Below are 71,205 nucleotides of genomic sequence, written 5' to 3'. Positions count from 1 at the left end.
CAAAATGGGTTAAGTTAGAAATCAAAAACTGAAGGAAAACTGGAAAATTCATCAGAAAATTCACCAAAAAACCCCGGGGCACCTGGGTGGCTCCGTGGGTTAAGCCTCTGCCTTCGGCTCAGGTCATAATCTCAGGGTCCTGGGATAGAGCCCCGCACTGGGCTCTCTGCTCAGCAGGGGCCTGCTTCCCCGTCTTTCTCTGCCTGCCTCTCTGCCTACTTGTGATCTCTGTCTGTCAAGTAAATAAATTAAATCTTAAAAAAAAAAAAATCACAAACCTATGAAAATTAAACAAATAATTTTGGGGGGCCTGGGTGGCTCAGTGGATTAAGCCGCTGCCTTCAGCTCAGGTCATGATCTCGGGGTCCTGGGATCGAGTCCCGCATCGGGCTCTTTGCTCAGCGGGGAGCGTGCTTCCCTCTCTCTCTCTCTGCCTGCCTCTCTGTCTACTAGTGATCTCTCTCTCTGTTAAATAAATAAATAAAATCTTAAAGAAAATAAAAAAAGAACAAATAATTTTTAAACAACCAATGGGTCAAAGAAGAGTCATAAAGGAAATTACAAAATACTTAGGTTTAGAGACAAATGAAAAGATGGTATCAGCAATAATTATGTGAAGCAGCAAGAGCAGCACTAAGGGGGAAATTTATTCCTGTAAACACATTAAAAAGGAGAAAGATCTTGAATCAACAGCTTACCTTTACAAACTTTTTTTTTTAAAGATTTTGTTTATTTATTTGACAGACAGAGATCACAAGTAGGCAGAGAAGCAAGCAGAGAGAGAGAGAGAGAGGAGGAAGCAGGCTACCTGCTGAGCAGAGAGCCTGATGCGGGGCTCAATCCCAGGACCCTGCGATCACGACCTGAGCCGAAGGCAGAGGCTTTAACCCACTGAGCCACCTAGGCGCCCCTACCTTTACAAACTTAAAGAACTAAAAAAGAGCCAATAAACCCAAAGCTAGTAGGAAAAAAAAAAAGAAGAAGAAGAAATATTAAAGATGTGAACTGAGATAGAGATAAAAAAACAACAAAGAAAAGGCAACAAAACTGAAAACTGGTTCTTTCAAAAAGCTATCAAAATTTAGACAAACTTTTAGGGTGCCTGGCTGGCTCAGTCAGTGGAGCATGATTCTTGGTCTCGGAATTGAGCTTAAGCCCCACATTGAGTTTAGAGATCATTTAAAAATAAAATCTCTAAAAAAAATTGACAAACTTTTACCTGGATTGGCCTTAAAAAAAAAAAAAAAAAGACTCAAAGTGGTAAAATTAAAAATTATAGTGGGAACATGACTACCAATTCTACAGAAATAAAAGAGATCATAAGAGAGTACTAGAAAGGAAAGGAGACTGAATCACTAATCAAAAACCTCCTGACAAAGGAAAGCTTTGGGGCACCTGGATGCTCCCTCAGTTAGTTAAGTGTCTCCTTCCAGCTCAGGTCTTGATCCCAGGGTCCTAGGATTGAGTCCTACATCAGGCTCCCTGCTTAGCGAAGAGTCTGCTTCTCTCTCTACCTTTCCCTCATGCTTGTGATATCTCTCTCTCTCAAATAAATAAATAAAATATTAGGGCACCTGGGTAGCTCAGTGGGTTAAAGCCTCTGCCTTCGGCTCGGGTCATGATCTTAGGGTCCTGGGATCAAGCCCTGCATCCGGCTCTCTGCTCAGGGGGGAGCCTGCTTCCCCCTCTCTCTATGCCTGCCTCTCTGCCTACTTGTGATCTCTGTCTGTCGAATAAATAAATAAAACCTTTAAAAATAAATAAATAAAATATTAAAAACAAAATAAACTTGGGGCAGCTAGGTGGCTCAGTTGGTTGAACATCTGCCTTCAGCTTGGGTGGTGATCTCAGGGTCCTGGGATTAAGCCCTGGATCGGGCTCCCTGTTCAGTAGGGAGGCTGCTTTTCTCTCCCATTCTCCCCCTACGTGCTCTCTCTCTCCAAAGAATAAATAAAATCCTTTAAAAAAATAAATAAATTAATTAAAATAATAAAATAAAATAAATTCAGCTTTCCTTTGGGGAAAAAAAAGAAAAAGAAAAGCTTGGACTTGATGGTTTCACTGGTGAGTTCTGCCAATCACTTATTGAAGAACAAACACCCATTTTTATAAAAAACAGACAAAGCCACTAGGAGCACACAGAAGACCAATAATATACTTGACGACTCATCAGGTAAAAAAATCATCAACAAAATACTCCCAAACTGAATTCAGAAGCATACTGAAGGATTATACACCATGACCTACTGGGATTTACTTCTAGAATGAAAGGATGGTTCAACATACAAAAATTAATCAATGTAATACGTCCCACTCACAGAATGAGGGAAAAATTACATGATCATTTCAACTGATGCAAAAAAAAGTCTATCAAAATTTAACACCCTTTCATGATGAAAATAGTCAATAAACTAAGAACAGAAGGAAACTACCTTAACATAGTAAAAGTAAAAGATCACAACCCATGGCTAATATATTCAATGCTGAAAGACTGAAAGCTTTTCTTCCAAGATCAGGAAGAAGGATACCAACATTCACTACTACTATTCAAAATGGTATTGGAAGCTCTAGACAGAAAAAAAAAAAAAAAAAAGAAAAAAAAAAAAAAAGGAATGGAAAGCTAAAAAAAAAAAAAAAAAAAAAAAAAAGGAAAAGAAAAAGAAAGGCATCCAAAGTGAACAGAATAAGTAAAATTATCTTTGCTTGTGAATATATTATATACAGAAAACTAGGTCTAAAGACTTAAAAAACTTTTAGAATAAGTGAACTTGGCAAAATAAGAGGATACAAATAGGATATTAAAAAAACCCAGTTGTGGGACGCCTGGGTGGCTCAGTGGGTTAAGCCGCTGCCTTCGGCTCAGGTCATGATCTCAGGGTCCTGGGATCGAGTCCCGCATCAGGCTCTCTGCTCAGCAGGGAGCCTGCTTCCCTCTCTCTCTCTCTCTCTCTGTCTGCCTCTCCATCTACTTGTGATTTCTCTCTGTCAGATAAATGAATAAAATCTTTAAAACAAACAAACAAACAAACAAACAAAAACCCAGTTGCATTTCTGTACATTAATAATGAATAATCTAAAAAGGAAACTAAAAACAATTCCACTTATAACAGTATCAAAATAATAAAATACTTAGAAATTAACCAAGAAAGTAAAGTATATGAACACAAGAAACTACAAAACTTTGATAAAAGGAATTAAATTAATAAGTGGAAAGAATTCTATATTCCTGGATTGAAAGATTTAATACTGTTATCAATACTACTCCAAGCCATCTACAGTTCAATGCAATCCCTATCAAAAGCACAATTTTTTTTGTAGTAATAGAAAAATTCACATGGAATCTCAAGGACACCAAAAAGCCAGAACAACCTTGAAAAAGACTAAAGTTGAAGGAGTCACACTTCTTAATTTAAAGTTTTACTCCAAAACTAAGTAGTCAAAACACTGTGATACTGTCATAAGGACAAATAAAGACCAATGCAATAGAATAAACACTCGAGAAATAAACTCTTCCATATATGGTCAAATTATTTTCTACAAGGAGGCCAAGACCATTCTAGACCACTCAATGGGGACAATCCATTAGGTTGACATCAAGGTTACAGATCCTGAATCCCTCCCTGTGAGGGTCTGAAGCAATAGGTGTTGTGGCAATAAAGGGGGAGAAGGGGACATGCAGACCAGCTCTAGAAACCACAGCACCTACCCAAGGAATTGGGGAAGGCAGCAGTACCCATTATTCAGAGGTGAGACAGAGCTGCTCCTACAGAAAAGAGAAAGGTAGAGCCTCGCCCAGGGCATGGAGGTGGGTGTGAGGGCCTTACCTAGTGAGGATGTGAGTGCAAAGTTCTCCAGCATTACATCATGGTACAGGCATCTCTGATCCTCGTCTAGGAGATCCCATTCCTCCCAGGAGAAATAGAGGGCCACATCTTCAAAAGTCACATTTCCCTGCCAGGATAAAGAAAGGTGAAACCACGAAAAGCCTCACTCCTGAAGACCCATACTCCATATCCCCACAGATCTATCTCACGTCCCTCCTCCTCTCAAGATCCCCAAATTAGAGGAGATACCAGACTCTTGTGTCACTGGTGTCTGCTCTTTCCTTTAACTCCCGTTAATTGCTGTGTTCACTCTGTTTCCCACTCTACAACCAAATGGAATGTGCTAAGACCTACATTAAGATCACCTGCTGGGGTGCCTGGGTGGCTCAGTCAGTTGAGTATCTGCCTTTGGCTCAGGTCAGGATCTCAGGGTCATGGGATCCACTCCCACATGGGGCTCTCTGCTCAGCAGGGAGTTTGCTTCACTCTCTCCCTCTGCCCTCCCTCTGCCTTCTTGTGCTCTCTCTCTGTCTCTCCCTCTTTCACAAATAAATGAATAGAACCTTAAAAAAAAAAAAGACCACCTTCTTCCACTGATCCAGACTTTCCCTTGCCTCCAGATGGACGCCTAACTTCAGACGCAGTCATTCCGAGCTCGATTCTGGCGCAGTGCCTCGGTTTGTTCTCACCAGAAAGGAGGCCTGCAATCACCTAAATGCGCTGAGCCTCATCTCCAGGCAGTTCCACATACTGACACATCTCTTTCCCTTGATCGGCCCAAATGGGAGCCCCTTCGTATAAGTCCTGGCCTAGACTCGACTTTGAGCTCGGGTTCTTCAGGGTCCCCAAACTCAAGGGCTGGGAGAACGGCAGATGAAGAGTTCATGACGCCGCGGATTTGGACAACATGTGGTATGGAACCAGGAGGGACTGGTACCCGTCCACTCACCTGTGTAGGTTCCAAAAGCATCTCTGCAACCATGGAGACCTGTGGGAAGAGGCAGGTTTTCGAGAGATGTGGCCATGGCGACTTTCCAGGGCCTCAGGCCTTCCCTGTGTCCCTGCGGGGCACCAGAGCCAGGTAACCTGGGGCAGACTGGCCGGCCAACCTCTGTGCTGTGTGTCCTTGGGAAAAGACTCAACCTCCCCCTGTGTTCTCATCACCGTCTACAACTTTTCTATTGAGCAGACTTCAGAGGCTACTCAAATGCCAGCGTAGACAGCGTCTCTCTTTTCCTCAAAATTCTCCACGGGTGGGCGCCTGGGTGGCTCAGTGGGTTAAGCCGCTGCCTTCGGCTCAGGTCATGATCTCACGGTCCTAGGATCGAGGCCCGCATCGGGCTCTCTGCTCAGCAGGGAGCCTGCTTCCCTCTCTCTCTCTGCCTGCCTCTCTGTCTACTTGTGATCTCTCTCTGTCAAATAAATAAATAAAATCTTAAAAAAAAAAAAAATTCTCCACGGGTCCCAGGACCCTCAGAACCGAGCCTCGGCCCGCCAGGCCAGGGGTCTCCGCCTCACGCCCTCTGAGGGCGGGAGGGCAGAATCCTCCCCCTCAGGCCCCCTGCGGCCCCTGCCCCAGGGGCCCCTCAGCCCCCAGCCAGCTCCCGCACTCAGCCAGCCGGCGCCCACACACGCGCCCCCGCCCACCAGCGCCTGCCTGTTCCGGACACCCGGGCTTGGGCCGCAGGGCCGCGAGCAGGCGCCCCGCGCTCGGGCCTTTGGAGTCTGGGTGGGGGGCGGAGGGGAGGCCCCGGGAGACGAGCGTTTACCTCAGCCGGGTCCCTGGGAGCGGCCGCCGCCATCGGAGCCTCTCGGCGGAGCAAAGTGATGACAGCTGAGTGGCCCCGGCAGTCGCGGACACTGAGGTCTCCAGGCGGTCCTCGCAGGCGGCGAAGTCCCCGACCCCAGACCCGCCTCCCTACAGCGGAGACAAAGCCTCCTTTTGTGTCTTCTCTATCGGTCGCAACCGGTGTTCCGGATCCTCTGACCGAGCCCGAAGACCCCAGAACCGCTAAAAATGACCGCCACAGAAACGACGGAAGCCCCGCCTCAAGGCGCATTGCCCTGCCGGAAGTGTCCATTTTCTGGGTTTTCATTGGACTACTGCGGCTGCCGCTCAACACAAGCCTTTCTGGGTAATGTAGTTCCTTCGGCAAGGCAGGCCTGGAAGAGGGCCGCCCAACACCAGGAACTCTCAAAGAAAAGATCAAACAGGAAGGCCAGGGCCAAGGAAAATGACCCTCTACTTCTGGGGTCCGGGAAGGTCTTCGGTTCCTCTTAAAGAGGCAGCGGACAACTTCTGGGGAGTCTTAAAGTGCCCTCTAGGGTCTTTGGTGCTACCGATCACTGGAGTGTTTCCTCATTATTTCAGACTGAAATGAAGCTGGCTCTAGCAGACATCCACTGGTAGCGTCCACTGATGGCGGGCAGCGAGACCAGTCTTTACACGCAATTGGCCTGAGGTGTTAGTCATTGTTTTGAGCTTCAGTCCGTTGGTTCCGGGACAAAGAAAAGCATTTGACCTTTTTTGGTATCTATTTGTCAATAAAAGAACATTCTTAAAATAGCACCAATCAATCATATCAGGTCCAGCATGGCTACTAGCATTTCCAGTGAACTTAAGAAATATATAATTTGAGGGGCACCTGGGTGGCTCAGTCAGTTAAGCATCTGCCTTTGGTTCATTCAGGTCATGATCCCAGAGTCCTGGGATGGAGCCACGCATCCAGCTCCCTGCTCAGCAAGGAGTCTGCTTCTCCCTCATGGTTGAGATGCTCTATTGCACGCTCTCTCTCTCTCAAACAATAAATAAAATCTTAAAAAAAAAAAAAAAGGACACTGAAAGGTTTTTTATTGCAACCTAATTAAAATATTTAATATGTAAATTGTATATAGGAAGCTCTCCTGACAATTTTCAGTACCCCACTAATCAATTTGATAAAAGACAAAATTCTTTTTTAAAAGACTTTAGCTTTTTTTTTTTTTTTTAAAGATTTTATTTATTCATTTGACAGACAGAGATCACAAGTAGGCAGAGAGGCAGGGAGAGAGAGGAAGGGAAACAGGTCCCTGCTGAGCAGGGAGCCGGATGCGGGGCTCGATCCCAGGACCCTGGGATCTTGACCTGAGCTGAAGGCAGAGGCTTTAACCCACTGAGCCACCTAGGCACCCCAAAAGACAAAAATTCTTGCAAATTTTATAAAAAAGTATTTTAGGAGGAAAATATACATATTAGGAGGACATATAAACATTCCTCCTTTTAGGAGAAAAATAAACACATTAAATGCTCATCTGATATTATGTTTATGAAAATACAAGTTAAATGATAAATTATATTTGATATTTCATCATTAAGGAACTAATTTTCTATAATTTCTTATATGGTCTAATTTTTATTATGGGGGTCTCTTGATAAATATTTTATACCATTTTTTGTGTTTATAGAAAAACAAAAGTGAATTAAATACAATCACTATTTAATTACTAGAGCTCTTTAAGTGGACTAAAGGGGCGCCTGGGTGGCTCAACCAGTTAATCTTTTGGCTGGGGACCCGATCTCAGGGTCCTGGGAAGGAGCCTTGCATCAGGCTCTCTGCTTATCAAGGAGTTTGGTTCTCCCTCTCCCTCTGTGCTCTCCCTCTCTCTCTTTCAGATAAATAAATAAAATGTTTAAAAAACAATAAGCGGACTAAAAATTTCAAAATGTTTCATAGATCTTCTGAGTACAGGATGTCATAGATTATATATTACATCCTAATCATTTACAGTTTTTTTAAAAAAGATTTTATTTATTTACTTGACAGAAAGAGATCACAAGTAGGCAGAGAGGCAGGCAGAGAGAGAGAGGGGAAGGCAGGCTCTCCAACGAGCAGAGAGCCCAACTTGGGGCTCGATTCCAGGACACTAGGATCATGACCTGTGCTGAAGGCTGAGGCTTCCCACTGAGCCACCCAGGCGACCCATTATTTACAATTTTAACCCTCACTTTTTTTTTTTTTAAGATTTTATTTATTTGAGAGAGAGAGAGACAGTGAGAGAGAGCATGAGCGAGGAGAAGGTCAGAGGGAGCAGACTCCCCATGGAGCTGGGAGCCCGATGCGGGACTCGATCCCAGGACTCCTGGGATCATGACCTGAGCCGAAGGCAGTCGTCCAACCAACTGAGCCACCCAGGCGTCCCAACTTTCTTTTTTTTTTTTTTTTTTAAGATTTTATTTCTTTATTTGTGAGAGAGACAGTGAGAGAGAGCATGAGAGGTGAGAAGGTCAGAGGGAGAAGCAGACTCCCCATGGAGCTGGGAGCCTGATGCGGGATTCCACCCCGGGACATCCGGGATTGTGACCTGAGCCAAAGGCAGTTGCCCAACCAACTGAGCCACCCAGGCGCCCTTAACCCTCACTTTTAATTCAGATCGAATTTTATTGTAAGGATCTAAAATTTTTAAAGTGAGGAATCTTTTATTTTTATTTATTTATTTAGTTTTTAAGAAATATGCTGATGAAGCAAACACTAGTTTTTTTAAGGAATCTTTTTTTTTTAATTTTTAAAAATTTATTTGACAGACAGAGATCACAAGTAGGCAGAGAGGCAGGCAGAGAGAGAGGAAGGAAAGCAGGCTCCCTGCTGAGCAGAGAGCCCAATGCGGGGCTTGATCCCAGAACCCTGGGATCATGACCTGAGCCGAAAGCAGAGGCTTTAACCCACTGAGCCACCCAGGTGCCCCAAGGAATCTCTTAAATAGAAACTTTTACTTGCAATTGCATTCCACTGGTATACACTATATTAAATAAACAATAAAATTTAAAAGTAACATTGGAATTAAGAATTTGGCAAAGAAATGAACTGAATTTTTAAAAATTTTATTTATTTATTTGACAGAGAGACAGCGAGAAAGGGAACACAAACAGAGGAAGTAGAAGAGGGAGAAATGGGCCTCCTGCTGAGCAGGGAGTCTGATGTGGGGTTGATCCCAGGACCCTGGGATCATGACCTGAGCTGAAGGCAGATACTTAATGACTGAGCCACCCAGGTGCTCCATCAACTGAATTTTGATAAATGTAAGACCCTATGGTGGGAACAGAGGGTATGAGACAACACATCCTCCAAGCAATGATTTGCATTCTGGGACTTTAGTGAGTGTATTTTATAGAGCTAATGAGAAAATGATTAATTAAGACAGAAGGGCAAGTAAGAGAGAAGGCACCATGTATTTCTAAGTAAACCAAATGCCTCTCAGAGAGCCCACACTGTGACAACAGTGCTCACCACAGGGATAGAAAGGAGACATGGGGAGCTGCAAATGGCTTCAGAGAGCAACATCTACTCCAGTCTCTCTGTCTCTGTCTCTCTCTCTCTCTCTCACACACACACACAGCACATACAGAACTTTTCTGGAAGATATTCTAATTTACATAGTAGCACTTAAAATAAAGAGAGGGGCATCTGCGTGGCTCAGTTGGTAGAGACTCCGACTCTTGATTTTGGCTCAGGTCACAATCTAGTGGCCTGGGATGGAGCCCTGTGTCCGACTCTGCACTCAGTGCAGAGTCTGCTTGTCCCTCCCTCCTCTATAAATAAATAAATAAATAAAATCTTTAAAAAGAAAGAGGGAAGCACATTTAGGATAAAAATATTGAATTAACTAATGAAGCAAACTAAGTTAGGGAGAAATGAAAGAGTCAAATTATTTTGATTTTTATTTGATTTTTTCTTTTTTGAGTCAAATTATTTTAAATCATGCAATGAATTTAGACAATAGGTCAGTTGACTTGATGTGAACACGAACAAAGTTTGCATTACCTAGAATTCCACTGAGCCCGTGAGTCTGGAAATTACTGTGGTCACGGATCCCATCCGTCCACTAAGGACTGGCAAAGCTCAGTTCCTCTCTGCTCATCAGTTTCCACGTGGGCCTTCATGGAAAGCATCCTGCTCTCAGGAAGAGGGGAGAGCACCCAGCCGATTAGAGCTCCGAACGCGGGACTAAGAAGCCACCTTATTATTGCGGGTGGACGGGTGGGGCGACTCCCGGAGCGCCCTTGGACGCAGAGGCCCTGCGAGTGCAGACAGACTAAGACGCGACTCAGTGAACAGCGACACCAAAGCACAGTTCAAAGCTGCAGTTTGTGAAGATCATTTCTGTAAAGGGGAGTTGTAAGTATACTAGGGTCCACTGAGGGTGGGAATTCTGGAGACGCTCCATTACAGACCAGTTAGGCGCACTGGCTCCCCGCCATGAAGAAACAGGCGCCAGCACCACCGAGTGTTCGCGGACGCCGAGCGTCCCCTGGGGGTTGGAGCTGCCAAATGCTCTCTCTGCCCTTTCTGTGTCTACAGAGAAGAGTCGTAGGGGAAATACTTTCAGGGTCAGTGGGTTTGTCGGCCACAAGATGGAGGAGATTTCAGGGCACAGAAAAAATGGAGGGGTAATGCTGGCAGTCTCAGAGGAGCTGGACACCGGGGACAGCTGTTTCTCCAGAGCCCTCAGGACACCGCCACCTTGCCTGGTTCTGGGTCCACGTTCCGGCCCACAGGCAGAAGGCTTTCATCCATACACTGTTTCCCACTGGAAATGTGGGATGCTTAGATGGATTCTGTTTCTTCTAAGAGTCTAACAGGTATTTGAAAAAGATAGCTACTTACCAAATCAGTGGTTGATGCCAGGACGGTGACCTGAGGGGCAGCATTCACACAGGTGTAGCAAGGGGTCAGCTGGACAAAAAGTCAAAGGTTGGAGACTCAGCAAGTTCACCTGCTTGCTGGAAAGTAATTATCATTTCATCTGTAACTGCGCTGACGTATCTGCACAGGGATTTGAGACTGTCCCTGAAAAACGTCTGCGATTTGTGCATAACACTGATAGCTCTTAGCATTTATAGTAAAGTTGTCCAAGAGGGGTGCTTGGGTGCTCAGGTGGCTAAGCATTTGCCTTCGGCTCAGGTTGTGATCCTCGGGTCCTGGGATCAAGCCCCACGTTTGTCTCTCTGCTCAACGGAGCTCTTGCTTCTCCTTCTCCCTCTGCCTGCCGCTCCCCCTGCGTGTCCACTCTCTCTCTCTCATAAATAAATAAAATCTTATTTTAAAAAATAAAGTTAGGGGCACCTGGGTGGCTCAGTGGGTAAAGCCGCTGCCTTCGGCTCAGGTCATGATCTCAGGGTCCTGGGATCGAGCCCCGCATCGGGCTCTCTGCTCGGTGGGGAGCCTGCTTCCTCCTCTCTCTCTCTGCGTACTTGTGATCTCTATCTGTCAAATAAATAAATAAAATATTTTTTTAAATAAATAAATAGATAAATAAATAAACTTATCCAAGAGGGTGAGGTGAACAGAAATAACTAGAGGACAGCCTTAGTTTAGGTGTCTAAAAAAATGATAAGATATCATGGGAAGGTCAGCAGAAGACACTGAAGGTTTTTTGGGATTTTTTCTGGTTTGCTTTTTAAAGACTTATTTATTTATTTATTTATTTATTTGAGAGAGACGGAGAAAGCGCACCAACAAGGGGAATGGGAGACGGAGAAGCAGGATCCCTGCTGAGCAGGGAGCCCAACACCATGCTTGATCCCAGGACCCTGGGATCATGACTGAGCTGAAGGCAGATGCTTAACTGACTGAACTACTCAGGCACCCCTTGAAATAATGTTTTTAAAAAATAAAGAATGATTGTTTTGTCACAAAAAGGCCAAGGGTAGCACACCTCGGTGGCTCAGTCTGTGAAGTAGCTGCGTTCGGCTCAGGTCACGATCCTAGGTTCCTGGGGATCGAGACTTGCGTTGGGCTCCTGCTTGGCAGGAAGTCTGCTTCTCCCTCTCCCATTCCTCCTACTTGTTTTCTCTCTCTCTCTCTCTGTGTTAAATAAATAAATAAAATCTTAAAAAAGAAAACAAACCCTCACTAATAGATGTGCAAAGAATAAGGAAGAATTCCAAGGATGTCACTAAAAAAAAGCCAACAAACCATGAAAGAGCAGAAAAAAGGATCAAAGAAAATCCATAGGAAGAACTACAAAACAGTAACAAAATGGAAATAAATACATACCTATCAATAATTAGTTTGAATGTAAATGGACTAAACGCTCCAATCAAAAGACATAGGGTAACAGGAAAAAAAAAAAAAAAAAGACCCATTAAATGCTGCCTACAAGAGATGGCTTCACAGATGAATTCTACCAAACATTTAAAGGAGTTAATACCCATTCTTCTCAAACTATTCCCAAAAATGCAAAAGGAAGAAACTCTTCCAAATTCATTCTGTGAAGCCAGTATCGCATAGACACCACACACACACAAAAAGACTACAGGCCAATATTTCTCATGAATAAAGATGCAAAATCCTCAACAAAATATTAGCCAACCAAATCAAACAATACATTAAAAAAAAATCTTACAACAAGATCAAGTTGCATTTATTCCTGGGATGCAAGGATGGATCAGTATTTGCAAAACAATCAACATGACATATCACATCAATAAGAGAAAGGATAATAACCATATGATTAATTCAAATGATGAAGAAACAACATTTGAAGGGGCGCCGGTGGCTCAGTGGGTTAAGCATCTGCCTTCGGCTCAGGTCATAATTCCAGGGTCCTGGGATGGAGTCCCACAATGAGCTCTCTGCTCAGCAGGGAGCCTGCTTCCCTTTCTTTCTCCACCTACTTGTGATCTCTGTCTGTCAAATAAACAAATAAAAACCTAAAAAAAGAATCTGCTAAAAAAAAAAAAAAAAGAAAAAAAACATTTGACCAAGTACAACATCCATTCATGATAAAATCCCTCTACAAAGTACAGGGAATATATCTCAACATGATAAAGGCCTTATATGAAATATCCACAGCCAACATTATATTCAATGGTGAAAACAAAGAGCTTTCCCCCTAAGGTCAGAAATAAGACAAGGATGTCTACTCTCACCACTTTAATTCAACATAGTCCTAGAAGTCCATACGTAATTAGACAACACAAAAAATATAAAAAGCATCCAAACTGGCACGGAAGAAGTAAAATCCTCACTATTTGCAGATGACATGATACAATATATAGAAAACCCTAGATTCCACCATGTATCTGTTTTTTACATCCAGTTCTTGCTTAATCAAGTTGTTTTCCCCATCTTTCCAAGAACAAATGCAGGATGTATACATCTATATATCTATATCTATATCTTTATCTATATACTTATTTATTTGAGAGAGAGAGAGAGAGAGAGAACAGCTGGCGGGGAGAGGAGAAGCAGACTCCCTGCTCTGGGGATGGATCCCAGGACTCCAGGATCATGACCTGAGCCAAAGGCAGATGCTTAACCATCTGAGCCACCCTGGTGCCCCAAAACACAGGATATTTATAAAAGTTCTTTAACATGCTTGTCTAGTTTTATCATTTCAGTCACTTTTTGTGCATGTTTCCACTTTTTAAAATCCTGATACACTGTATGTCTTATATTCCTGCTCCTCTGTGTGCCCAGTAAATCACTCATTGGGTGCCAGACAAGATAAATTTTACCTTGTTGAGTGTTGCATTTGCCTGTCTCCCTTTAGTATCAGATTTTGTCATGGCTTTCAGGTAAAGGTACATGGTAGCAGTTCTTCCTTTGAATGTTTGCTTTTAATTCTTTTCAGGGTGGGTCCGGAGCAAATCTTAGCCTGTGTTTAATTAAGTCCCACTATCTAGGTGATAGATTTCCAAGGATTCTACCTGTTGTTCTGTATACTGTAAAATAGGTGTTTCCACACCGGCAGATAAGAACAAAAATGATTCCCAGTCCTGTATGAGCTGAATTATTTGATATACTGTCTTCTAGTGGTACTTGTCTAAACTTCGGACAGTTTACTCTCACACTTGTATGGATCCAGATACAGTCAACAATTCAGTGTTGTTCAGTGCCCTCTCTCTCTCTCTTTTCCAGGGGGCATTAAACACCCTGAGGGTGTTCTGTCAACAATTCAGTGGATCTTTCCTCAGTTCTTTGCCTCTCTTCCTTCCCTGTGCCCCTTCATCTCTAGCTCCCTAACCTTTCACACCAAAATTCTAGTCACGTTAGTTTTATACCCTGATTTTGGTCTCCAGGCTCTGAGGGCAGGAAATCACTGGGCTCCACTCCTGTTTGGGAAACAGTGTCCCAGTGGCTAGTTCTAAATTTCTGGAAGAATTCCTTAATACTTGAACAACGGGAAACAAAGACCAAAGAAACTGACCAGAAAACAGGAAATGTGGGTCTTTGCCAGGAAGAGAAAAAACACCCGAAAGGCTGAGAATGAAACCTTCACCATCTGAGAGCCATCTTTCTGATGGAAAGACTTGAGCATCTGCCCAGAGGGTGACCTTCACTTGTTCCTAGAGAATCACTTTAGTGCCCAGGAAAATACCTCCTCCCTTAGAACTCACCCTGAATTAGGTACACTTGCGATGGGAAAAGCCCCTACCTAGTACCCATGAGAAGCAGCCCTCTTGTATTGTATTGTATTACACATCCTACCCCAGTATGATCTCATTACCCAGAGGTCCAGTTTCCTGGGCCCTTTGGAACATTTCCTCTCACCCAGATTACACTTCTTACTTCAGTGTTTCCTCTGTGTCATAGGGTAAAGGAGAGGGAGAGTTTTTTGTTTTTTGTTTTTTTTTTAAGATTTTATTTAGAGAGAGAAAGCGCATGAGCCAGGGGAGGGAGCAGAAGGCAGAGGAAGAAACGGACTCTCCACTGAGCAGGGAGCCTGATGTGGGGCTGGATCCCAGGACCCTGTGATCATGACCTGAGCTGAAGTCAGAGGCTTAACCCAGAGTCTCCAGGCGCCCCAGAGAAGGAGTGATTTTGCAGCAGTCTTAGCAGGCAGAGAGAAGCTAAAACCTTGAGATGCCAGGGATAGGGCCCAGGGGTCTGCAGCCTGAGCCTCAGACCAGATGGTAGGAGGTAGGTAATGGGGCCTGGGGCAGAGGAGGCAGCGATGCATAAGGAGGTGAAAGAAGTAGCCTTGAGGATGCGGTGGGATGGGGAGGGGCAGGAGGAGAGCATGGGGATGGTGGTTCAGACGTCAGCACAGAGGCTGGGCCATGGAGGGAGCAGGTTGCAGAGGGCCAACAGGGACAGCCACTAGGGCTGGGTGTCTTGATAGTGCAAGAGGTCCAGGGAGTCAGTGCTGCCGCCAAGGAGCCATTAGGTGAGGAGGAAATTCCTAGGCTGGGCCAACAGGGCACATGGAAGGCCCCAAAGCTGGGCTGCTAGGGACTGCAGAGGTGGGAGGCAGCAGAACCTGGTGCCTGGGGGCCAGAGAGCCCAGACAGGTACAGCCACTTAGCCCAGAGCACTCTCTGGACTCTGCCTGGGTACCCCCCGACACCCCACCTCTGAGCCAGCAGGTCAGGATGTAAGGCTCTGGCTTCCTTACCCTCTGAACCAAAGCATCTCTGCAGGCAAGTCCTACCCTGGCAGGCTCCAGCTCCTTCACACCTTTGATGCAGTGTCCTGGCCACTGGGGCTCTCCTCCAGTCCCTGGGGCTCCAGCTGCTCCCGAAGATGGCAGGCTGGCTTTCTGGAGGCTCTGGGAACTTGGATTCCTACTTGTAGGTGCTGTTGGCAGAATTCAGTTCTACATGGTTGTAGGACTGAGGTTTGTTTCTAAGCTTCCAGGGCGTTTCCTGGTTGTGAAGAGGTGATCTGTAAAGTCAAACAATTTTTTCAAAGGGCTCTTTGTGGGACTACTCAATACTCTGATCTTGCTGAGCCAGGACTGAAAATGCTGGGCTCTCAGAGGTATGGTGCTCAACTTAGCTCCTAGCTATTATCTCAGAACCAGCAATGGGACATCAAAGGGCCTGATACAGCCGTGTCTGACTTTCCTGTTTCTTTCTTCCTACAGATGGATAGGTTCTCTATTGTTAAAGACTCATGTGAGGGGCCCCTGGGTGGTTCAGTCGGTTAAGCATCTGCCTTCAGCTCAGGCATGATGCCAGGGTCCTGGGATCGAGCCCCCATCAGGCTCCTTGCTCAGCAGGGAACCTCTTCTCCCTCTCCCACTGCCTGTTGCTCCCCCTGCTTGTGCTTTCTCTGTCAAATAAATAAAATCTTTTTAAAAATAAAAAAATAAAAATAAATAATCATGTGATTAGATTGAGCCCTCCAGGTAAGTCTCATCACGAAGTGCATTATTCATGCAAAGCCCCCCTCACCATCTACAGGAACATTCACAGGTCCTGGGGATTGGGCACCAACATCTTTGGGAGCGGTGATCCCATTTACCACAGTCTGCTGTCTGGTCCTCAGATTCCTATCTGTCCTGCTTGGAAAATATATTCTACCCATTCCAAGATCACAAAATGTCTCATTCCGTTACAGTAGCCACTCAATGCCCAAATCTCATCAGCCCCCAAATCTCAAATCTCATTACCATAACTGTCTAAATCAGATATGGCCAAGGCTCTGGATATAGTCCACCCTGCACACACCCTCTCTGTCTGCACATCTGTAAAGCTAGAAGACGAGGTATTTGCTCCCAAAATAAGACAGTGGAAGAGAAATAGGATGATAGTTATATACATTGTTTTTTGGGGGGGGATGAAAAAGTAGCCACAAGTTCCAAGAAATTCTGCAATCAAGCTTAGCAAACTACATGAAGTATCAAAGCCTGGGAAAACCTTCTATAGTTCAGGACTCTGGCCTCAGGTCCCCATCCTGTATTCTACTGTCCTCCACCTCCTTTTCTGTGACAGGTAACAAAGGTTTGCAGCTTAGTAATTTTTTTTTTTAAGATTTTATTTATTTATTTGAGAGAGAGACAGTGAGAGAGAAAGAGCATGAGTGAGGAGAAGGTCAGAGAGAGAAGCAGACTCCCCGTGGAGCTGGGAGCCCGATGTGGGACTCGATTCCGGGACTCCGGGATCATGACCTGAGCCGAAGGCAGTCGTCTAACCGAGCCACCCAGGCGTCCCTTAGTAATTTTTTTAGCTGGTTTCATGTGTGCAGAATATTGAAGGTCCCAATTTCATATTCTGTCCCTTTAAGATCCAAGGTGTTTCTCGTAGAAAGGAATTTTCAAGAACTTTGTGGTTCCTCTGTATATACCACAGAGATTCACTCCATTAGACAAGAGGCTGGTTCACACATCCCCCACCCCACCTTCCCCGGATAATCCTCTATCAATTTTTTGGCTTTTGCTGAGATGGCCAAGGGATAACTTTAAATTTCCTAGATGGACTCTGGTTGTACTGAGGGGTCCTGCATAGTCACAATCTCTTCAAAGAAATTTTACATGACTAAATACACTTGTCTTTGGATCTTGCTGAGATACTACAAAAGGCTGTATAGCTACATTTCAATGTCTTCTGCAATTAAGATGAAATAAGAATTTCCCAAATCATAAATCTTGGGGTCTTTCTGTGTAATAGTTCTTCTGTATGTTTCTCTCTTCCCTATCACATTTTACCATAAACAATAAGCAAGGCCACACTTTTAATGTTTGCTTAGCTGAGTGTCCACATAAGGACTTGTACATTAATATTTGCAGTAGCTGTTTTTAAAGATTTTTATTTATTTATTCGACAGACAGAGATCATTAGTAGGCAGAGAGAGGGGGAAGCAGGCTCCCCACTGAGCAGAGAGCCAGATGCAGGACTCGATCCCAGGACCCTGGGATCATGACCCGAGCCAAAGTCAGAGGCTTTAACCCACTGAGACACCCAGGCACCCCTGCAGTAGCTGTTTTTAATACTTAGAATTTGCAAGGTGGGGGGCTGTCAATTAAGGTAAAGGGCAGCTCTTTCTGCCCACGGGTCCTGTCCCTGAGCTTCAATAAAACCGGCATTTTGTACACACACACAAAGATAATAAAGGGGTATAACCGCAGGATATCCAGAGGATTACTCAGTAATGAAGAGAATGAACTATTTACACAACGAATTCTCCAAATAATGTTGCCTGGAAGACAGTGGACCCTAATAAACTTCTAAGATTCCACTTATAGAGTCTAGAAAAGACTAATTCATCTGTGCTGAAAGTGAATCAGTGGTTGTTCATGGAAGGGATAGAAAGGCACTGAGAGGGATTTAAGAAGGGCCATGAGGTAACTCTGGAGGTGGAGATGCCCAATACAACAGCTGGGTGATTTCTTACGTTTATACAGATATTAAGGATTACAAATTGCACACTTCATGTATGTGCAGTATATGGCATGTGAAACTGTAAAAACTGATTCCACTGCAACACCTGGGTCTCCCACTTCTACTGGAAAACCAGATTAAGCATCAATACAGTGACTCTACCTTCTTTCTCCAAATGCCCTGTAAAGAGAACCTCTTCCCCAGCAACAAAATAGGCAAGCACTGAATGCGGTTTCCAAGTGAGTCACCAAAAGCTCTGGTTGGTCACAAAATCTACATCCTTGGACCACAATGTCTATCCCAGAGTTCTTTGCTCATGTAGCAAAGACACAAGGTATAGAGCCCACGGAGGTACAGACATCTATAAACTTGACATTCTTTGCTCTGCCACTGACCCTGATGCTACAATGACATGGCCCTGGAGATGCTAAGAATTCCCAGGCAGCTCCATCTCATACAGCCACAGTGCCAGGAGTGTTTGTGGCTTTTTTTTTTTTTAAATGGGCACATCTACTCTCATTTGCTGCAGTCTCCCCAAACCCAATTATTCACACCCAGTGTTTCTGTATCGGTTTTGTTTCCTTCCCGGGATGGCAAGTCTTGCAGCCAACCTGGGTACCAGATCAGATTCTGGCCTTCAGGGCCTATGGCACTTGGCAGGTTCTCAGAAAAGCTTCCCCTCAACAGTGCTGTGGAATATGGCACATATCCTGGAAATAAGTCATTCACTGCATGCTGCTGCCAAACATATTGAAGGCTGTTACAACCTTCCTCCATACCACCCTCAGGGTGATGTCTGGGCCCTCAAATAACTCTGAAATCCAGCCAAAATCAGGCCCTGAACTCTCGCCTAAAAAGCTTTTGTCAGCAACACCAGAACTGGACTGAGAACGGTTCTTTGCCAACCTGCTCTTCCATTTGAGGCACAGGAAACTGGAGGATCCCCCCCTCCACTGTTTATCTCTTCAGTTTGGCAGGGCCTAAGTGTTTTCAAACCATTCCAAACAGTAAAAACAATGTCCAAGATTAACAATGGCTTAAATAAGAAAAAGGTCTTTATTATCACAGAAACCAGAGCAATGCAAGACAAATAGTTCTCCAGGATGGGTGACTTGGAGACTGGAAAATCTGTCACAAGTACCACATGAGACCAACAGTGTCCAGGAAGAAAGTAAACCTTTTCTGTAAGCCAGAACACAGCTCAGATCCTCTTGGCTAAAGACGTACAGTAAGGTCCACACCTTTAATCAGTCAGTGGGGGAAGAAATGAGAAGTCTTATTTAATTCAGGATTCTACCTTCCCTGAGGACATTATGGTAAGTACGCTGATAGAGCTAAGATGGGTGTCCGCCACAGGCATTGAGTAACAAATCTGGCAAGGACCTGTCTCAAAGTGCAATGCAACCCACGAGAGCTTCCCTGTACCTGGCATTCATAACCCATCTCAGGTGTTAACGCTGTATAGGAGGAACAACACTTCACTGATGTCCTCCTCTCAAAGGGTCCTCGCAGAGTTCCTCTCCTTATGAGTCCCACTGCGTTGAAAGCCTGCCTACAGCCTCCCTGCAGTGTGAACTTTCTGGTGCCGAATGAGGTGGGAGCTTAAACTATAGGCTTTCCCACATTCATTGCACTCATATGGCCTTTCTCCAGTGTGAACTTTTTGATGCCTAACAAGGTGAGATGTTCTGATGAAATCTTTTCCACACTTGCTGCATACAAACGGCCTTTCCCCTGTGTGAACTCTCTGGTGTGCAATAAAGTCAGAGCTTCGACTAAAGAATTTCCCACATTCGACGCACTCAAAAGGCCTTGCCTCAGTGTGAATTCTCTGGTGTTTAATGAGGGTGTATTTGTGGCCAAAGGATTTCCCACAATCACTGCAAACATAAGGATTTTCTCCAGTATGGATACTCTCATGCTGAACAAGTGTGGATTTGTGTCTGAAGACCTTCCCACAATTGTTGCACTTATAAGGCCTTGCTCCATTGTGAACTCTCTGGTGTACAATTAGGTTGGAGTGATGGCTAAAGTATTTTCCACATTCACTACACTTGTAAGGCATTTCTCCAGTGTGGATTCTTTTGTGCTGAGTAAGGTTGTCTTTGCGACTAAAGGCTTTCCCACATTCTTTGCACTCGTAAGGCCTTTCTCCAGTATGGATTCTCTGGTGCTGGATAAGGGTGGCTTTGCGGCTGAAGGCTTTCCCACATTCACTGCACTCGTAAGGCCTTTCTCCAGTATGGATTCTATGGTGCTGGACGAGTGTGTCTTTGCGGTTGAAGGCCTTCCCACATTCACTGCACCTGTAATGTGTATGTCCACTGTGAGAGGCCCCCCTGCTCTCGGTGCTCCTTGTCTTCTTGCTGTGGCTAGCCTTTTGCTGGTGACTGCCCAAACTGGCCTGGAAGTTCTCCTCCTCACATCGTAAAGGCTTTTCTGACAGGTGAGGTTCTTCACAAACTCTACAGTTCTTCACAAATGAAGTCTTGCCTTTGTCTCTTCTTAAGGGCTTCTCTACATTGTACTGCTTCTGGTGCTGAAGAAAGTCTGCACTGAACCAGAACTGTCTCCCACATGCCTCACATGTATAAGGCTTCAGTCCTTGGTGTGTTTCCTGGTGTTCACCCAGGTGCAAGATATCTTTCAAGACGGGGCCACATGTGTCACAAGGGTGAGCCATCTGGGCTGATGAACCTGCCTTGGAGATACTATCCCGTGACACTTCTAAAGAAATGCTCTGCTCAGAAGGCGCCTCTTCATCCTCCACTGCACACCAACAACCTGAAGGCAGAAAAAATGCTGTTGAAGTGCATGATGACTTTGGTGGGAAGGAGCAACCCCATCGCAGATGTGTCTAGTATACCCAGGATTTAGTGTATGGGGCTGTTGGCAGGAGAGCGGATGTGGCATCAGGTTAAAGAAAAAGCTGCTTTGCAATATTGGGCCTCAAACGGTGATAGAATGAGAAAGACTTCCCAAGGGACAAAGACACAAGGACAGGGTGCGCTCAGAGAGAACTGGGAAGCAGAAATGTCCAATTTACTCTTCTGCAAATGATTTTTAGAAGGGCCTTGGCTACTGGTGAGCACTATACAGAATGTACGTCTAGGCCTGGGAAATCGGATCTAAAATGAGCAAGTGGTATTCAGGAGTCATTTAAGGACATATGACACGTGAACACTGTCCAACACAGAAGAGCACTGCAGAAGGAGCAGTAGAGAGCACTGGTGAGAGGGCGTGGACAGCCCTGGGTCAGAGGTCAGACCAGAAATGACAAGTGTGATGGATCACACCTGTACCCCTGAAACAAATAATACATTATATGTTCATAATTTAAAAAATAAAAATTAAAAAAAAAATGACAAGTGTGTAGAATGTCCCGAATGAGGAGAAAAAGACAGAAACAGGTACGGTTTATAACCTAGGCACCAAATAGGAGTGGGGCAAGGACAGGCTTCTGGTATTATTTGAACCCAACCCTGAAGTTACACCCTCCCCAAGCTCCCACTCACCAGGGCCTGTCCACGTCCCTCCTGCCATGGCTAGAGTCATGACCTCTCAGGCACTGAGTTCTTTCCCTTACTAAGTTCAGGAACCATAAAGGATCTGGAAGAAACAAATCATGGAGGAAAGACAGGACAAGGAGGAAAGCTGTGGCCCAGAGCAGCTGTCTAATATTTAGACAACTAAATATTACAAAATGAACATCAGTAATGTTTCTGCAAGATCAGCACACTGGGCCTCACAGCAGTGACCATCACAGCAATTCATGACACAGGTAGGCCCAAGAAAATGCCAATTACAGAAAAGGGGCAGAGTCTAGAGTACAGAGGTATTATGAATGTAGGCAGAGCCATACAGTCAGGGAAAGGGCAGCAGGGTAGTCCACCGGGCTGACTACTAATCCCTGACCCTCAAACCCTTCCTGGTGATAGACTGGGGCAGCAGGGGTGGGGGAGCATAGGGAGTAAAGGAGGCAATACACAGCTGAGCCTCAGCAGCCCGAAAATCTATCTTAGAGAAGGAAAACAGCAGTGCCCATGACAGCTATGCGAAGAAAAGGGCAACCTTTAAGGGAAGAAAGAGTAGAGCAAAGCCCAGAAAACTGGGGTATGGGGGCCTTACCCAGGAAGACCGTTAGCACAAAGCATAGAAAACACTGCACTGTGACACAGGTCTTTGGGTCTTCTCACACAGTCCCCACTGCTCCCAAGAGAAATACACAAACACATCCTTCAAAGTCACATGACCCTGCATAAAGCCAACGACTAAGCACAGGGACAGCAGCTCTCCCCAGGAATCTTGGTCTACCCACCACACATTCATTTTCCTCCCCAGCTCCCCAACTTAGGCCAGATACCAGGCCCTTGTGACTGGTGCCTACTCACTCTCCCCATTTCCTAGTAATCATTTTGTCCAGCCCAGAACAACAGGAGGGGGACGGACAGATCTTTTGCTAGCTAGTTCCCCTGAGGTCTAGAGATCATGTCTCTCATATACAAATATGAGCTCAGAGTTCTCCCTTAAGCCCTCACTACGAATTCAGATTCCATCTCTAGCACACATCACTCTTTAGACCATAGCTCCCTCAAGTCTACGAATACCCACAACATAGGTCATCTCCCACATGCAAATCTGTACACAGCATCCAGAGAATTCCTGGTTAATCATCCAAGATCACATCTGGCTTCAGTAGGGGTCCTCACTGCCATGTAACTCTGAACCCAGCTTTTTTTTTTTTCTTCCTAAGATTTTATTTGTTTATTTGACAGAGAGAGACACACACTGAGAGAGGGAAGAGAAGCAGGGGGAGTCGAAGAGGGAGAAGCAGGCTTCCTGCCGAGAGAGCCCGATGTGGGGCTCGATCCCAGTACCCTGGGATCATTACCTGAGCGGAAGGCTGATACTTAATGACGGAACCACCCAGGGGCCCCCTGAACCCAGCTTTTAAATATTCCCTTCCTGGTCCTATTTCTTGATTCAACTTCAGCAATCCAGAACAACATACAGATACCAGGTAATTCTAGCCCCTTCTGACTTTGTGGTCACATACTAAGGATACTATATTTTCAACAGGCTTAACACTTAACACTAAACACTCATTCAAAGCCCACACCCCCTGTCCTTCTACTGCAAGCAGTTACTCTGCCAGCTGGCCCACTCTGCCCCTGAGCTCATCTACCAGCTTGACTGAAACTTTCCACATCCCATGAAGTCACTATAAATACCTGGGAAGCAAACCGAAAAGGGAAAGCAGCTGCTCTGGCCTCACTTTCATCTCATCTCTAACACTGCTCTCTACTCCAGCACCCATCTCTTGTCCACAATCTCTCTGGAAGACTTCACCACCTGCCAAATCCTACTCTCTCCCTCTACCATGGACACCAATCTCCCTTCTCCTCTCTCTTAGGTGACTCCTGTCTCAGGCTGCTGTGTCCACCCCCTTCCAGACTCTTAATGGCACTGCCACTATGACATAAAGGTTCTCTGATAAGCAGCTCCACTCCAATGCATATACTGACTGCCACCCTGTGGACTTGAATCCCTCCTCTAAAATCAAAACCTATGTGTCCAGATGTCTACCTATACCTCCACTTAGATTCAACATGGTCAAAGTTTAATTTTTTTTTAACATTTTATTTATTTATTTGACTGGGAAAGACACAGCCAGAGAGGGAACACAAGCAGGGGGAGTGGGAGAGGGAGAGAGAGAAGCAGGCTTCCCGCCGAGCAGAGACCCCATGCAGGACTCAATCCGAGGACCTTGGGGTCATGAGCTGAGCTGAAGGCAGATGCCTAAGACTGAGCCTCCCAGGTGCCCCACAAAGCCTAATTCTTGGTATTACTTCTGAAAGTTACTCCCACCACCAAACTTTTCACCATCTCAATGGAAAATTTTCCCATCCTTATACCTGCTTAGGCCCAAAACTTTGAAAGCTGTGGAGTCATCCATGACTCTTCCCATTGTTTCTCTCACCATCCACATCAGAAAATCTGGTTAACCCTACTTAAAGAAAAACAAAAACGAACAAAAAAAGACAGACCAGAATCCAAGCAATTGTCCCACACTTCCAGAGCATCCGTCTAGTCCAGCCATCATAAACAGTGCTCCTTCCTCACCCCAAAGTCTCTTGTTCACTGTACAGTAAGAAGCCTGTTGAGACCATAGTCAGATGACTCCCTCCTCTGCTCCAAACCTTCCATGGCTCCCACCATTCTCAAAACAGAAGCCCAGTTCCACAAGGTGCCATTCCAGAGTTGAATACTACTCTCTGATCAAGCTAGACATAATGGAGACCCGAGGCTCCCTAAATACTCGTGGTTAAGCCTCAAGTGATGCTTCTGCACATGCTGTTTCTTGTGTCTGGGGCACTGTTCCACACTTCACCCCACTGCACTCAATTCAAGGCAAAAGACCGTTAGTGACACCAGCATCCCCAAACTCAACATCAAGTGTAAGGGTAGGTGAAGGGTCCTAAGACACCACCATCTGCCATCTGGGGTTGCCAAGATCATGGCCAAGTGGGGAGTGATGAATGAGGACCTGCATGCTCTGCACTCACCTATACAGAGATCCCCAGTGCTGCTACCATCAGGGCAACCTGGCAAAGAGAAGTTGTTGAGAGTGGCAGGTTACCAGAGTGGGGTACTGGGGACTGAACTATGGCCCTAACGCCTGCCCTGCCCTTTGGTGAGGATGATTTCGGAAAGTCTAATGTCAGATGTTAAGACTTTAGTGCTGCCTCCCATCAGATAGGCGTCCATGAACAGACGTGCTGCAGTGTCCTCCTCTGTAAAGCAGGGCTAAAAGTGGCATCCACCCTACAGGGCTACTGCTCATATCAAACACCGTTAGTACAAGCAAGGGTGCTTGAATTAGCTTTTACTGTCCACAAGCTTCATTCACATTTTTCCAAATGGTTTTGGAGCAAATGAAGGGATAGGTTTTTGATATTTAGGATTTATTTTTAATCTTCTAAGAAAACGTGGTATTTAAGACTTCCATCTTAATCAAACACTCAGAGGCAAGCACGTCAACCACTATTAAGCATCATGAGTATAAATTTATCATATCTATCCATCTAAAAATCTTAAAGGCCTGTACACCTGCCAAGTGCGCATTAGTCCTGTCACCAAACCAGCCTACCTGGTACACACCCCTGAAGGTGAGCCTGCTGGTGGCCCCTCATGAGAGATGTCCATGATCTCTGCTCGCCTGAGAGCTGGGGAACTGGGGTACCAGGGCCCTGGATCTGGCTGAGGCTGGCTTTTCGTCTCCTCCACAGGCCGTGCCGCTGCTGAGTCCACGGAACCGCAAACAGATAGCGCGTCACGCCTGCCTCTGCGGCTCAGGCCGGGCTCCTTAAAACCCAGGGTCCTCTCCTCCCGCGGAGACCAGCCAGAACTCCTTCCCATGCTTCCCTCTGGAGGGGATGAAGGATGACCCCTTCCCCCGCCCTCCAATCTCTCGCCTCAAGAACCACCTGAGATAAAAACACCGTTAATATCGTTCTTGCGCATCTCACCTCCAGGCTTCGACCTGGGGCCTCATCCCTCAGTGGTCTCCAACACAGCCCCCGCCAGAATCCCTGACGCAAGGCCAGATGCCCATGGGCAACGTCCAAAATGCATTCCCCGAGACACAAAATGCTCCGGCCCTCCACTCGGTCTTCCCGCACCGCCGTTACCCGACGCGACAAGAATCCCGTCGGTTTCACCTCTACCATCCCCTTCTCCACCTCCCACCTCTCGCTGCAGCTCTGGTGCAGCCACAACACTCCGGGAGTCGGCGGCCTCCTCGCCGGTCAGCCAGCCCGCCGCGACCCACCTGCCTAAGCCAGCTCACATCATGCTCCCCCACGGCTCCCAGTGGTCCGCCCGAGGGCACCCTCGGCTCACGCAGCCTTTCCACGCAGGGCCGCCGCTCGCCTTCTAGGCTCCCTGCAAACCCCAGGGCCCGGTTTCCGGAGTCCTCCGGCTCAGCCGCGCCGCCAAGCCTTTGCTCATGATCGTCGGTCCCCCAGGGACACTTCGACAGCTCACTGCACCGGCTGCTAGGAAGGGGCTCCCCACACCAACGCCCCCACGGCCCACAACACCGGAGCCGGAGCCGGAGCTGCATCGACCTCAACAGGCGCCGCTCGTCCGTGACTTCGTGATTCAGAGTGAAGGACCGAAACGCCTCAGGGTCCAGGGAACAAAGTACCCACCTACGCGGGATCCATCACCGCGGCCGCCGCCATCACAATCTGGACCACAGGGACCCGTGAGGAGTCCCAGGTCGGGACTCACGCGCCGCCGTGGGCTGGCCCTGGCCGCGGAGCCTTCGCGCTTGCTGCCACCCCCGAGCTTTTCTGCAATGGACACAAGGTTTCCTCCCGTGCCTTTCAGCTTCGGTCACTCTGAACCGTACTGGCGTTCCCAAAGCTCCACTCCGAGAGCTCCACCAGGAGCGAACAAAATGTCCGCCGCGAGGAAGACGCCGGAAATCCCGCCCAGACGGCTTGCGCGCGCTTTTAATGGTGCCGCGTCCGTGCTGCGCAGAGACTTCTGGGTACTGTAGTTTCCCTGGGGAATCGGCCCTCGTGACCGTCGGAGTTCTCCGGGCAGGGTCTGGGGCTGGGCAGCGAGCTCCCGCGAGGGACGCTGGGAAATGGTGCCTCCAGGCTCAAAGGACGGGACGGGGCTTTGGCCCTGGTTCGGTACCCTGTAGTCCGCGGGGGGTGGGTACCCGAAGAGTGTGGGAGCGTTCTTGTAGATATTCCCCAAAGCCACAAAACCACACGGACATATCATGTGCAATATCATCTTGAGTCCACTCACAGTCCACTCGTATTTCCTTGCTGTTTTTTAGATCCATGTAGATTGAAGCTTTAAATCGGTTTTGGGCTCTTTGGCTTGGTCAGGGACCCGGGATCAGAGGTCAGGTCAGCGGACAGGGCCAGGGCGGACTCTGGGAAGGGTTAATCGGCCAACGAAGGCACTTTCCTACCGGTGGGGGCGCTAATGGTGGCCAGCCGGGGTTCAGCACCCTGTAATTCAAACGCTCCTCAGCCTAAAACTGAGATATACTGATTTCCCTCTAGGAATATGCCGCCCATCTGAAAAGGGCCATTATAAATGCTTTTTGATGTGCCAGGGCTGGTGGCAGTAAATGTGCAAAGGGGACCATCTGACCTACAAATAAAAATTTAGAGCATCATGATCTCATTTCTTTGCTAGGAAGTGATTTTCACTTCACTTGCAATTACAGAACAGTGTCTGAATTGGGATTGGAGATTATTTTTGGTAAACAGTGAAGAAGAGTAGAGGAAGGGTCAAGGGAGGGGAAAAACGAGAAGGGAAGGAAGGAAGGAGGGAAAGAAGGAAAGCAAAGAAGGAAAGAAAAAGAAAGGGAGGAAGGCAAGGAAGGAAAGGAAGAAAGAAAACATTTATGAATTGTTTAAATTACTGAAAGCTAGTAATATAATTCTGTGGTTATGCACAAATATACTAAAAAAATGGCTCCCAGGGGACACATCTGTGACAAGTGAAAACGGTTAAGATGTCAGCAAAAATTAAGTTGGAAACATCAAAGTCTGAGAAGTGAGAGAATGAGGCTGAGCATACATGGGGTCTGAAACATTGAATACAGGAAGGTTTAGTCTCCAAAATGTAATTTCTTTCCATTCTTGAAAATGTTGAATATCTTGTAAATGTTGAATATCTACTTTGAAGGAGAATTCAAATATTTAGAAGTGTTACCAAAGGGGAAACTTCTCTAGTCCCCTCCCTCTTTGGGAGCTTTGTACTATCACTCAATAAACCTTGCTTTGCTGCCCACCCAAAACATAATAAACAAAACAAAAAAGTGTTGCCAGAATGATGAAGATGAACAAGAATATTGTAACACCATGTCTGTTCACGGCTCTAACAAACATTCAATGAACACCTACTGAATTTTAGGCACTATCTTAAGGGCATGTTTCAAAATTGAAAACAAGAGGGTGCCTGGGTGGCTCAGTGGGTTAAGCCGCTGCCTTCGGCTCAGGTCATGATCTCAGGGTCCTGGGATCGAGTCCTGCATCGGGCTCTCTGCTCAGTAGGGAGCCTGCTTCCCTCTCTCTCTCTCTGGCTGCCTCTCTGTCTACTTGTGATTTCTCTCTGTCAAATTAATAAATAAAATCTTTTAAAAAAAATTGAAAACAAGAAATAAAGACCCCAGCCTTCAAGGAGCTTACACGCTACATATTCAAGAAAGATAGAGGAAGAAATACAAAATATATACTGAATTATGTACAATGTTAGAATGTGGTAGGCACAACAGAAAAGAAAGATGAGGGCACCAAGACATGGGGTATAACATGTAGCATTATACAGCCAAGGGAGGCTGATTTGAGCCCATGTCTTAGTTTATAAAGGTGACTTAGTGACAACATGGATAGGTCAATGTCACTGAGAGAAAAGTTTAATGTTATTCACCATTTCCCTAGAAATGAGAGCCATAGCATACCACAAACGCCACAGAGGGAACAGGCCACAGGTTTTGGTTAGGACACAATGCAGGAGCCAATGGAAGGCCTAGCTGTGAGACTGTATTGTGTTTTCTACAGGAAAGGCAAGGCAGGGCGGAGCAAACAGCTGAAAACTGGCTAGTCTGAATAATTCCAGTGGGCTTTGGGTTATAAGCGTGGTCCCAGTTGCCTGATACCTAGCACTGGGATGATTTAGGGCAGGCAATTTTCTTCAGGAAACCTTTAAATGATTCAATATTCTAGGTAATGGAGCTCCCCATTTAAGGTAAGCCACTAAGTGCTTATATAAAACCTTGAGCCAATAAAAAATATTAACACACATTAAACTCCCTAAAGAAAACATGCAGATTTTCAATTAGAGGACAATGGTCTAATGAAGAAAAAGAACAGCTCTCTCTGTAAGATACAATGTTTCTCTTGAGTTTACTAGAAGCCAGAATATTTTCATTATGATTTATCATTCATAACAGACAGGCTGCTTAAATATATTGGATTAACATGATATTTAGATAAGTTAAGCATATGTTTTATTTTTATATACATTAAACTATTTTACATTAGATACTTGCAAAAAATATAATAGGGGTGTCTGGATGGCTTAGTCAGTTAAGCATCCAACTTTTGATTTCGACTCACGTCATGATCTCAGAGTCATGAGATCGAGCCCCATGTTGGGCTCTGTACTGGGTGTAGAACTTGCTTAAAATTCTCTCTTTCTCTCCCTCTGCCTCTCCCATGCCCTCTCTCTTAAATATATAGATATATAGATATCTATATATATATCTATAAATATCTATATATATATATCTAAATGATTTAGATATATATAGATATCTATATATATTTAGATATATATATAATAAAATTAATTTTAATACAATTTTAGTTATAGACATAGTACAGAAATATACATTTAGCCACATATATATATTTTAAAGACCAAGTATTATATTTTTGAAGTTAGCATGGGGAGTGGCAGGCAGAGGGAGAAGGAGGCTCCCTGCTGACCAAGAAGCTGGTTGTGGGACTGGATCCCAGGACTCTGGGATCATGATCTGAGCTGAAGGCAGACGCTTAACCAACTGAGCCACCCAGGCATCCCAAGTGATTATTTAAAGATGGAAAATAAAGGTTAAATAAAAATGGAACTCTTTGAAAGTTTCCTTTAAGTACCAACAACAAAAAACTTTTCTAAAACTCAGTTTTACTTCATAAAGAATGATAACTTTCATGATCTATTAAAGAAAACCAGAGCTGAACAGTAGGTAAAGGAGCAAAACCAGCTTTTAATCAGGAACTGTTGTAATAGTGGAAAGAGAGCCCAGTATAGAACTTGGCTCAATTCCAAATAGAGTATGAACAACTAGGGGTTCATAGCCAAGAGGCAGTGTGGGAGTCAGTGGATGGAAAAGTACTGAGAAAAAACTTCAGGGGTAAGGGGGATTCTGGCTGAAAGCAGGCAAAGGTGATCAGTACCATCTGGGGGAATGGTAGGATGAGCAATTTGATCAGATATCAAGGGTTATCAGCTATTAAGCAGGGATGGTTTCTGGCTAAAGCAACTTAATAGGATTCTTGTTAAAACTGGGCAATGCAAAGGTGGGCGCAGAAGTCCAAATGTTGAGGTCTAGTTGTGAATAGGATTCCTGACAGGAACCTGGCTAAAGTTTGGTCAAGGAGAGACTCTTTCTTAGCTTTGACCCTTAAATATTGCTAAATTGGAAGTGCATTATTTTACCACCTATTTTTTAAATGAAAAAATATTGTAAAGTAAGGTCAAAAAAGGCTAAGTTATAATGTGTACTAAATTTTATTTTAATTAAATTATTTTTTATTTTTTATCACAGTTTTGATTATTTCACTGGACAAAAATTCTCAGTGACCCATGATCTTTCCTATGAAAGGTTTTTTTTTTTTTTTTTTTAAGATTTTATTTATTTATTTGACAGACAGAGATCACAAGTAGGCAGAGAGGCAGGCAGAGAGAGAGGAGGAAGCAGGCTCCCCGCTGAGCAGAGAGCCTGATGCGGGGCTCGATCCCAGGACCCTGAGATCATGACCTGAGCCGAAGGCAGGGGCTTAACCCACTGAGCCACCCAGGCGCCCCTAAAGGTTTTTTTTTTTTTAAGATTTTATTTGTTTATTTCACAGACAGAGATCACAAGTAGACAGAGTCAGGCAGAGAGAGCGGGGGTGGGGGGCGGGCGGGGGGAAGCAGGCTCCCTGCTGAGCAGAGAGCCTGATGCAGGACTCGATCCCAGGACCCTGAGATCATGACCTGAGCCAAAGGCAGTGGCTCAACCCACTGAGCCACCCAGGCGCCCTCCTATGAAAGGTGTTGATCATTGACATGACCTCCAACACCTGCCAGAAGATATCACCTACTTGCCTGCCTCGCCACATTGTATGCCACATACTCTGCTAAACATCATGAACTTCTTTTCACTCTTTTTTTTTTTTTTTGACAGATGGAGACAAAGTGAGAGAGGGAACACAACCAGGGGGTGTTGGAGAAGGAGAAGCAGGCTCCCCGCTGAGCAGGGAGCCTGATGCAGGACTCAGTCCCAGGATCCTGGGATCATGACCTGAACCTGAGGCAGAGGCTTAACCCACTGAGCCACCCAGGCACCCCTCTTTTCACTCTTTGAAGTCCACCTGTGGTTGTACCAATTTAGGATATTCCCCAGTCATTTTCTGTTCCCTTGAAACATTTTTCACCCAAGATGCTTTAACAATGCAGTAAATCTTTTGGATGTCACTTCAGAGTTGAATCAACAGTGAGTTTCCACTCCTGAACTCCCAAAAGCTGAAAATCTCCCCCAGGTCATTATCTTATTGCCTGATATTCTCCAAAGAATAGCAGATGCAATTTTAGAAAGTCATTGTCATATTCATACCATGTTCATTTTGGACAATCATATACACGGTATGAGGCCAAGGTTGTTTTTGCTTATTCCATACTGATCCCTATGGGATAATATATCATCTGGCAGAAAACAAGAGTGTTTTATGTGTAAACACACACACACACAATGATCAAATAAATACTTAACTAAATTATAGGATGCCCTATAAGGAACTTACCATCTGGAGACCATACTTGGAAAAATCACTTCCTTCCCCAGAAAGCAGAAAATCGGGAGGCGCAGGCGTCACACGCAAGGAGCACAAAGGGGCTAAATGCTGGGAAGCCAGAAGATGCCAGTGCACAGGTATTAGTCAACCAGTGGGTTGGGTTCACAGTAAGTGCTACGCATGAAGACAAAATGGAAGAGAGGAAATAAAAGGAGATGAACATGCTCACCAGGATCAGGACGGTCCGTGTGGGAAGGTCTAGAGAAAGGGTTGTTGCTGTGAATGTATTGGACTCGCTGCTTGTGCCTGAGCAGGACAAGGACGATGGAGCCAGGAGACCAGGCCACGAGGCCCAAACAAGTGACATAACAAAGGAGAACATGACCGCATGGAGTAAGACTACAGATTTGATCGAAATGGGTGAATTATAGTGTTCATACGTTTTCTCCAAACTCATGTTTTTTCTCTTTCTTGGTTCAGTAACATGCAAAGCAGTAAAGATATATAACAGGAAATGCAGCATCCAGCAGAGGAAACAGCAAAAGCCAGTGCACTTTGGGGATTGCACCCTGAGTTGACCACATGGAGGTGTTAGCATTGAGCTTACTGGCCTGGAAGCTGCTGTGAAGGCAGGTGGTGCTGAGAGAAACCCTTCTGGCCACTCGGTGAGAAGAGAAGACCAACCCATGTCCAGCTTCATCCAGGAAAGATTCCAACCCAAATGCTGCCATTGTCTGAGGGATCCTAAAAAAGACTCATGGTTGGGGCGCCTGGGGGGCTCAGTGGGTTAAAGCCTCTGCCTTCGACTCAGGTCATGACCCCAGGGTCCTGGGATGAGCCCCACATGAGGCTCTCTGCTCAGCAGGGAGCCTGTTTCCTCCTCCTCTCTCTCTCTCTGCCTACTTGTGCTCTCTGTCTGTCAAATAAACAAATAAAATCTTAAAAAAGAAAAAAGAACCACGGTGTCAGCTGTGACTGCCCTGACAAGAATCAAGTCTGTGGGCCTCAACATGCGCCTCGTGAGTGAGGTAAAGATAGAAAGACGAAGTGAGGCACTCCCAAGGCTCCCAAGTCCAGCCCGAGTGAGGAAAATAATACCCAAGTTTAAGTCAGTGGAAACCATTTCATCAGTTTAAAGGGGATACTGTGGCTGTTTTATTTGAATCGCAGGAATCTGGAGACTAAAATAGAAAATTTTGTTACTCTCAATACACCAAGATAGCATCTTTGATCACATAATTTCTCAACTCAATATGAGTATTTAGACATGCCTTTCATAGGCACAAGACAATTTTTTGCAGGACTAGTTGTAATAACAAAAATTGGAATCAACCCAATGTATGTCAGTAGGAGACTGAAGGAATCATAGTGCATTTTCACAATGGGGCACTAGGCAGCCATGACTAAAGTTCTTTTGACTGCTGCATTTCCAGGACGTACAATTAAGTAAAAATAGAAAGTGTCAGAATATTGTGTGTACTTAGCAATATTTTCCTAATAAAGGGAGCATAATTAATATCCATTTATCTGTATGTATATGACTGTATTTTTCAAATATTAAGAACATAAAAAAATTACAAAAATAAGGGGCACCTGGGTGGCTCAGTGGGTTAAGCCTCTGTCTTCGGCTCAGGTCATGATCTCAGGATCCTGGAATTGAGCCCCGCATCAGGCTCTCTGCTCAGCAGGGAGCCTGCCTCCTCCTCTCTCTGTGCCTCCTCTTTGCCTACTTGTGATCTCTCTCTCTCTCTGTCAAATAAATAAATAAAATCTTTTTAAAAAATTACAAAAACGAGCACCTGCAGGTCATAGTGATAAAAGAATAGAGGAGAAAGTATGAAGCCAGATGGCGCTCAGTGTATCTGGTTCATGGTTTTTGTTTCAAATTTTTTATGTATTTATCTAAACATATATGGTGCCAAAAGTTATAAAACATAACTTGAACATAAAAACAAAAAAATAAATAAACCTAAATGTGTGCCAAATTCAGGTTTAAGCCAAAGAAAAGGAGTTACTTCTATATTTTAAACACCATAATCTGAATACATATTCTATATTAATATATATGTAAAGATAACTAATTATGTACTTATTATAAGTAAAAAAATAGCATTTTTTAAAAAGATTTTATTTATTTATTTGACAGACAGAGATCACAAGTAGGCAGAGAGGCAGGCAGAGAGAGAGGAAGGGAAGCAACCTCCCTGCTCAGCAGAAAGCCCGACGCGGGGCTGGATCCCAGGACCCTGAGACCATGACCTGAGCCGAAGGCAGAGGCTTAATCCACTGAGCCACCCAGGTGCCCCCCAAAATAGCATTTTTTAAAGATTTTTAAATTTAGGGTGCCTGGGTGGCTCAGTGGGTTAAAGCCTCTGCTTTTGGCTCAGGTCTCAATGCGTGGGGCTTTCTGCTCAGCAAGGAGGCTGCTTCCTCCTCTCTCTCTGCCTGCATCTCTGCTTACCTGTGATCTCTGTCAAATAAACAAATAAAATATTAAAAAAAAAAGATTTTTAAATTTGGTGAAAAAGAGAGTGCATACAAGCAGAGGGAGAGGCAGAGAGGGAGAAGCAGACTCCCAGCTGAGCAGGGAACCCAATAGGAGACTGGATACCAGGACCCTGGGGTCATGAAGGCAGATGCTTAATCAACTGAGCCACCCAGGCACCCCCCCCCAACAGTACTTTGATTCTGTAATTATATATGTTCATATATACATGTATATACATATATAGTATATACACACTATTTTATTAAATGATAACAGATCTTTCTGAAAAAAATAAATGAATCTATATCTGGAATAGAAGTTATAGAAAACTGGGCGCCTGGGTGGCTCAGTGGGTTAAGCCGCTGCCTTCAGCTCAGGTTATGATCTCGGGGTCCTGGGATCGAGTCCCGCATCGGGCTCTCTGCTCAGCAGGGAGCCTGCTTCCTCCTCTCTCTCTCTCTCTGCCTGCCTCTCTGCCTACTTGTGATCTCTCTCTGTCAAATAAATAAATAAAATATTAAAAAAAAAAGAAGTTATAGAAAACTACCTCAGAACTCCCTACTGTATAAGAAAACAAAAGAGTCACCCCAAACTACTGAGATTATATAAACAGGACACTAGAGTTGGAGTGCCTGGGTGGCTCAGTTAGCTCAGGTCATGATGCAAGGGTGGTTCTCGGATGGAGCCCCGTGTTGGGCTCCCTGCTCAGCAGGGAGTCTGCTTCATCCCCTTCTTTTGCTCCCCTTCTTTTGCTCCTCCCCCTGCTCCTTCTTTCTCACACTCACTCTCTCCTCTCTTTCTCAAATAAATAAATAAAATCTTTAAGAAAAAAAAAACAGGATGCAAGAGTTGACAGTAATGATTCTAAATTACAAAGTAAGGGACACAGGTGTGCCTGGGTGGCTCAGTGGGTTAAGCCTCTGCCTTCAGCTCAGGTCATGATCTCAGAGTCCTGGGATTAAGCCCCGCATCGAATTGGGCTCTCTGCTCAGTGGGGAGTCTGCTTCCCCCTCTCTCTCTACCTGCCTCACTGCCCACTTGTGATCTCACTCTGTCAAATAAATAAATAAAATCTAAAAAAGAAAAGAAAAGAAAAGAGCCTGAGATTTTTAGTATCATCAACTGGAAGGATGGAGTTGGTAGCAACTGAGAATGGGAAACTATGCTCAGAGAAGAGTGAAAAGAAAGCTCACAGTGACACCACCAAATAAATGCTGGTGAGAATGTGGAGCAATAGGAATTCTCATTCATCACTGGTGGGGACGCAAAATGGCACAGTCACTTTGGACGACAGTCTGGCAGTTTCCTACAAAACTAACATAGACTTACCAGGCAATCCAGCAATTGCATTCCTTGTTATTTACCCAAAGGCTTTGAAAACATATCCACACAAAAACCTGCATATGGATGTTTACATGCAACTTTATATCGCCCTCGACGCACAAGGATGACAAGAAGCCCCAGTTCAGATGCATCTTCTCTCTCTTTATTTCTGCAAGTCTACACACTTATATATGCTTACATGACCAATCAGCGAGCAGGGTACAGGAGGGAGCGAATCAGGCTGTGCACCTAAACGAACAACTTTGCTAGCAACCAATGCTGTTTACTTCCTCTTTGGGCATTCCGCTTAGTCTCACGAGGCAATCCTAACCTGGCAACTAGCCAGGCGCCATCTTTTAATGGCGGAGGCCACCCTGGCCAGGGGCCTGCCTCCGACAACTTTAGCCGGTATCACCAAAACTTGGATGCAACCAAGATATCCTTCAGTAAGTGAATGGGTAAATAAACTGGCACATCCAGACAATGGAATATCATTCAGAATTTAGAGCACTGTCAAGTCATGAAAAGACAAGGAAGAAAGTTAGATGCATATTACTAAGTCAAGGAGGCCATTTTGAAAAGGCTACATAGGACATAACATTTTGAAAAAGACAAAGTTCTGGAGACACTAGAAATATCTGTAGTTGCTGGAGGTTAGGCAGGAGAGAGGGACAATTAGCGGAGAATTTTTAGGGCAGTGAAACTGAAATTTTAGGGCAGTGAAACTAATCTCTATGAATTATTGTGGTGGACACATGTTGTTATAATTTACCCAAACACATAAAATGCACACCAAGAAGGAACCATTATGTAAACCATGGTCTTTGGATGATAACAAGTCATTGTAGGTTCATCAATTATAACAAATGTACCACTGTATCTTGCCGTCAGTTGTTGTTGTTGTTTTTAAAGATTTTTTTTTACTTGTCAGAGAGAAAGAGACAACAAGCAGGGGGAGCAGCAGGCAGAAGGAAAAGCAGGCTCCCTGCAAGAAGCCCGATGTGGGGACTTGATCCCAGTTTGGGATCATAACCTGAGCTGAAAGCAGCTGCTCCACCCAGGTATCCTACTTGCTATCAATTTTGCTGTGAATCCAAAACTTCTCTAAAAAAATAAGATAGGGGTGCCTGGGTGGCTCAGTTGCGAAGTGTCCGCCTTCGGCTCAGGTCACGATCCCAGGGACCTGGGATTGAGCTCCGCAACGGCCTCCCTGCTCAGCAGACAGCCTGCTTCCTCCTCTCCCTCTGCCTGCTGCTCTGCCAACTTGTGCTTACTATCTCTGTATCAAATAAATAAATAAAATATTTTAAAAAATAAGATTTATTTAAAAAAGTTTTTTTAAAGGAAGCTCAGGAGGAGTTTAAAGGTGTTGAGTCTGTGATGTCTATCAGATGCCCAGGAACAGGCTACAAGAAGATCATTAGATAAGAGGATCAGGACTTTTACACAGAGACACACACTTTCAAGTTCTGAGTGTGTAATATTTTTTACAACCGTGCCACTGTGGAAGATCACCAGTAGAATGTAGACAGATTGTGGAGAAATAACTTCAGACTGGGCTCAGATTCATTACAATACTAAGAGGAGGGTTTTTGTTGTTTAAGCCAGCGTGTTCAGTTAAGAATACAAAACAGCAGTAGCAACAAAAACCTCATGGTGCAAAAGCTGCTGAAAGAAACTTTAAGGAAAACTTTCGATGTAATTATTGTATTTTTAAGTTCATTAATGGTGACAAAGTTGTAAAGACAGAAACTTTATACAAATGAGTAGAGAACTACATAGGAATTGAAGTAATAGAAACAAAAGGAGAGAACATGCTTATAAAAGTTTAGCAATAAAGGGTGAGGGAGAGCGATGACAGAAAAGAAAATGTACTAGCTCAGAGGGAAGGGTAGTTGTTTTATGAAGTACAAAAACCATATTGATTTTTTTGGTCGAGGAAATTAAGAGGCTGAAGGTCAGTGATGGGTGGTTTATCAGTCAAGAGATTTGATAAATGAAGAAAAAAAACCCTTGGAAGCTAAGACATGGTAAAGTCATAGGTGGGATGGAGGGATTGATGCTAAATTTGGGGGGAGGCATCATTTCCATTTTAACACAGGGAGCCCGGAAGAGATTTGTTTTAGGAAGCAGAGGATGTTTTCAGACAATATCAAACAATGATCTTTTATTCTCTCTATAAAGGTGGCAGAATATTAACATAGACAAAAGTAATACTGGAGGAAATTTATAAAGTAAAAAACAGATTTGGCATTCTTGAGATTTTAGTGAATATATTGAGCTAGGAACACCAAGATGGACAAGCAAGTAACAGAAAAGTGGAAGAGGCTGCAGGAGTAGAAGACAGCTGGAGGATTCAAGTAAGGTCCTTGACCAGGATTTGGGAAGCTTCTAAGTGACAGATCAGTGATGACAGCTCTTCGAATAGATGGACTGACTTCTTTATAGATAATTATTAGGACAATTCAGGATAGAAGAGAGGTCTGGATTCTCCAAGTAAACAATGGGAGGTTTAAAGTTGGTGGCAACAAGCCCAATTAGTAATCAAAATTGCTAATCAATTAGACTATCAAAATAGTCTTTTTTGGCCAATGGCAACAGTGGAATGTTAGAGCAGTAACTGTTGAGCACAGGGAGTTAAACGGCTGAAATAGAGAATGTGTTTGTGACTCCAGATGGTGGATCTGGCTTTTCCCTCTATCTGAGACCAGCTTATGCTCCATGCTATAATGGCAGCCATATGCCACTGGGCCAAGGGTTACTGGGGTAAGGTGCAAGTACAATTCCCTAATTGGTTGGATCTAGTGGTTTTGCTGTAAGGAAAGTTCTCATTAGAATCATAAATATGAATTATGTATTCTGCTACAAATAGCCTGTGACACATCATGAAGCCATATGAGAATTGAAGTGGGGTTAGTGTACAAAGCAAAAATAACATTTCAAGAAGCCCTTAGCATCTGAATATCAGATCAAAGATCGCAGATTTTGGGTATAAACCAAACACCTTAGAATTGTAACTCAGCTTTGCAAGTGAGGGTTTTTTTTTTGTTTTTTTTTTTTTTTTTAAGATGATGACTAAGCAAATGGAACATGGAGAATGCAGCAAAGATTCTCTGGGCTGATAAAAATGTAAGTGGACATTGTGCAATGAGGAGGTCACCATTACTGGTGTTGGTAACATTTCCATTACTCATGAGGCCTTTTTTTTTTTCCCCCAAAGATTTTATTCATTTATTTGAAAGTGAGAGAGAGAGAGACAGAGAGCTCAAGTGTGGGGAAGGAGCAGAAAGAGGAGAAGAGGACTCCTTGCGGAACAGGGATCCAGGCACAGGGCTCAATCCCAGGACCCCAGGACCCCAGGATCATGACCTGAGCTGAAGGCAGATGCTTAACAGACTGAGCCTCTCAAGCACCCCCGACCCCTGATAAGTCCTTTTAAAATTTGTTCTAAGGGATGCCTGGGTGGTATATTAAGTGTCCAACTCTTGATTTCGGCTCAGGTCATGATCTCAGGGTCTTGAGACTGAGCCCCATGTCAGGCTCCTTGCTCAGAGGGGAGTCTGCTTGGATTCTTTCTTCCTCTACCTCTGCCCCTCATCCCAATCATGTGCATGTGTACACATGCTCTCTCAAATAAATAAATAAATAAATCTTTTAAAAAACCTGGTCTTAATACTCAGGTATCTCAATAATTTCAGTCAGAGAAAAAGTAAGCACTTTGTATTTTCCTAATTCATTTTAGACAATCAGGCCTTAATAATGTCATGTCCAAGCATAATTCAAGTGCTGCTGATTCCCATCACTACACCTGGGAGAAATTACCCTGTCCTAGCCTTTACCAAAAGCATTGTTGGTTGTCGCAGCTGTATCCTCCTCCAGGTGATCTTTGGGGCTACAAACATCCTGACATTCTAGGTCTTTCCTAGAAGGCCTTACGCAGTATATAGCCTTTTCTGATCTCAAATGTGTCATTCCAACACCAACTGGGTGTTCAATGCAATTCTGACACTAGCTACTTGGCAGACCCCACAGGTTAGGACTCAGTCCTACAACTGTCTCTTAAAATGCCAGCGGCAAATGGGGTCCCTAGACTACCCTCACTTCTGCCAAGTTGACTATAAATCTGGAGTTGCCTCGAGTCTCCACTCAGATTTAATAATTTGCTACAATAACTCACAGAACTCAGGGAAATGCTATGCTTACTATTAGTTTACTAAAATGGACACAAATCAACAAAGAGATGAAGAGGTACATAGGGTGAGCTCCGTAAGAGCCCCAAGAGCAAGAATCCTTGTCACAGTGGAATCAGTATGCACCCCCTCCTGGCCGGCTGGTGTTAAGTCCTGTTTTTAGGGGTTTTGGCCATTCCATAGGCGTGATTGACTAAATCGTTGGCCATTGGTGAGTGAACCCAATGTCTAGCTCCTTCCCCTCCCCAGATATCAAGGATAGTGCTGCTTCCCGACAGCGCACAGGAGACGAATGAGGCACAAACAAGTCAGCTGCAAGAGAAAGGGAGCAGGGAATGACAGCAGAAAAGACTGTCTCTCTGAACGACTCCTTAGTCTCATATTTATTGGAAAGTCGGTAACAACCAACAAAGAAGCCAGAGTAGGTTACACACTGACCATGAGTCTTGCAGATAAGTAAGAAGAAAGGCAAAATACATCTGGTCCTGTAGCCCGTGATCTAGAGTGAGTAAGCCCAAAGAGAAGGATCGTCTGATGAGCTGCAGGTGCTCCTGCAGGAGCAGGAAGGGGAGGTAACGGGAGAATGAAGCAGGTGGCGTTCCGGCCTGAGCAGGCCGGGCGTCCTCAGCAGCTCAGCTTCAAGGACGTTTATCATCCTCTCCCTCAGAGGCCTGTTGCTAGTGCATATTTTTCTTAAGGCTGTATCTAAGCATGTTTAGTGGCTAGTATAATTTCTTATGGGTTATATCTTAAGCAGTACGTTATTCTGAGGGACAGTTACAGATAGGGCGTACAGTTAGAACTCTCTAATGTCTAGTCACCAGCTCCCATCCTGAAGTTCCTTTATTGGCCTCCATCTTGAGTGATTTCACCCTCATACAAAAGACTCTTATCCAGGAAATCCCAAGGGTTTCAGAAGTTCTATGCCAGGAACTAGGGACAAACATCAAATAATTCTTTTTTAAATCAGGTAGGAATGCTGATTAGGTAAAAACTATAGTGAGAGGTAGTCTCTGACATTATAGTCTCCTTGATGTCCAAGAAAGCTGTCCACTTTTCCACAATGGCAGAGCCCAATGTTTTCAACCCACCCCACACAATGAATAAAAATCTTAAGATTAAATGTGATTTAATAAGATGTTTATTATTGCACAAATCAGAGCAAATGTGAGGAAGACAGGTCCCACCTCAGTGACTTAGAGGCTGGAAAATCCATAAAAAATATGGCATAAGATCAACAATGCCACAAAGAGGGTAAAACTTGCAAAATATCAGTGGTTCCTGGATTGGGTTCTGTGGCAAAAAGTGGATCAGGTCCATGCCATAGCTAGTCAGAGGAAAGGTCCCCACCCCAGGGGTTCAGACCATGATTTCCACTACAGAGCAGAAGAACACAAACATCTGTCTTCTCTGAGCATGCTAAGGTGACTCGCATGGACCTCCTGGGTGTCAGAGGTGAGATACCTTCTGCCACCACTGGCAGTGAGAATTCCGGGAAGGTCTGAGCAGGTCAGAATATGAAATGCAGCTCCTGAAAACTTCTTGTAACTGGAATGTGTGGTAGATGGCTCCTCAGAGAAGCTCTCTAGTGCTGTTACATTGAACAAAGAAAGAGCATATTTCCTGAACATTTAAGGCCATTTTCTTATGTGGAATTTCTTTTTCATGCTGAATGGGCTTAGATTTTGGCTGAAGGTTTTTCCACATCTACTGATTCATAAAACTGATTTGAGTCTTTAAGTTTTTGGTGTTGAATCAGAGCAGACGGCGGAAAACTTTCTCAGGTTGGCTGCAGTCCTAATGCCTTTTTCAAGTGTGAAGTTTATGGTGTTGAATGAGGCTATAGTTTTGGCTAAAGGATTTCCCACATTCACTGCATTCATAAGGCCTTTCTCCAGTGTGAATTCTCTGATGTAGAATGAGGCTAAAACTTTGGCTAAAGGATTTCCCACATTCACTACACTCGTAAGGCCTTGCTCCTGTGTGAACACTCTGGTGTTGAATGAGGCTGGAGCTTTGTCTAAAGGATTTCCCATATTCATTGCACTCATATGGCCTTTCTCCAGTGTGAACTCTCTGATGCTGCATGAGGATAGAACTTTGGCTATAAGACTTCCCACATTTGTCACGTTCATAAGGCCTTGCTCCAGTGTGAATTCTCTGATGTTGAAAGAGGCTGGAACTTTGTCTGGAGAATTTGTCACATTCAGCACACTCATAAGGTCGTGCTCCTGTGTGAATTCTCTGGTGCTGAACAAGTTTGGATTTGCATCCAAAAGTTTTCCTACATTCACTACACATGTAAGGCCTCTCTCTAGTGTGAGTATGTAGGTGCTGAAAAAGTTTATATTTGAACCTGAAGGCCTTTCCACACTCACTGCTATCAGAAGGCTTTTCTCCAGTGTGGACTGTCTTATGCTGAACAAATGTATGCTTATAGCTGAAGGTTTTCCCACATTCACTGCACTCAAGCAGTCCTTCTCCAGTGTGAATTCTTTGGTGCTGAACAAGTGTACATTTACGACAGAAGGCTTTTCCACATTCACCACATTTGTAAGAACTTTTCCACTATGAAAGGACCCCTCACACTTAGTACTGCTGTGTATACTCAGTATTGCTTTGGGAGTGGCCTGATGCTGGAGAAGTCCCAAACTGGCCAAGAAGTCTTTTTCAACATCCTCACAGGTGAAAGGCTTCCCTAATGAATGGTGTCTATAGGTCTTCACAAAGGAAGTCCTGTCCATGTTCTTGCTATTGGGTTTTCTCCCACTGTGCTCATTCTGGTGTTGGTGAAGATTTACACTGAAACAGAATTGTTTTCCACATGCCACACATGTGTATGATTTCTGCCCAGGATGTGTTCCTTGATGCCTATCCAGGTATGAAGTATCTTTCATGACAGGAACATGCTTCTCACAGAGATGAATCTTCTGGGTGGTTAGATTTGGCTCTGAGATCCTGATCTGTGGCATTCTTCCCAGAGAAACATTCTGTCCGAAAGGTGCCTCCTCAATCTCTCTGGCACACAAACAATCTGAAAGCAGAAATGCTAGTATGTACATGTTATCTCAGGAGACAAGTGGCAGCCACATTATAAATATGTGCCTGACATACCAAAGAATGAATACATGAGACTGTTCTCAGGATGGAGGAGTTGGGAGGCAAGATGAGGAAGGGGCTTCTTTGCAGTACTGTGATTTTATTTTATTTATTTTTATTTTTTTTAAAGACTTTATTTATTTGACAGAGATAGATCACAGGTCGATAGAGAGGCTGGCAGAGAGAGAGAGAGAGGGAAACAGAACCCCGCCGAGCAGCCGAGCAGCTGAGCAGAGAGCCCAATGTGGGACTCGATCCCAGGACCCTGAGATCATGACCTGAGCCGAAGGCAGCAGCTTAAACCACTGAGCCACCCAGGCGCCACTGCAGTACTGTGATTTTAAAAGGCTCTCTAAGAAGCAGGATCACAAGATGAAAGTAGATCAGAATGGGATGCAGCACAGTAAGGAGAAGCAGGCAGAGTTTCTGACTTACTCCTTTGAGAATGACCTCCAGGAGGGGTGTTGCTCACATGTGAGTATCATGAAGAAACAGGAAAATGACTGCTGGTGAGTAGCTGGTGTTCAAGGACTACTGGGGATATGTGTTCACCAGCTATTATGCACGAGCCAATGCTGGGAACACTGCGAAGGCAGCAGTGGAAAGGAATGGGTAACTGATAGATGTAAGAAGTTGCCAGCAGCCAGGGACTAGAGGTCAGAGTAAAAATGACAAACTAGTCAAGTATCAAGAATAGGGAAGAAAAGGTGAAAATGAGGTGTGGCCATTTAAATGGCACCAAAACACTAGTTTGAACAAGTTCCTGGTATTATGTGAACACAGCCCTGATGTCATGTCCTGTCTCAGCTGCCAATCAGCAAGATCAGGTCCCCTCTGGCCCCTCTTGCCATGGCAGGAGTGGTATCATTCTGTGACATGTTCAGAAGTCTCCCCCACAACCCAAGTTGAGCAACTACATGGGACTTGGATAATGTAAGTCCTAAAGTTAAGACAGGACATATACCAGCCTGCCATGACAAATTGTAGAAAACTAAACGTTACAAAAAACCTCACACAAAGGTCTCCAAGAACAGCGCATAGTAGACGTAAGTAGTGTCTGTTTCAACGATGGCAATTCCCAGCACATGCAGACATGTAGAACTATCCGAAGAAGGGAGCAAAACCTGAAGCAAGTATGTACCATGGATCTGCAGAAATCACCCAGCCAGGAAGGGGTCAAGCAAGGTGGGATCCATCCAGCTGACTGTCAAGACTACCTAGAAGGACGACCCAGAATCCTTGGCGGCTAGACTTCAGGGCTGCAGGTGTTGAGGTAACAGGGAGAGCAGAGGGCAGTGCTAACAGTCCAGTCCAAGCAACAATAGCACCTACCCAGGGAACTAGGAAAGGTCATAGTGCCCATCGTCTGGATGGAAGGACAGAGCAGCCACTAGGGAAAAGCAGAAAGGCAAACTTGCTACCTAGGTCACTGTGATGCTACCTACCTCACACTGTGATGTGTGAGGGCCTTATGCAGGGAGGCCATCAGTGCCAAGTTCTCCAGCATCACATCATGGTACAGGCATCTCTGAGCCTCATCAAGGAGACCCCATTCCTCCCAGGAGAAGTACACGGCCATATCCTCCAAAGTCACATTGTCCTGTCATGTTGGGGACAGATGAAATCACAGCCTCCCTCCTGAGGACCGACAGTCCACCCCATACATTTATCCCACACCCATCCCCTTCCCAAGCTCTCCACTTTAGAGGAGAAACCAGGACCTGATGCCACTGATGCTACCTGATTCCTCTTTCCTCATGGTTCTATTAATCAACATGTCCAGCCCTTAGCAACCACAGGCAAGCAGGCAGAGACACCATCTACACTCAGGAACTGGATTACAGGGCTGCATCTCTTCCTGACAGGCAATTTCCCTGGAGTCCTCCATATCATGCCTCATAATAAAATTTGGGGTCACCTATCACCCTTAAGTCTCCAGTACCAGGACCCAAGACCATCAATTCCCACTCCTTCTCTCCACATGCACATGCACCTCTCACATCCTCAGACCCAACACGTGCATCCCCACAGCCCCTGCCGATTCCCTGCCTCACACCATATACATCTTCCGGGACTTGCTCCGTGCTACCTGGCACATGGCATCCAGAGAGAAATTGGCAAATTCAAACAGGATACAGTACTCCCCCAGACCTCTGATGGGTCCCACACCAGGGGTAGCCCTGGATGCTGCTGCAAAGGCCTCTCTGCCTGTCTCTAATCCTTGCTTCAACATTAGTCACATGGAACCACACATGAATTTCTGATGCCCATGACCCCTCTCCCAGTTCTGTCCTGCACTTGCTGCCCCTTCAGGAGCCACAACCCTCCTCTTTCCACCAAAACCTCATTCAAAGCTCAGCCATACTGGCAGCCATACCAAGCACAGTGATTTTCACGGATGGCTATGCTTGCCCCAGACCATACACACCGGCAAATGCCCCAGAACCCACCAAAGCTCACCACAAAACTGTAGTAAACCCATCTTATCTCAAGCAGTCCTCCTCATCTATTTCTCGTCTACTCTTCCCTTGGAAGTCTTGGCCACCTGCCACGACTAGGCTCTCCACATACTCCCTTCGTGGTTCTCTCCTACCTCAGTATTTATGATATCCATTGCCCCCAAGCATGAGCCCAAGAAATAGATCCAGCCCTTGGAACTCTTACTCTTCTTTCTGAGCTGCTAATAACGTTACTGCCGTGAGGGGACTCCCACTTTCTAAATAAGACCCTCAGCTCCACCCTGGTGCACACAGCAGCCACCACTTCCAGATGCCTCCATCCTAAACCTCACTCCAGATTCCAGACCTATGTGCAGCTGCCCACTTGATGCCACTACTCATTTTTTCTCTGGAGTATCTCAGAATCTTAACATGGCCCCACACAAAGCTTGATATCGCCAGTGAGAATCCACTCCTGCTACTGACCTTCCCATCTCAGTTGATCTACCTTCTACCCTACTTGCTGCTAAAACCAAAACTTTAGTGTCATATCCGACTCCTTCCTTTCTGTCTCACCCTCAAAATCAGCCCTTCTGGAAACAGAGATCCAGAATCCAAACACTTTTCCCACCTCCACAGCCAGCACTCTGGTCCATGAACACTCACCTGCACGATCGCAGCAGTAGCCTCTTCCCTGGTCACCCTACCTCCTCCCTCAATCCCAAAGTCTGTTTTCCACTCTGCAACCGGATGGAGCCTATTCAGACCTAGGTAAGACCATCTTCCTCCTCCGTTCCAAATCTCCCATTACATCCATTACAGCTGCCTGACTTCTCAGGCAACCATTGCCAAAGGAACTCTATCCCCTGCTCTTTGTTCCTGAGAGAACGGAGACCTGCTGCGCCCTCTTCCCACACTGCAAGTGTTTGCACTTGCTTGTACCTGTTCTGAGGTCAGCGTCTACACCTCTTTCCGTTGGTGACCAGAAGAACTCCGTATCATCCTCAGCCTGGACTCAAAATGAGTCTAGATTACGCCCTGGCCTTTGGATCATTCCTGCCACGGGTCTCAGTCTGTGAGGCGGGGGCAGCCTCTCCCCTCGCACCTTCTCGGTCTGGTTAGTCCCAAACCTGCCAGATGGTGCCGCAACAAAGCGAGGAGCGCCCCAAACCGCGGCCACAGCGAGGACGCCGGAAGTCCCTCCCCAAGAGCTGTCAAACTAAAGGGCCGGCAGAAAAGCGGGTGAAGAGTCTTCGGACATCGCATCTCAAAGTTGATATGGGGGATGGATCCACACCAGCGCGGGAGGGACACCCTCCACTTCACTGTGCAGGTTCCATAAGTGCTACTGCAGCTTCGGGACCCGAGGGTAGAAGCACGTCACAGAGGCTGGGAGCCACGGTGCATTTCAGAGGGCTTGAACCTCCAACCCCGGAGGCCAGACCTTGGGCTGAAAGGCTAAAGAAACTCGGGATTCCAGTTCTCTGGACTTACTCTTCCCAGTTCCGTAACTTGGACCCACCTCCCAGTGCTTCAGTATCCTCACTGTCGCTCCAGCCTGTTCTCCCTCTGAGCAGCCCTTGGAAAAACTTTTAAAACCCTGAATCAGACGGCGGCCTTCTTCTCTTCACAACCATCCACGGCTCCCATGGCTCTCGGGGCAGAGGAGCCGCACCTGGGCCTGCCAGCGCAGGCATGGATCCGCCTCACGCTCCGTACCCTGAGGGCAGAATCCTCCACCCTCAGGCCCCCTGCAGCCCCCGCCCCGGTGGCCCCTCAGCCCGGAGCCCGCTCCCGCCCGCCGACGCTCACACACGCGCCCCCGCCCACCGGCGCCTCCCTGTCCCGGACACCCCGGCCTGGGCCGCAGGGCCGCAGGGCCGCGAGCAGGCGCCCCGCGCTCGGGCCTTTAGGGTCTGGGTCGGGGGTTAAGGGGAGGCCCCGGGAGACGAGCGTTTACCTCAGCCGGGTCCCTGGGCGCGGCCGCCGCCATCGGACTCAGTGACAGAGCGGACACCCGGGCCGGCGATCCCCGTCCTGGCCCCCGCGCTGGGCAGCTCGGGTGGCGTCACCTGCCGCGGGTCTCAGTCTGTGAGGCGGGGGCAGCCTCTCCCCTCGCACCTTCTCGGTCTGGTTAGTCCCAAACCTGCCAGATGGTGTCGCAACAAAGCGAGGAGCGCCCCAAACCGCGGCCACAGCGAGGACGCCGGAAGTCCCTCCCCAAGAGCTGTCAAACGCGCAGAAAAACTCTTCTCTTGCCCGCAGCCCGTCAGCGCCCCGCCCTCTGGGTAACGTAGTAGGAGCCCGGGCGAAAACGTTCTCACCAGAACCGTCCCAAGGGCTTGGAGCTTCTTCTGCGAAGGGTCTAATGAGGTTCTGGAGGCCTCCTTAAGGGATTCGCGCAGGTTTATAGGGGTGCTGTCTACAAGTGGAAAAAGTTCTTAGGAACATGATTTCAGAACCCCCTGAAGCTCAGCAGGCTCCCAGAGCATAAAACCAGTACTTTAGGTGCCCCCCAAGGCTACTGATACAAACAGACATATTCCATTAAGTTATTTCAACATAAAAGATGTACATTCTTAGCTGTACACGAATAAACATTATCTTATTGTTCTTGGTGTTGGGGTCCGTGATCAAAGGAACGAGACTGATAAAAAGCGAAGGTCAAGCATAGCTTTATTTCACGCCAAGCATCAAGAGCCAAACTGACCTGTCAGGGCTGTCTCTTACGAAAGGTGACAACCAACATGGCCGCTCTGGATGAGGCTGCTCCCCAGACAGGGCCGCTACCTGGATAGGGGCTGCTCCTGCGAGGCTGCTCCCTGAGGCCGCGACTCAGGGCGCTGGGGCTGCTGGAGGCTCTCACGGCTCTGACAGCGCTGACAAGAGCGTTCTGACAGCTCTCCCGGCTCTGTTGACTCTCCTACTCCTCCCGCTCTTCTACGCCTCCCCAGCCTCGCAGACTAACCTTTATAGGGGTGGTTGAGCCCCGCTGCCCCACACAGGTGGCCAATGGGATTTAGACTCACCTCAGTAAATATATGCGCGCCCCTCTGATTGGATGTCTTCACCAGGCCTAACTCGCCCTTGTATCTAGGCTTTGCTCAAGTAAATTCCTCTGGGAGGGGCAGGGTCAATCTAATTTCACTGCATAGGGTCAATCTAAGTTCACTGCAACAAAATAGCTCCCTCTGGCCAACCAGGCCCTTACACTTCACATGCCGTGAAACTTCAAGAGTCCGAAGTGAGTTGTTGAGTTTAATTATGTTCAGTCAGAAACAAGAGGAAAAGACTAGATAGGTTCATGACAGGAAGATAGAAGAGGGAAGTGGGATTGCCCTGAAGCAACTGCACAAGGGTGAAGCTTCGCCTCTGGGTCCCACAGAAAACGCCTATATATTGTGACTGAGTCCTACCCATTGAGGAACAGCTTAATCCATAGGGTATTTCTTTCCCTATGTTCCAAGATATCCAACTCTTTTCAGCAATCAGACATGTATCTCAAGTGGAGAGAAACTAAACAAACACTACTTTAAAAAAAAGAAAAAAGATTTTGAGAGGGAGAGCACAGAGGAAGATGGAGAAGCAGACTCCCCACTGAGCTGAGAGCCTGAGGTGAGGCTTGATCCCAGGACCTTGGGATCATGGCCCAAGCCGAAAGCAGAAGCTTAACCGACTGAGCCACCAGGCGCCCCCAACAAATGCTATTTTGGTACGGGACAGTGGCTGCAGACTTCACACTCAGCATAAGTGCAAAAGTAGCACAGAATCCCAATATTAAGGGGGTACCTGAATCTCAAGAGGAAGGGAGCGCCTGAACTGCATGGTCCCATCAGCTTGCTGGGAAATGATTATTTCTCCTGTTACTGAAGGGAAATTTCTGCAAGAGGAATTCAGATTATTGCAGCTTCCAGTCGGCGACGAGAGAAGAATTAGGCACAAACAAGTCAGCTGCAAAAGACTGGGAGCAGAGGCCAACAGTCGAAAATGACTGCTGCCACGAGCAATTCCACAGTCTCACTTTTATTAGATAGAAAACAATAGCCAACAGAAGGATTGATGAAGGTCAAACGTTAGACACGTCTTGCAGGCAAGCAAGGAGGAGGGTAAGGTTTATAGTTAACCAAGCACATTCAAAGGACTCATCTAACTAACAACGAGCACTTCTGGGAAGAGAAAGGAGCGACAATGAAAAAGGGAAGCAGGCGGATTTCGTTCCACCCTGAGCTGACCGGGGCGTTCCTGGGTGCTTGGCTTCCCTGAAGCAGGCGGCGTTCTGCCTTGGGCGGGCCAGGCATTCCCGGCTGCCAGGGTTCAGTGAAGGGGCGGCGTTCCGCCCTGAGCGAGCTAGGTATCCCCAGCTGCCTAGCTTCTGTGAAGGGGTGGCGTTCCGCCCTGAGCGAGCCAGGCATCCCCAGCTGCCCAGCTTCACGGTCATATATCGTCCTTCTTCCCAAAGATTTGTTGTCAGTATCAGTATTTTTTAAGGCCATATCTTAATGTGCTTGGCAACTAGTAAAATCCTCCAGGGGTTACAGTTTAAGTAACAAATTGTTCCGAGGGGCAGCAGCAGATTATCTCTGAAAGACAGTAGTGAAATAGAAATGACAGAGTTATTGATGGTGTTTATGTAGTTCTTTAAAGATAGTGGCAGGAAGCTCTGGGGAAACATCAGGGAAGGGTGAAAAAATTTATAAGACTGCAGTGAATTTGAGAAGTCATTTAGGTATGAGAGAACCCACTGAGCATGTGTCTGTGTTGGAACCTTGGTCACTCGAATGTATTGTCTCCACAAGGGGATTCTTTTTCATTCATGAGCCCATTGAGCAATACCAGCTTGGGGAGAGTTGAAGAGGACATTAGAGTAGCCGGAAGAGTAAATGTAAACAGGGAATCTGTGGTGTCACGTTTACTCACTGCTCTAAAGGTGTGTATGGAGCACATAAATAAACCACTTAGAAATGTATTTCTTCCAAGAGTTATGGCAAGTACTTCATAAGCAATGTCAAAAAGAGAAGCTAAAAATAACTTAATTAAATGAGAGTATGTAAAAGTTTACAATTCTTTAAAAAATAAAATAGGCAAACTGAAAATATTCTGTGAATCTCAGCGAATGCTAGATTAACATGCCATTGAAGAACTGCAGTCATTCACGGACAACAAAGTCCTACCTCATGTCTTTGTGCAGGCACAATTAGGGACTAAGCTGGGTATGTCTCGCTTTCATGGACAGTAATAGGAAAATGCCACCCCACAGTTTTTCTGGCTTCCTAGCCAGAAATTAAGCAATTAGACTAAGTTACCACTAATCAAAAGCTAAGAGGGGCGAAAGCTTTAGAAATTCCAACAAATTTAACAGATCCAAAGTGAGTGCTGAGTTCAGAGTCTACCAAAGCACTTCTATGTCTTTTTACACATCAGGGTCACATGTAGACCTTCAGGCACCTACAATTCCTAGTCATTCCTGCTCTCCAACTTTTGCAACCTTGTTATCACTTTTTATTTAATATTACTTCTACTTCTCTAAATAGGACATGACATCGCATCTACTTTGCATGGGCCACAGATACTTGCTGGAAATGTAATGTCAGAGGCACAAGAGAGAATCCTGAACTTGTGAAGGCCAAAAAAATTAAGGCCATCCCACCTCAAGTTTAGCTGATGTGGGAAACAGAGGCAGAAGAAAATCATTAAAATTCCTTACCCACTGACAAGCCCCTGAAACAGACAGAGTGGCTCTCCCCTGGGGACTTAACTGCCCTCACCTTGAGGTTTTGCTAAGGACAATCCTAGCCTGACCAACTCCCTACCCCAGCAGATCTACCAAGATCCTGTAAGTATACTTTAACCATTCCTTTATCTCTTACCTCCTTGTCTGAGGTAGTACTCCAGAATAGAAGGGGGCTTAATTTGTTGTTCCTCCAACAAGGGGGACTATGTGCCACATTAGGAGAAGAATGCTGCTTTTATGCCGACCATACTGGGGTAGTGAAAGAATCCATGGCTAAGGTGAGAGAAGGATTAGTCAAGAGAAAGAAGGAGAGGGAAGCACAGGAGAACTGGTTTGAGGCTTGGTTTAATAGGACTCCCTGGTTCACCACCCTAGTTTCTACCTTAGTTGGCCCATTTGTTTTGCTTGTGCTCATTCTAACTTTTGGCCCTTGCATTCTGAATAAGCTTATTAATTTTGTAAAAGATTGTGTTAATACCGTTCAGCTCATAGTCTTAAGACAGCAGTACGAAAAGTTGCCCACTCCTGAGGGCCCCCATGACTGCCCTACAAATGAGCAAGATTCCTCATTATGAACAACTAACAGGGGGAATGTAAGAGTGCGTTAGCATAAGTACAGCCATCTTAGCTTGGGCAGCCATCTCAGGCCCAAGGGCTAAACTTTCCCCTAGTTTACTTTAGTTCCTGGGACCCTCCTCCCTGCTTTAGTTCCAGGGACCCCCTCACTGCTTTAGTTCCAAGAAAGTACCCCACACTACAACCCCCTCCCCCAGCAGTTAATCAGCTTAAACCACCAGGGGGGCTAGGTGGATGCGCCAGGGGGGACCAGATGTTGAAGAGAGCTTATCTTACTAAACCACCAGGGGGGCGGAAGCCAAAAGTATGTATGGTCTCTGAAGTGATGGAAAATTACTGTGAGTTGGATGTTTTAAAAAAATGCTATATAAACCCTTGGCTTTGAGTGCTCGGGGTCCTTGTTGAAACCCCCTGCGCCGCGCAGATACTTGGACCCCAGCTAGCTGGAAATAAACCTCGCTGTGTGACTTGCATTATCGAGAGTGTTCTCTGTTTAATTGAGGGGTGGTTGACTCTGTACCCTAACAAACCCACGCCCAAAAGAGAAGAGCATGGAGATTTTCAGCCTGATGCTTATTACTCACTATTTTTATAGAGATGCTATTAGGGACACAAACACAACAATCAAACACACAGACACACTCAGTATGCCAAAAATTTTTAAACTTTTTACTTCCCTGATGCTTCAGCATCCCCACAAACAGCCTGTGAAGACCAGGAGACCAAATACACCAGTGTGAGAATGCTGTTCACTGACACAAGTTCCCCTCCTTGCTTTCCCATCTCTGACTCCTGTTGGTGTTTATTGTTTCTCTGTCTCTCTCTGGTCCTCTCCTGCTTGTTGAACTGCCTTCCTGGGCTCTCCTCCCATCTGGCCCCTTGAGTCTGCACCTGGCCTCTGTTTTCTAGGACCTGTGAGTACAATAAATTCTTTACTTTCATATGCCTCTCCAAGTGTAATTTCTGCTGCTCTGTTGGATCCTTAAAGACTCTGCAAGGGGAATGGGACGATTCTGAACTCTGGGGAAAGGCCCCCAGAGATGCCTTTGAGCATTTACTGCCGGGCTTGTTTACTGAGCCTACTGTCTGCGCCGTCCTGGAAGGCTCCCTGTTCAAGTACAGACCCTGTTCCCAGCCCAGCAATGCACCCGGGACACCACTCTCCCGGCTGCTGCGATCCCGACAAGGAGGAGGAATTATTCTCCAGCTCCCAGATGCAATACTTCTCCGAGCGCCTCTGGTAACGGGGATCAGGAGGTCTCCAACCACCCAGCCACGCACCTCCCCGGAGGAACCCCGCTACTTGCTGAGGGCTGAGAGGGAGACCCCTGCGCAGCGCTCAGTGCTTTTCAGTAGTGGTTGGGAAAGATCACCCCTGCACCCCTCCCTGTGGGGGCAGGCAGCAGGTTCCCAGCATAGTCCTCTCGGACTCATGCTAAGGGTCCTGGCTGCCCCCACCCTACCCCGCATCCCTCCTGGGGTGGCTTGTAGTCCCAGCCCTCTGAGGCTGAGCGGGACACCCTAGAAAGGGAGCCCACCGCTGGGAGAGATGGTCTAGTGGTCAGCGCCCGGGGAGGAACGACAATTAACTGTCTACAGATAAGAGCCATTATAAAAGGTTTTGCTAAAAGAGGGAAAAGAAAAGAAAAAGAACAAAGGCGAAAAAGCTGATTATCTTGCAGTTGGGGCCTTTCCAGGGGTGGCTACTGCCTGGAGAGGCCAGTGGCAACCCCCGCCCCTTTTCAGTTATCAACCAAAGACAGGAGCAAAGCCTAGGGCGGGGGTGGGTGGGAAGAGCTCCCTCCAGGAGCATGGGGGAAAAAAGAACTTTACACCCCAGATACTTACCCAACGCAGGTGTGGCTGGCATAATGCTAGCTATAAATTACTTATTGATTTGAAAACACGCCCTTACATACAGGGGGAGAAAAATTAAAAGATGATTAAATAAACTGTGCATGTTTATATCCAAATGTGTATATTACCAAATTAAAACAAGTTTCCAGGGGTGCCTGGGTGGCTCGGTGGGTTAAAGCCTCTGCCTTCCGCTCAGGTCATGATCTCAGGGTCCTGGACTTGAGCCCTGCATCTGGCTTTCTGCTCAGTGGGAGCCTATTTCCCTCTGCCTGCCTCTCTGTCTACTTGTGATCTCTGTCAAATAAATAAATTTAAAAAAATTTTTTTTAAAGTGTGGACAAAGGACAGCGGAGCAGGAGGGAAAGCATCCCTTGACACTGGGAGCTGCTCTTGGTGTCCTATGGTTGAACATTGCTGGGTTTTAGGAATAAACACCAACATTACACATTCGTGCATTCATGCAGCAGACTCTTTGTTGGCTACCTGAAATCTGTAAGCCACCTTTCTAGTCACATGAGATACTCTAGTGAGCAAACTGAGAAATTTCTCCCTCACCTCACTTTTTTTTTTTTTTTTAAGATTTTTTATTTATTTATTTGACAGAGAGAGATCACAAGTAGGCAGAGAGGCAGGCAGAGAGAGAGAGAGGAGGAAGCAGGCTCCCTGCTGAGCAGAGAGCCTGATGCGGGACTCAATCCCAGGACCCTGAGATCATGACCTGAGCTGAAGGCAGCGGCTTTACCCACTGAGCCACCCAGGCGCCCCCCTCACCTCACATTTTAGTGAAGACAGTACACGGACAATATAATGAGGAAATGACACGTTCTAAACAGGGAAGTGCCATGGAAATACACGCATCTGCATTCGTATTTCTACGTCATTCCACTGGGGCTGCACCTGAGGAAGCTCCTGGTGTGGAAGGAAGCCCTCTGGAGGCCCTCTTTTGGTGAGTCTTCAGGTGGCGGTGGTAGGTCGATGACTGGCGGTAGCTTCTGTGGCAGAGGGAGCACTCATAGGGCTTCTCTCCTGTGTGGATTCTCTCATGGGCCAGAAGGTTGGTTTTGTGGCTGAAGGATTTTTCACACATGCTGCACGTGAAAGGCTTCTCTCCTGCATGAATCTTCTGATGCACGTGTAGGTCTGACGCCTGGAAGAAGCCTTTGTCACACTCAGCACAAGTAAATGTCCTCTCGTTCTTATGTCTTCTCTGATGGGCTTGTAGCTGAGAGAGATATCTGAAGAACCTAGGACACTTTTCACATCTGTATGACTTTTGTGTTTCACGGCATCCTCCTTGCTGTTCCCTACATGGGGATTTCCCCTCAGTTCTCTGGTGTGTAGGAACAGGCTCAGGGGTGACCTTGACCGGCTGAGAGAGAAACCCTGGTCTCCCCTCTGTAAGGACATCTTGATAGAAGGGTTCTTCCAGGGCCCCTTCCTGGGACCCGGATGTGCCTAGAGCTGCTCTTCTGGAGCTAAGCGGATTCTTCAAAGAAACACTGTCCTCTTCTCGGATAATGAGAAGGGAAGGTATTTGACTGCTTTGACTGGTAATACTGTAATTTATGGGATAAATGTTGTCGCCATTTTCTTTAGCTTTCTCTCCTGTGGGGGATAAAGTGACTCGGTGAAGTCGTGCCCAAGAAGGAGCCGCATGAATCCCTCTGGTACCTTGGCTTACCACACTCACCTTGTCCTGTTTCCAGGGAAGTATCTTGGGGAGTCCAGGAAGGTGTCCTCATGGATGTCCCTGCTGGGGATCCTATTAACAGCTGTTTTGTTAGATGGACAATTACTTCTTTTAAAGCCATATTCTCAGTAAAGAGGGCTTCCTGTCCCTGCATGTGGACACGGACCTGTTATAAACAAACAGTGATAACTGTTACATACTCTTCACTAATATATCTTTCCTAATGAAAAAAGATGAAGGGGAGACTGGATGGCTCTGGCATTAAGCATCTGCCTTTTGCTCAGGTCATGATCCCAGGGTCCGGGGATTGAGCCCACATCAGGATCCCTGCTCAGTGGAGAGTCTGCTTCGCCCTCTCCCTCTGCACCCCTCGCTCCTGCTCGGGCACACACTCTCTCTCAAATACATTAAATCTTTAAAAATAAAGAAGGTGAATACTACAGTTTTCTGAGGGAAGATCCAGCTCTTGTTAAGGCATTTCATCTCATACTTGAAGTTTTGCCCAACCAACAACTTTTCAGTGAGTTTTTCTACCATCTCTTCAATGAATCTCTCTCTTTTATTTTTAAAGATTTTATTTATTCATTTGACACAGAGAGAGAGATCACAAGTAGGCAGAGAGGCAGGCAGAGAGAGAGGAGGAAGCAGGCTCCCCATAATGCAAGAAAGCCTGATGTGGGGCTTGATCCCAGGACCCTGGGGATCATGACCTGAGCTGAAGACAGAGGCTTTAAACCACTGAGCCACCCAGGAATCCCTCTCCAACGAATCTCGATGAACTAAATTAATATGTTGGTTTGTATATTACATCCCACTGAAAGAATGGCTAGAACACTTTACTTTTGCTCACTTTGGTTGCTAAAGATTCCCCTTGGTGAGGAAGAGTGTGATCTGACAAATAATGGCATCTGCGATAACTTCTTTCTTTTCCAGCTGCCTCCTACTGACTACTTATTCCTTACTCCTTTCGGCCCTTCACTCCAGGGGAAAAAGAACCTTCTACTCACTAGGTTAGGTAGCTTCACAGAACTATCAGTCAGATCTTCCATGAATTTCTCCAGGTTTCTGCCACTGGATTCCCATTTCCTCTTCAATGTAGACCGATCACTCCAGTGCCTGTTGATCATGAACTGTTCCAGGACCACTTGAAAAATGATTTCATCCTTACTGTGTTTTTCTGGCTGCAGCCATGAGTAAAATGATTTATAGAGTCTTTGCAGTTCCTGCTTTGCATGGGAGCCATTACCATTTTGAAATAAGTTGTGCCGAGCATCCTGGAACTCCGAAATGTCCTCTGCATTTTGGAAAGCAGGTCCTTGGCGGGGTGTAAAGTGTTTTAATCCAGGGTCATCCATAGATGGTTCACACAGAAATGAATCTATTCTTAGGAATATTTATCAGAGATTCAACTTCCTGGATTCAGTTTGTGAAGTCCAGTGTTTCTGGAGATCTGTTTCAAAACAAAATCAGGACATCTATAAATAATACTGGATGTATTTTTTTAATCTTATTTTACTAGCTAAAATAATAGTCAAATATTGCATAGCACTGATAGTGGTGGATCCTTAAAAACTATAAGTTATGGGTGCCTGGGGGGCTCAGTGGTTTAAGCCTCTGCCTTCAGCTCAGGTCATGATCTCAGGGTCCTGGGATCAAGTCCCACCTAGGGCTCTTGCTCAGTGGGGAGTCTGCGTCTCCCACTCACTTTCCCTCTGTTCTTTACCCTCAATCTCTCTCAAATAAATAAATAAAATCTTTAAAAAACTACAATCTAAAAATAGAAGAAATGTGTATTTAATTATATCACTGAAATAATTTTAAAAAACAAAAAGAAAATATAAATTTCAGGCCCATATTACTCCACTAGTGAATTTTATGAGACATTTAAGAATGAAATAATGTGGGCGCTTGGGTGGCTCAGTGGGTTAAGCCTCTGCCTTGGGCTCTGGTCATAATCTCAGGATTCTGAGATCAAGCCCTGCATTTGGCTCTCTGCTCAGCAGGGAGTCTACCTCCCCCTCTCTCTACCTGCCTCTCTGCCTACTTGTGATCTCTGTCTGTCAAATAAATAAATAAAATCTTTTTTAAAAAAAGAAAGAAAGAATGTTAGTGTTACACAAGAGCATATAAAAAGACACTCCTCTTTTAGTTAATGAGGTTAATTAATCAACCTTACTGATGATAAACCTTTTTTTTTTTTTAACGATTCCCCCGAGAGAGCAGAGAGCCCAGTGCTGGGCTCGATCCCAGGACCCTGATATCGTGACCTGAGCTTAAGGCAGAGGTTTAACACTGAGCCCAGGATCTGTATTTTTAAGAAATTTCCTACTGGGGTGCCTGGCTGTTTCAGTTGGTAGAGCATGCAACTCAATCTAAGGGTTGTGAGTTTGAGCCCCATGTTGGGTATAGAGATTACTGAAAAATAACATCATTTTAATAAATGTCATATTATAGGGGTGCCTGGGTGGCTCAGTGGATTAAAGTCTCTGCCTTCAGCTCAGGTCATGTTCCGAGAGTCCTGGGATTGAGCCCCACATCGGGCTCTCTGCTCAGCGGGGAACCTGCTTCCCTTCCTCTCTCTCTGCCTGCCTCTCTGCCTGCTTGTGATCTATGTCAAATAAATAAATAAAATCTTAAAAAAAAAAACAAAAAAGAAATGTCATATTATAAAACAACAAGATGAGGAATCGGTGTATTACGTGGGCACAGAAAATGAACTGGGTTTTTTTTAGAAGATATTTCAGTGTCATCCTCATCTGGTAAGTCTGACAGGATTAGCCATCCCAATCCCATCTAGAAGTGAAATAAAGATGAACCACACAGAAGAAAATGGAATACATTTTTCCCTCTCCCTAATCCAGATGACTTTGGTATACAATGCTAATCTCCTCAAGTCACCCCTACGTTACTTTCCTTTGCCATCAGGAAAAAGTGCTAAGTCCTTCCTGGTCTCTGGAGGCCTTGCCTGGGCCATCTCACTCTTCTACCCCCATCTTAGGTGTCTACATCCAGGTACACTCGTCTTTTTCTCCCCCCTGCAGCTCTCTTCATCTGTGTCTCCCCACAAGTTTTCTTCTTCAGGACCACCCCAGGCACACACAGACCACACAGTCACAAGTACTCAATCCCACAGGGATACCACTGTAGAGCATCATGATTAAGAACTTGGAATTCAAAATCCGACTGCTAGGTTTGATGTGGAACAAGCTGTTCGGCCCCAGCAAGTTACCAATAAGGTCTTCATCTGCCACAGAATTCTTTTTTTTTTTTTAAGATTTTATTTATTTATTTGACAGAGATAGACACAGCAAGAGGGAACACAGCAGAGGGAGTGGGAGAGGGAGGGGCAGGGTTCCCCATGAAGTAGCAAGCCTGATGTGGAGCTCGATCCCAGGACCCTGGGATCATGACCTGATTAACGACTGAGCCACCCAAGCCCCCCGTCACAGAATTCTTAAAAACACCGAGCTTTTAGAGTTGTCACTGGATCTCAATGAGTTAACATATGTAAAGCACATGGACAGACCCTAGCACAAGGTAAGCCTTTGTAAGGGTGTGCTGAATGGCTGGTACTTACCCTTTGACTCTTGGCCCCTGTCCCCACCCCAATCCACTCTGGACCAACACTCTAACAAGATAACATAACAATGTCCTACTAGAAGGGCGCCTGGTGGCTCAGTCTTGATCCCAGGGTCCGGGGATCTAGTTCCTCACCGGCCTCCCTGCTTAGCAGGAAGTCTGCTTCTCCCTCTCCCTTTGCTCCTCCCCTCTGCTTGTGCTCCAGCTCTCTCTCAGGCAAGTAAATAAATACAATCTTTTTAAAAAAGTCTTACAAGAAACAAAATTAACAAGACAACACAGCTATACAAAAATGCTTCCAAATGGAGAACTCTTTCAATCTGGCCAGGATTTTACAAAGCCCACAACATCAATACCTATGGAGCCAGAGCATCAGTCAGAATAGACCATCCCCAGCAGAGCAGGGGCCGCTTTTAGGCAACAGGCTTGAGCAGTGGAATGCAGAAAGGACCACAGCAATCCCCATCAGGTGACCCACCTCAAATCATCCAGAAGCCCTAACTAATCAATGAGCTACTTACAAGCAGGAATAGCTACCAAAAAACCTGAAAAATTCCTTATGTCACCATACCTCCCCACCTTCCTTCTTTAAAAACGGCCCCCAGCCCATTGCCCATTCATTACAAGCAGTCTCTCTGCGGAGCTGCTGGCTGCCTTGCAGTGTATTTGGTAAACTTCTATCAATTTCGTTCTGCGTCAATGAATCCTTTCACCTGCTAGGACACCGCTTTCCACCCGATCTGGCTGCCCTAACTTTGGGGGCCCACATTCAACTGAGAGACACACCATACCTAATGCCTGAATAAGCCCCATATTTTTGCAACTAGATGTTTCCCCGCAATGATTATACCCACATAATCATGCACAAAACAGGAGCAACAAAACTGGAAATTTCCCTTTTGTTCTGGAAACTCACCTACTCAGAAGACTGACCTTCCAACTGGGTACTCCTGGGCCAAAATCTCCACAGGCTTTTCTGACTGCCTAAGGCTCCTCCCTTTTATAGGGTGTGGGGTCGATGATGCGTTTAACAGACGTGATTGGATAAAATATTCCTGTTAACTGAATCCCTGATGGCATGTCCATTTTGCTCCAGCTTCAGCTCTCCGACACATGAGATAACATCCCTGGTGGCGGGGAGCAATTGGCCACAATCAAACACACTAATATTTCTGCAGTGAGATGTGACAACACTCACACTGAGGGAGAACACAAGATTAGCATTAGTCTCCCATAAATTCTGGCCAAGTTTTGTCTTGAGTGAGTCTCACACAAACTTGCTAGTACTTTCTAATTTCCTGAGATTGTTGGATTGCAAGTGTGGTAGAGAACCAGGCTAATGTTCTCTCCTCCTGTGTCAGTCCCAGGCTGGTGAATCAGAGCAATCCCCAGGACCCCAGTTCAGCAAAGAGCCCACGGGGATTAGAGCAAAGATCATTTCAATGGGAAGAGAGAAATCCATGTTTATCTTTATGTTGAGAAAGTACATCAGACCTGAGACACTTAATATAAGGACAGTGTGAAGGTGAAGTTACAGTGGTGTGAGGCTCCTGGTTTGAAAATCTGGCTGGTGGGGAACTGTCCTGCACTGAGTAGGAAGAAAGGCAACAGGAAGAGATTCTATGAAACTCAGCACTTCTGCTGCCTCTCTCATGAGGAGTGAAACCATTCCATAGAAGATGAGAGATACATCGCCATTGGGCAAGCTCAACATTCTACCTACTTATCTTATTTTTCATTTATCACTCCCCTGCCTCCATCATGGAACTTAATCAAATGGAGGGCCGGGATTTTCATCTGTTAGGTTGCCCACAGCAGTCTACATGGAACCTGGCACTTGGAAGGTCTTCCTCAGTATGTGTCAAATTGAAATAGATTTTCCAGCAAGACAAGGTGAAAAGCCTCCCCAAAATGCTGTGGCAGCAGTGGAGGCGGGGGTAGGATCAGACTGGACTAGAGGGAATTATGGAGTAGCTATCTCAAGACAGTTTCAGGGAACTGAAAGATGGGCAGCAGACTATATCCCAAAATCACTACAGAGAAATTAAAAGTTAGAGGAAACTCAGATTCTAGAAACTACAAAGCCCAGGGGGAAACGCTGGGGGCAATCAAGGCCTATCTTAGATTTGGCTGGATCCAAATTAAAGACTTCAGGTAAGGGAAGAGTTGAGGAAATCACTCTAATTGCTCACTTAAATCACCTGGCAGGCACCAGCTACCTCTGGTAGTATGTATGCAAAAGGTAAAGAGAAAAGGATCCATATATCACTATATAAATCTATATAGTGATATATATGTGATACATATATATATAGTGATATATATGTGATATATATATACACACACAACAGAAATATGTATCACCATATATCAGTAAGGAAAGCCAGCAAACCATGATAAAAGAGAGCAAGAGGAAAGAGGAACAGAGAAAAACAACAAAACAACCATAAAACAAGTAACAGAATGGGAATAAGTACATACCTAGCAATAATTAATGTAAATGGTCTAAATGTTCCAGTCAAAAGTAGGGTGACAGAATGGATTAAAAAGCAAGAGCCATGTCTATGCTCCCTATAAGAGCCTCTTCAGACCTAAAGATGTCTGCAGACTGGGGCAAAGAGATGAAAAAGCATTTGCCGTGCAAATGGAAGTGAAAATGAAACAAGGCTAGCAACACTTAGACAAAATAGATTTTAGAATTATTCATGCAATCGTATTAACCATAACAAATAATAATATCATATACTTTATTATAGATTGTCTTTGTGACTCAGGAAAAAAGATATTTCTTCCCCTTGAAATTACTGTCTGTATTATACTCTGCATCCCACCCTTTCCCACATTCTCCATTCATTTATTTGTCCTCCTCTTTGTCTATCAGACTTAAAGGCATTCCTTTGCACTGTGTCTCTCTTACCTCCCTGTCCTTGAAATATGAACATGACATTTAGCCTTGTCTATTTCACATCTGATGGCAGAAGCAGCTGCAGCCATCAAGTAAGTAGACTGGCTTCACCATCACCTTGTGGCCTCTTCCCTCTAGTCATCCTTCAGGCTAACTGACCAGCCAGTAAGTGCCCAATCTCAGCTAAAATCCTGAGTCTACTCCAAATGCCCTCCTAACTCCTCAATCCAGTGTCTCCACATGAATGTCTCAAATGCACCTTGAGCTCATATTCCAACACCCTCAACTTCAGTTAATAGTCTTGCCATCCAAACAACTTTGAAACCCAGATTCAATCTTTGGCCATAATTCCCTATGTTGGGGTCCATTATCAAAGGAATGAGACTGGGACAAAGTAAAAGCTATGCAAAGCCTTATTCTATGCCAAGCATTAGAAGTTAGACTGACTGGCCAGGGGAATGAGACTGAGACAAAGTGAAAGTTATGTAGAGCTTTATTCTATGCCAAGCATTAGAAGTCAGACTGACCAGCCAGGGCCACCTCTGAAGAGAGCGACCCCGCCCCCCGATCTCACAGGCTGGTTTTATAGGGCATACCCACAGACACACGGTACGTGGCTTCTACTGTTAAGGCATTTACTCCTGGAATCAATACCCGGAACCATACCAGGAACTACCAGGGCATTTATTCCCAGAATGAAGTCCGTGGATGTAAACAACAATATGGCTACCTAGGCAATAAGGAGTTGCCTGGCTAAGCAGGCCCTAATAGTTAAACAGGTTTTAACATTAAATTGGCCCTAACATTCCCCCCTTTTCTTTGGAGATTAGTCAGTTCTTTGACTCTTCAGCCAGTTCTTGAGGGTGAAAACAGGCTGACCTAAGGTGTTGTTAACCTTGAGTGTTGTTCCATCCACTGTTTTTCTGATTTTCTATTGGGTTGTTTTAGGCCGATGAGGTGTCCTCTGGCTGCTGCTGAGTAGGAACAGGGTTTAAAGTGACCAATTTATGAAACCCTTTTGAGTCTTAGTTTTAGTCCACAGTTAGTGGGGTCCACCAGCAGTGGCTCCCATTTCCAGAGGGTGTCCTTGTTTTCAGCTCGTTTGACATGACACTCGTGAATCCAAGCCCTGATGCCTTCTACTTTTACTGCCGTGGGGGTGGTCAGGATGACATTGAATGGTCCCTCGCTTTCAGCGAGGCTCCAAGTTTTTCATTCGGTAGCGATGTATCCAAACCAAGTCTCCGGGTTGGTAAGGAAGCAGTTTTATTTCCATCTCTGTCTCAGTGTAGGCAGCTCAGATCCCTGCGTGTGCTCTTTTTAAGACAGACTGTAGAGCCTACAGTGACTGGAGTACAGACTGATAAGTCATTTCCATTAGGGCAACCTATTGTAGCCATGGGCAGAGTGGAGGGGTTCTCCTGAACATTATTTTAAAAGGGGTAACCTTGTTTAAGTAGGGTGTATATCATGCCCTAGGGAGGAAATTCCACGCCTCCATCACCAGTCTTCAGAATTAACTTTGTCAAGGTCTCTTGAAGAGTCCAGTTCATTTTTTATTTGTCCAGAGTTCTGGGGCCGGTAGGCACAGTGTAGTTTTCAATTAGTTCCTATGGCCTTAGCCAATGTCTGTGAGACTGAACTCACAAATGCAGGGCCATTGTTTGACCCAATTATGAGAGGCAACCCAAATCTAGGAATTATTTTTTTTTCTAGTAGCTTTTTGGCTACTATTCCTGCCATCTCATGTTTGGCAGAAAAAGTCTCTACCCAGCCTGAAAAGGTATCCACAAAAACTAACATATACTTGTGTCCATACTTTCCCAGTTTCGTCTCTGTAAAATCCATTTCCCAATAAATTCCTGGTTCCTTACCTCTTCCTCTTTTCCCTCATCCCATTCTAGATTCTCTCGCATTGACCACCTGACATCTACCAACCACATCCTGGGCCATACACCCTAATTTAGAAACCTGGAACTGCTTGCCCATAAGCTCCTTAAGCTTGCGTGTCCCCAAATGAGGGCCCTGATGTATTTGGCTGTCGTGGCCGGAGTGACAAATCGATCAGGAACGTGAGGGTAAGAGGATGGTGAAAAGAAATTAAGAGACAAAAAGATGGGGACAGGAGGAGCACTGAGGAGGATGTCCAACAGTGCTAAGTTTATTCAAAGCATTAAGGCCATATATATAGTGATAATAGGAGAAGCAATACATCTGTGTCTAGTTAAACAACCACGAGTTCCCATAATAAGTTTCACATTTAACTGTATGCAGACCTCATGACGTGAAATGGCTGATGCCAGTACAATTGTTCTGTATTGATACAGCAAACCTGAAAGTAATTTATGGGCTGTACAAGGGTAGCAAGGACCAGCCATGAACTTATAACCCCAACCGAATTGTTCTCATTTGTTTAGCAAGCATGTGGGAAGTCAAGTAGGCAAGTGCACAACACATAGCACAGACCCTTTCTCAGTGCTACTTTTCCCGTCCTAAACCTTTTGTTAGGTTATTTGGACTTTAATTTTTTTTTTTCTTTTTTTCTTAATATTTTATTTATTTATTTGACAGAGAGAGATCACAAGTCGGCGGAGAGTCAGGCAGAGAGAGAGAGAGAAGCAGGCTCCCGCCGAGCAAAGAGCCCGATGCGGGGCTCGATCCCAGAACACTGAGATCATGACCTGAGCCGAAGGCAGCGGCCCAATCCACTGAGCCACCCAGGCGCCCCAGGTTATTTGGACTTTAAAGGAGGCACAAGTCAGGGCCTGGTTTGGTCCTCGTCTCAAGCCTTATTGCGGCCTCCCACATTTGGCTTACTAATTTTTTTCCTACTCTTTGAGGAAAAATTAACTTTTCTTCCCTAGTCTTAGCCCAATCCCCTTCATAGTCTGATTTAGTCCATTTTTATAAATATACTTGCATCCTTGACAAAGAGGACCGTGGCAGCAATTATGCGGAGGCAAGGGGGGAACCCAGCCACTACTAGATCTAGTTTCTTGCTAAGATAGGCTACTGGCCTTTGCCAAGGCCCCGGAGTCTGAGTTAAAACTCCTTTGGCCATCCTTGCCTTTTCATCCACATACAAGTGGAAGGGCTTAGTAACATCTGGGATGGCCAGTGCTGGGGCACTCAGTAAGGCTGTTTGTAATTCCCAAAATGCTCCTTCTGCCTCAGCTGTCCACTCTACCGTAGTGAGTCCTCCCTCAGTTTGTAGAGAGGTCAGGCACTCTCCGCAAACCGCGGTATCCACAGCCTACAGTAGCTCACTGTCCCAAGAAACTCCCTCACTTCTTGGGGCGTGGTGGAGCTGGGGTATCAGGTGATCACCTGTTTTCTGGACTCAGACAGTGAATGCATTCCTTCATGGAGATCAAAGCCAAAATAAGTGGCATGGCTCTGACAAAGCTGTGCTTTTTTTGTTGACACCCAATACTCTTTCTCCTGCAGAGTCTGTAAGAGAGCTCTCGTCCCCCGCAAGCATGAGTCATAGTCCTCAGCGGCTATCTCTGCTATTCCCACTAACTAAGTCAGGTTCTTCCTTTAAATCCTTCAATTTTCTGAAGTTCCCTCCTTATATTTGGGGCTGACTGACTGGCAAAGGCAAGATCATCTAAACGAGCTGTTGTGCAATTTCTCTGAAGTTTACCTCAAGTTGTCTAGTTTAGGTAAACAAACATTTAAAGACAACAAAATCTAGAACTTAATATCCACAAAGGCGTGTTACTGAAACATAATTTTTCTCTCTAGAATAACCCTCATTTCCAGAGATAGCCAAATCAGGACTAATTTATTTGAAAAACAAGTCCAGATTTAACAAACTTGGCCTAATTATTTACATAAGCTCAGCAAGAACAGTAAGTGATCATATAGATCTTTTAGAATCTGCTTTTTAGGGGCACCTGGGTGGCTCAGTGGTTTGGGCTGCTGCCTTCGGCTCGGGTCATGATCTCAGGGTCCTGGGATCGAGCCCCGCATCGGGCTCCCTGCTCCGCAGGAAGCCTGCTTCCCTCTCTCTCTCTCTCTCTCTCTGCCTGCCTCTCTGCCTACTTGTGATCTCTGTCTGTCAAATAAATAAATAAAATATTTTAAAATAAAAAAAAAAGAATCTGCTTTTTAAAAAATTTTTTTCAATTTATTTATTTTCAGAAAAACAGTATTCATTATTTTTTCACCACACCCAGTGCTCCATGCAATCTGTGCCCTCTATAATACCCACCACCTGGTACCCCAACCTCCCACCCCCCGCCACTTCAAACCCCTCAGATTGTTTTTCAGAGTCCATAGTCTCTCGTGATTCACCTCCCCTTCCATTTTACCCCAACTCCCTTCTCCTCTCGAACACCCCTTGTCCTCCATGATATTTGTTATGCTCCACAAATAAGTGAAACCATATGATAATTGACTCTCTCTGCTTGACTTTTTCACTCAGCATAATCTCTTCCAGTCCCGTCCATGTTGCTACAAAAGTTGGGTATTCATCCTTTCTGATGGAGTCATAATACTCCATAGTGTATATGGACCACATCTTCCTTATCCATTCGTCCGTTGAAGGGCATCTTGGTTCTTTCCATAGTTTGGTGACCATGGCCATTGCTGCTATAAACATTGGGGTACAGATGGCCCTTCTTTTCACGATATCTGTATCCTTGGGGTAAATACCCAGGAGTGCAATTTCAGGGTCATAGGAAGCTCTATTTTAGAATCTGTTTTGCTGGAACTTCTTATAAGGAATCTCTCAGCTGCACTTGTAATAGCCTCTCCAGGCCAGAAGCCAAGCCATATACTTGTCATCAGACATGCCTGCAATACCAGTCAATTTGGGTGAATTCATCTTCCTGAGGTCCCCAAAGTATCCTGAGGTTCCTGCACCTGCCAGGAAGTGACATTCTTTACTCACCTGGTGAGGCTGCTGGGAATTCTGCAGGCCAACAGTTTCCAGGGGCTTTATGGCTCCAGGTTTTATAAAGTCAACCTTAGTTCCTTTAAGCTGTCTGGTCATATCCGAGTCTTTCTCAAATATGACATTCCAGTCTAAGCCTTGGTAAAATAATCAGTGTTTCCAATTGTGTTCTGTTATAAGGAGAACAGATTCTTATTGAACTTATGCAAATGACCGATTGTCATGGAAGAAAGAATACTTGCTGAGACCTTTTGAGTTTCAGAGGGTTCAGTTTGAGAGAAAAGTGAATGCTTTGATTTGTTTACAAATGAATATTTTTACATTTCTGTAAGTCACAGACATCTTAAGAAAAAAAAGTTTCCTTAGTCTGGAAAAGCAAACATTAGAGAACCAGCAATGTTTAAAATAACAGATACAACATTAAGAGACATAACATTACAATCTTTCAGTTCATCTAGTCCCATGTTACTAATTCTGGTTTAGTTAGAATGCAGCTCTTATTTCTGGAATTTTTTACCCATTTCAGTTCCAGGATTTCAACATATCAAAGACCTGTATTTGTCCTGAAAGTCTCCCATATGAATTTCCTTTAAGGTGGAATGCATTTTACAAGAGAATTAAAACAATTACAAATGACAAAAACTCAAAATATATTTGGTTAAATATCAAGTGATGACCCTTATCAAAACATTAAAACTTTAGGAAATGCATAGAATCTCTATAATAATTATAGCATTTATCTAAATGTAACCCAAGGTTTATCATTGGTTTAGCAGTACTTCCTGAGTAACTTAGCATACCAATGAAAAGCCTTATGAGTCAAAGAGATCTCATTTATAATTTAAATTTTGTTGGCAACTGTTAAAATCTAAGTTTTAAAGCACATGCTTAAATAGGATTATGGATGTTTAAAATATGATAAAACAAAACAGAAACTGGTTTCTCTGGGAAGGCAAAGAGAAAACCATTTACAGTCTTTTTTTAAACAGCAGATCAATTAATACATAATAGTTAACATTTACTTGAGTGGATCACCAATATAGATTTGTCATGAGAGAGGGCTTTAGTCTTCCTTCCTTAAATACTATGCCTCATTTGAACAGAAACATTTTACAGGAAAAGATTTATTAGTATTTTTTTCCTTCTTGTGAATAAATCCATCAAAACTGATCTAATATGGTCAAATTTTCAAAATATTTCATTGTTTCCTTTTAAACCTATAAACCAAGGCAAATAAAAGTCACTTTCCCCAAGCCTTCTACGACTTACTATATACCCTCAAGTTTAGTTTTTATTATCTCCTTTCATGTTCTGGTGCAACCAGACATTTTTACTTTTAGACAAAACTATTTACTCTCTTAGGCCCTCTTTATTTGTGTGTACAGTTTTTTTAAACTTACTATCAGTCAACTGCCTTTTCTCTGGTTTTTCAGAAAACATTAAAACTTTTGATAAGGTACTTCTGGGTGGCTCAGTTGGTTAAGCAGCTGCCTTCGGCTCAGGTCATGATCCCAGTGTCCTGGGATCAAGTCCCACATTGGGCTCCTTGCTCGGCGGGGAGCCTGCTTCTCCCTCTGCCTCTGCCTGCCATTCTGTCTGCCTGTGCTTGCTCTCTCCCCACCCCCTATCTCTGATAAATAAATAAAATCTTAAAAAATAAAAAAATAAAAAAAACTTTTAATAAAAACCTTATGGCGTTTTTCTTTTGGTTATCCATCCTGACCATACCTAATTTTTTTTTTCTGAAAATTTCCCTTCACAAATATTTTACAGCTTTCTTTTGTATCCAGGTTTTTTACCAAGCCATTTCCTTACAAAAAAACCATCTCACTTAGGACAAAATTACCTTTTTCTTTAACAAAATCTATTCCCATTCCTCATCTTTCTTATGTGTATCCTACTTTTTTACATATAGGGTTATTTCCTTTAGTTCTGTCAGTCTTAGTTACAGTTAGCAGAATTTTCTATTCTTAGAAACACTTCAGTTTCTAGTGATGGTTAAGTATTAACCAATTGTGAACAGTTACAACAGAATTGCAGTAAGAAGTCAAAAGCATGAACCTACATCAAGTACTCAATGCTTTAGTATTTTATCTCATTTGGTTAAGACCTAGATGTCCATAATTTAATTCCATTTGTCATCCAACCAAAACTTCAAAGTTTCAGGTTACCAAAGACTTTGAAAGTTACTTTAACAATTACCCATTAAAACTTTGAGACAGACAATTAACGATCAGTTCAGTTATTTCTTTGCCAATAGCTTTTAACAAATAGCATGAGCTTATTTGACCTTCAGTAAACTTTGATTGAAGTTTTACATTTACTGCTGTAACTTTAAAGACATGTCTATCTTAATTAAACCAACAAACTTAACTTAGTTCAAATACTGATTTACATTTCACCTGGATCCACTCCACTTTTAATGTTTACCTGAGACACGGGTGAGAAGATCTGGAGTGGGGGGTGTTAGGTCCAGGGGCTGCTCTTCTTGCTCCTTGACAGTGAAGAGGGAAGGAGCCATGGTGCAGGAAGCACTGGGGATAGTCTAGAGGCTAGTTATGCAGGCCACACCCAAGTCAGTTCAGAAACAGAAGGGGGAGTGCTGTCAGAAGGCAGAGAAAGGATTCCCAGTTTTAGAGAGTTTTTCTGGATAAACCTTGTCACCCAACTGGGTGGTTTTACCTTGAAAATCCTTGAAATTCTGGATAACAAGACTTAGGGGTGTCATAGGTCCCTTACTCTCCGCTTGCCCCATTTCTTCAAACACAACAAACAACACAACAGACAACAAAAAGACAAGACAAAGACAACTGCAGACCAGACCCAGCAGCCCTTCCTCAACCAGATATCAAGTCCAAGGGTGTGCAAGATATAATCCCAACTCAAAAATACAACCTGCTGGTGGGGATTTTCTTGGCGCCCTGACTGCCTACGGGGACTCGAACTCCCTGGCAGGCCCCCTGACCACCTAAGGGGATTCGAACTCCCTGGCAATCTCCCAGTGGAGGGTTGGGGCATCCCCACATCCACTCCAGCACTGGGGAGCAATGCTGCATCCAGCTTCTCCCTGGTGGGCTATACTCTGGAGTTCTGGAATCAGACAGACAGTCCATATCCTGCAAGATAAAATCTCAAGATCTTACCTCCGGAGGCTTTTCCCAGAAATTCTGATGCTGACTCAGTTCTAGTCGTAGATCCCAGACGAGCCCCTAGAATGTTGAGGCCCATTATCAAAGGAATGAGACTGAGACAAAGTGAAAGTTATGTGAAGCTTTATTCTATGCCAAGCATTAGAAGTCAGACTGACCGGCCAGGGCCCCTCCAAAGAGAGTGACCCCCTCCCGATCTCATAGGCTGGTTTTGTAGGGCATACCTACAGACCTAAGGTATGTGGCTTCTATTGTTAAGGCGTTTACTCCTGGAATCAATACCCGGAACCATACCAGGAACTACTGGGGCGTTTATTCCCAGAATGAAGTCCGTAGATGTAAACAACAATATGGCTACCTAGGCAATATGAAGTCACTCTGGCTAAGCAGGCCCTAATAGTTAAACAGGTTTTAACATTAAATTGGCCCTAATACCCTACACGCAGTGCTGAGAAATTGTGACTGCCTCAAGTAAGTCTGCTCCGATGTATGGGTGTCTCTTTTGTGACAAGACTTTGTTGTTGGTGTTTCCTATCCCATAGCAGTTCCCCATGCATCTTATACATGGTCTGCATGCAGTGGTCATGACTGTATAGATGATTATTTCATGCACCAATGAAATGGTTTTGTATCCTACTTCTATTGCTATTTCTGCATTTATTAGCTAGAAATTTTAAAGAAACATAAAGAATTTTCCATAATCTTCTATTCAGGTTCCTCAAAATACAGTCTGTACCAAAAAGGGGAGAAAGAGCTTGATAACATTTGCTCTGTTTAGCGATTTTCAGAATAATTATTTGGATCATTAACATCATCCTCAAACAATAACCAAATACTTTTTGTTTTTGTTTTTGTTTTTGTTTTTGTTTTTGTTTTTAGAGAGAGAGAGTGAGAGGTGGGAGGACGGTGAAGGGGCAGAGGGAGAGAAAGAATTGGTTTTTTAAAAATTTATTTTAGACAGAAAGAGCACATGAGTGGAGGAAGAGAGGGAGGGAGAGAGAATCCTCAAGCTGACTCCGCACTAAGTGTAGAGACTGATGCGGGGCCCAGTCCCAGGATCCTGAGATCATGACACCAGCTGAAAGCAAGAGTTGGACATTCAACCCACTAAGCTACCCAGGTGCCCCCAAATGTTTATCTCAGGGATAAAATGCCCCCTTTGCACTTGTACTCAGATTATGACCATAGTAGCCACTACCACAGCAGGAAAAAACATTTGTCAGTGGCTCTTCTTTTCAGGTAAGTCTAAGATTTTAAAAATAATTGTATCTGTGTTTGTTAGGGCTGTTGTAAAGGAAATAGAATCGACTGAGTGGCTTATAAACAACAGAGATTTAATTTCTCACAGTTCTGGAGACTGTAAGTCAAGATCAAGGTGATGGCAGATTTGGTGTCTCATGAGAGCCCACTTTCTGGTTCAAGATAGCTTCTTCACAGTGTCCTCACATGGTGGAAGGGTCAAGGAAACTTCCTAGTATCTCTTTATAAGGGTACCAATTCTATTATTAAGGCAGAGCCCTCACGACCTAATCACCTCTAGGGAGGTGAGGAGACACAGATGGAATTGCTGGGGTTGGAATACTGAGATGTATCCATACATGGAAGAATTTTTTTTTTTTTTTTTTTTGGCATGGGAAATAGGCAAAATGCCACATCATCTGGTTCCTCCTCCTCCTCTTCTCCCTCCCCCCTCCTTTTTTAGTGGGGTAGAGGCAAGGGGAGAGAGAGAGAATCTTAAGCAGGCTTCACGCCCAGCACAGAATCCAATGCGGGGTTCAGTC

General features: G+C 45.1%; 4 protein-coding genes and 1 pseudogene across 4 annotated transcripts in view; all 5 read right to left on the bottom strand.

Moving 5' to 3' along the window:
• The window catches only part of LOC132005123 (zinc finger protein 211-like), a 13,032-nt gene extending 7,167 nt beyond the window's left edge, over positions 1-5,865 (bottom strand). The window contains exons 1-3 of the mRNA XM_059381923.1: positions 5,594-5,865; positions 4,774-4,812; positions 3,825-3,951 (exon numbers count right to left, since the gene is read on the bottom strand). Of these exons, the coding sequence (XP_059237906.1) occupies positions 3,825-3,951; positions 4,774-4,812; positions 5,594-5,626 (199 nt within the window). The 5' untranslated portion in view covers positions 5,627-5,865. The remainder of the gene's footprint in view (positions 1-3,824; positions 3,952-4,773; positions 4,813-5,593) is intronic.
• A 13,079-nt stretch (positions 5,866-18,944) lies between these two features.
• On the bottom strand, positions 18,945-26,307 carry LOC132005931 (zinc finger protein 134-like; the record flags this gene model as incomplete). Its single annotated transcript, XM_059383446.1, has 3 exons — positions 18,945-20,691; positions 24,474-24,512; positions 26,121-26,307. Coding segments are annotated over 3 exons (1,458 nt in total), but the record flags the coding sequence as incomplete, so codon positions are not given.
• Positions 26,308-31,533: 5,226 nt separating this feature from the next.
• LOC132005929 (vomeronasal type-1 receptor 1-like) lies at positions 31,534-32,511 on the bottom strand (annotated as a pseudogene).
• An 8,101-nt stretch (positions 32,512-40,612) lies between these two features.
• LOC132005928 (zinc finger protein 551-like) lies at positions 40,613-42,244 on the bottom strand. Its single transcript, XM_059383445.1, is given in 2 exon segments — positions 40,613-42,061; positions 42,064-42,244. Coding segments are annotated over 2 exon segments (933 nt in total). The 3' UTR covers positions 40,613-41,309.
• Positions 42,245-54,078: 11,834 nt separating this feature from the next.
• On the bottom strand, positions 54,079-56,246 carry LOC132005927 (zinc finger and SCAN domain-containing protein 4-like). Its single transcript, XM_059383444.1, has 3 exons — positions 55,899-56,246; positions 54,892-55,057; positions 54,079-54,806 (listed from the first exon to the last, which is right to left on the bottom strand). The coding sequence occupies exons 1-3, from the start codon at positions 56,244-56,246 to the stop codon at positions 54,079-54,081; spliced, it is 1,242 nt and encodes a 413-aa protein (XP_059239427.1).
• Positions 56,247-71,205: the final 14,959 nt, after the last annotated feature.

The sequence above is a fragment of the Mustela nigripes genome, chromosome 17, assembly GCF_022355385.1.
Source record: "Mustela nigripes isolate SB6536 chromosome 17, MUSNIG.SB6536, whole genome shotgun sequence".
NCBI lineage: Eukaryota > Metazoa > Chordata > Mammalia > Carnivora > Mustelidae > Mustela > Mustela nigripes.
This window is presented reverse-complemented; position numbering and strand designations above follow the sequence as displayed.

What these genes read in the sequence shown, in the direction of transcription:
- LOC132005927 (XM_059383444.1), bottom strand. Translation starts at nt 56,246, where the DNA reads ATGGATGACCCTGGATTAAAACACTTTACACCCCGCCAAGGACCTGCT. An exon ending in CTGTGAAGCTACCTAACCTA is followed by an intron (nt 55,058 to 55,898) that starts GTGAGTAGAAGG and finishes TGTTTATAACAG; the next exon opens with GTCCGTGTCCACATGCAGGG. An exon ending in TTCCCTGGAAACAGGACAAG is followed by an intron (nt 54,807 to 54,891) that starts GTGAGTGTGGTA and finishes TATCCCCCACAG; the next exon opens with GAGAGAAAGCTAAAGAAAAT.